The sequence below is a fragment of the Vespa velutina genome, chromosome 21 (assembly GCF_912470025.1).
Source record: "Vespa velutina chromosome 21, iVesVel2.1, whole genome shotgun sequence".
Taxonomy (NCBI): domain Eukaryota; kingdom Metazoa; phylum Arthropoda; class Insecta; order Hymenoptera; family Vespidae; genus Vespa; species Vespa velutina.
Window position 1 is genome coordinate 148,131 of NC_062208.1, and position 72,089 is coordinate 220,219.

The 72,089-nt window shown below is 26.8% G+C and overlaps 3 protein-coding genes and 2 long non-coding RNA genes across 26 annotated transcripts; 3 read left to right on the forward strand and 2 right to left on the reverse strand.

The window, feature by feature from the left end:
* Positions 1 to 6,756: 6,756 nt before the first annotated feature.
* Positions 6,757 to 15,747, forward strand: LOC124956189 (cytochrome P450 4c21-like). 6 transcript variants are annotated; one of them, XR_007103137.1, is made up of 10 exons: positions 6,757 to 7,102; positions 7,174 to 7,283; positions 7,350 to 7,440; positions 7,706 to 7,888; positions 8,122 to 12,488; positions 12,899 to 13,136; positions 13,380 to 13,547; positions 13,848 to 14,047; positions 14,156 to 14,283; positions 14,383 to 15,747. XR_007103137.1 is itself a non-coding variant. In XM_047511663.1 (5 exons), exons 3-5 carry the CDS (start codon positions 7,401 to 7,403, stop codon positions 8,044 to 8,046), a joined length of 294 nt encoding a protein of 97 aa, XP_047367619.1. In that variant the 5' UTR covers positions 6,771 to 7,102; positions 7,174 to 7,283; positions 7,350 to 7,400; the 3' UTR covers positions 8,047 to 8,151. The 6 variants fall into 6 exon arrangements, 2 of the variants coding, with proteins under 2 accessions (XP_047367619.1, XP_047367620.1); XR_007103138.1 differs by having other exon boundaries at positions 13,380 to 14,047; positions 14,362 to 15,747; XR_007103136.1 differs by having other exon boundaries at positions 12,902 to 13,136; positions 13,380 to 14,047.
* Positions 15,748 to 21,047: 5,300 nt separating this feature from the next.
* Positions 21,048 to 24,966, forward strand: LOC124956188. 8 transcript variants are annotated; one of them, XR_007103134.1, is made up of 6 exons: positions 21,048 to 21,131; positions 21,568 to 21,915; positions 22,007 to 22,050; positions 22,123 to 22,252; positions 22,395 to 22,921; positions 23,010 to 24,966. XR_007103134.1 is itself a non-coding variant. In XM_047511659.1 (4 exons), the coding sequence occupies exons 1-3, from the start codon at positions 21,998 to 22,000 to the stop codon at positions 22,521 to 22,523; spliced, it is 312 nt and encodes a 103-aa protein (XP_047367615.1). In that variant the 5' UTR covers positions 21,910 to 21,997; the 3' UTR covers positions 22,524 to 22,965; positions 24,828 to 24,966. The 8 variants fall into 8 exon arrangements, 4 of the variants coding, with proteins under 4 accessions (XP_047367615.1, XP_047367614.1, XP_047367616.1 ...); XR_007103131.1 differs by having other exon boundaries at positions 21,568 to 21,781; XR_007103132.1 differs by lacking the exon at positions 21,048 to 21,131 and adding an exon at positions 21,144 to 21,201 and having other exon boundaries at positions 21,568 to 21,781.
* An 11,929-nt stretch (positions 24,967 to 36,895) lies between these two features.
* On the reverse strand, positions 36,896 to 42,422 carry LOC124956191. Of its 9 annotated transcripts, none has more exons than XR_007103152.1 (7): positions 41,882 to 42,355; positions 41,633 to 41,773; positions 41,321 to 41,471; positions 40,220 to 40,406; positions 38,253 to 40,038; positions 37,788 to 37,947; positions 36,896 to 37,655 (listed from the first exon to the last, which is right to left on the reverse strand). It is a non-coding gene; the product is annotated as an uncharacterized LOC124956191 (long non-coding RNA). The 9 variants fall into 9 exon arrangements; XR_007103150.1 differs by having other exon boundaries at positions 36,898 to 37,655; positions 40,220 to 40,698; XR_007103147.1 differs by having other exon boundaries at positions 36,900 to 37,655; positions 40,484 to 41,471.
* Positions 42,423 to 42,453: 31 nt separating this feature from the next.
* On the forward strand, positions 42,454 to 44,873 carry LOC124956193. Of its 2 annotated transcripts, XR_007103155.1 has the most exons (5): positions 42,454 to 42,718; positions 42,852 to 42,992; positions 43,068 to 43,170; positions 43,260 to 43,541; positions 43,933 to 44,873. It is a non-coding gene; the product is annotated as an uncharacterized LOC124956193 (long non-coding RNA). The 2 variants fall into 2 exon arrangements; XR_007103154.1 differs by lacking the exon at positions 43,933 to 44,873 and having other exon boundaries at positions 42,464 to 42,718; positions 43,260 to 43,827.
* A 471-nt stretch (positions 44,874 to 45,344) lies between these two features.
* LOC124956186 (60S ribosomal protein L6-like) lies at positions 45,345 to 47,048 on the reverse strand. Its single transcript, XM_047511656.1, has 4 exons — positions 46,942 to 47,048; positions 46,491 to 46,685; positions 46,152 to 46,425; positions 45,345 to 45,749 (listed from the first exon to the last, which is right to left on the reverse strand). The coding sequence occupies exons 2-4, from the start codon at positions 46,683 to 46,685 to the stop codon at positions 45,403 to 45,405; spliced, it is 816 nt and encodes a 271-aa protein (XP_047367612.1). The 5' UTR covers positions 46,942 to 47,048; the 3' UTR covers positions 45,345 to 45,402.
* Between the last annotated feature and the right edge of the window lie 25,041 nt (positions 47,049 to 72,089).

Consider the following 72,089-nt stretch of genomic DNA (forward strand, 5'->3'; position numbering starts at 1 on the left):
TAATAATAATAATAATAATAATAATAATAATAATAATAATAATAATAATAATAATAATAATAATAATAATAAAAATAATAATAATAATAATATAATAATATAAAATAAATAATAATATAAAATAATATAAAAATAAAATAATAATATTATTATTATTATTATTATTATTATTATTATTAACACTATGCTGTTCGCACGTCTAATCTAGATTTTTTCGTGTCGCGCCGGTTGAACTGACTTACATAATTTCGCTTATCGCCGGCGGTTTTTCGAGATTCTTGTTTACTAATCTTATCGTCAGTTCCCATATCTCAATCCTGTCTCTCGATTTTCTCAAAATTGTAAGGGTATACATATGTAAATAAGTACAAGATTTTTTTGTATTACATGTTTATCTATTTATTTATATTTTGTTGAAAACTTAGTATTTATTTTTTAAATTAGACGAAGCAAAATAATCTCCGAGGTGAAGTGCAACTCCACAAGATTTACAGATTAAATTAGTTCTCTTAATTTTTTGTTTTTATAACACACATGACATCTTCTGCGTTTTCGGTTGTTGGTTTCTGAAATACGTATCAGCTGGTGTTCTTTTACGAGGCCGGAAAGTCTATTGATTGATTCACGACTGGAAGCACGCCATGTACTCGAGACCTCCGAGTTCTCTTCACCAACAGGTGAATGATCTTTTATCCATGATTCGCATGTTTTCAATAAAAAATCATGAAAGTGGAGTTTTTTGGAATCTGTATAATGTTGTTGCAGTATGAACGCGTTGTATAAAGCGCAATTGAAAAGGTATAATGCCACTTTTTTTGACCATTTTATGGTTTTCCGGTATATAGGATAATAGCTCAAAAATTGATCAGCTCGATCTACACCCTTCATATATTTATTATAATCCAAAATAGATGCGGGTTTTTAATCGTACTATGGGTTTTTCTGCATTTTTTTTGCTGTATCAACTAAACCGCCATTGTGTATGGTAGAAATTGTTCTTATTATTTTCGTCTTCGTTGCTTTCCTTACTTGCACCAGTACTGCTCCTCTTCGTTGATGTTTGATTTCAAATACATTTAGTTTGCAGTTTTTCAACTTTCCCGGTAATCCTCTATTCTTACGCAGCGTTCCACAAACGCGAATTTTTTTCATAAACAAATCTTCCACAAGTTCCACACTGTTATAGTAGTTGTCCATATACAAGTGATGTCATTTTCCAGTAACATTTTTCAATAGTTTTATCACTGTATCCTTTAAAGGTTTTTTAATGCCAGAATATATTTTGTAACGCGAAATATATTCCGTAATGGAATCACACAGCATCTGGACAAGTATACCGTACTTTGTAATTTTTAAGGGATTATAAACTTCAAAACTCAATCGCCCACGCCACGGTATCATTCCTTCATCTATTGTAATATTTTGACCAAGATTGAAGTTTTCTTGAAACTTTTTTGTAAAATAATCAATTATACCTTATACTTTGAACAGTCGGTCAGCATTGGCAGGTATTTTACTATTATCCGAGAAATGTAAAAACGATAATATTTGCCGAAATCTATTTCGGGACATCGTTTTATCAAATATTGGTGTTTCCAAAAGTGGATTTGTCAACCAACCATCTTCAATCCTTGGTTTTTTAACGATTCCCATAAGAATAATCAGTCCAAACCATTTTTTTAGTTCGACTGCCGTAACATTGAAAAATTTTGCACTTTTTTTATCGGGCTTCCTCCTGGTGGAATTTTGTACCTGTTCGTTTCAATACTAATAAATTCAAACAAGTCGTTCCCTATAAATAGTTCCACAACATCCTCGAAATTGTTTGTATCTCTGGAAAGTATGTTAGGATCAGAAGATCCTTCGAAAGCATTATTGTTTCTTGGTAAATCAAAATCTGACCACTGTCTACTGTTATCTTCGTCTGATTCATCTGTATCACTTGATAACGGTAGTGTTCGCCGAATTCTCTGTCTACATATTTCAGATTCATCCGAAGATATTGCCTCATTTTTCTTTTCTGAAAACGTAGTGTCTTCTAGTTCCTCACAATCTTGAAATTGGAATGGTACATCAAACAAGATGTCTACACCCTCATCACGTATAATTGTATCTTCTCTTTTGTTTGCCATTGTCGAAGGGCACAGGTTTTTGTGAAAACACGAAGTTGCTACGTCTGTAATTTACTGTTAGTTACAGAATACGCAATATTCTTTCGTTCTCCAGTTTTGAATTTGAATTGAATTTTCCACAATGCAGCCATTGGTGTTTGAGTAATAATTTCCGAATGGCACCAAGATGGAGCCACCGGCACTTATCCGATATTTTTTTCATGGCACTAAGGTGGAGCCACTGGACGTCATAGTGTTAATATTGTTGCGAGCCGGACTAGAGAAGTATGGAGTGAACTTTAAACTAGAAGACCGTTTCTAGGCACCCAGGAATTTTGACACATAACAACGAGTTGTCATCTGTCTTCTAAGGGAACGGTCTAAGGAACGTGACTCACTAACCTTCCGAAATATCTGAAGAGAGTTAATTTGTTAAGTTGTTAATTGTATATAAGTTGTTCCTGTTTAAGTTTTTTTTCGTGTAAACGTTTACTTTCCTAACAAACAAGATATGTAATTACAAGTTCGTGTAGAAATATATATTAAAGTAAGAAACTAATGAAAAATTTATTATATAAATTATTCATTAATCCAATGAAAAACCCAAAGATGCTTCTATGTAATAATGTTCTGCTGTCGCAATTCATTTTTTATAAGTGATGCTATAAAAAACCATTCTCGATCGCTTCTGCACAAGAAATCTTTTCAGTAGCAAAAAGAAATTTGCTGACGTAAATTTTAATCGAGTGAACAAAATCCTTACACTATAATATTTCAATAATCTAGTTTTTTCTCTTCTATCCTCACTTTCTGTTAAGACACAATAATAGTAGGAGTTGTATGGTATAAGCAGAGTATCTGTAAATCACAAAAATTATTACTACAATCATTAGACTACTTCTATTTTAATTAAACTGTTTCTATAGCTTTCAATTGATTCAATTCATCATGGAATTCACTGCAATATTAACTATTATTACAACAATACTAATTAGATAATTCTATAGAATAGTAGTATACTTTTTAAATAAATTACATATGCATAATACGACTAAGAAATTTGAAAAGATATGTCAAGGGAACCAAAAAAATTTTTGATTGAAACCTCTATTTTATTATATACATATGTAGTTGAAATCGCAATATTTCCATAGTACTATAATAAAATATTTTTTCATTAATCATTTTGCCATTTATAAGATTTGACTTTTACAGTAACATTGGCATTAATATTACAAGCAGTGTTTGAATATAGAAGTTGCACGGTCGATTATTCTACATAATGGCCCATCAACTTTGATTTGAGCAAGAGAGTAGGGAGTTCGTATCATTTTGGAAATATCTTCTATTCACCTACAAGAATATGAAATATTAAATGTGGAATTTCGTATATGACATTGATCGGTCTTTTCGAACACGCTTTTAATATACCGATATTTTCTTATATAAGATAATCTTTTTGACTCTTCCAGAATTTTATCCACTTATTTTGTAAGAGACATTTATCTTTGTCGTCGTCGCCTTCTAGCATTTATCTTTTGCATAATTTATTTTGTACACATCTCTCTCTCTCTCTCCCTATCTCTTCCTCTAACTTTCTCGTTCTTCCCACATATACGACTATACTTTTTTTCACTCTTCTACGTGTTCTCACCTACGTATTCATGTATGTGTACATCAATCAGTAGACGTTACTATGATTCGTTTGCATTGATTTTGATAATAAAATTTACGGCTAATTCCGATTCTATGAACGTGATACGAAATTTACGTTAGATAAAATATGATTGTTAGTGAATATCCAAGTTTCGGTTACTTTATAGTAAAAAACGCAATTACGAAGCAAATATATGAATATTTGCTAACTTTCCATTATCAATGTTTAGAGTACTCAATTGAGTATCAAAGATGTATATTTACGTGTTCTTGCTTCAATTGCACCATTATGAAAAAATATAGACTGGAAAAAAAATTGCGAAAACATAAACAATATTTCATAGCCGTGTCAAAGTGACGAAAAGGATTACGCCGAACAATCCTATGATTTGCATGATTTTCATATATTTCAATCCGGTATTGGTTTCGATTGATGACGCACTTATTGAATTCTTTCATTAAATCTTCTAATAGAATCACTTATTAGATCAAGAGTATTTAATAAACACGAATATCCAATAAAAAAATCTAGATGATGACCGATGTGTTGGGCTTGTGCCAAATGTATAATGTAAAATATTATTTTCAGTGTAATGGCCAGTTTGTAGGAATGTCTGTTTCGGCAAATAAAAATATTTAATCTACTGCTATGAGTGTGAGAGAGAAATAGAATGAGGGAGATATGAAATAAGAGGAAGAAAAAGCAATGATACTATGATAATTAAATATGCAATCACCGACGATTACAACAGATCATATCGAATAATTTCTCTTTTCGTGGATTTTGTTTATTGCATCATAGCTTTCACACAAATAGCAGCTGTAATCAATCTATCAGAAGCTTAATACGCGACTGTTTCATTCAGGATTTACCGACCCGTCCAGTTCAAAGAATTATATTATTTAATTGGTCACAAAATTTAACCATTATCTAATAACGAATGCTTAGCGTTCTATCTCTTTTTTTATTGCGATGATCGAAATATTGAAATAGCATATGTGAAGTTATTTTAGAAAACATAAAAATCATGTTGATCAATTTATCTGATTTTAATGATGGTATACATACGTTAAATATTTTAATGAATTGTATGTAGAATGCAACATAAAACGATAATCATTTCCTATAATTCTTTGAACTGGATGAGCCGGTAAATCCTAAATGAAATAGTCGCGTATTAAGCTTTTGATAGATTGATTACAGTAGCCATTTGCGACAGTCAATTGTTGAAACAGAAAGTTGATTATATAAGTCATTTTTAAGGCTTCTTCCGACTTTTGCCCGAAGAGTGTTGTGGCAACCTGAAATTTCTGAATTTAATCACGATCCGATCAAATCATTATCGTGTGAATTTGTCTGTTTTTTTTTCGATTCGTTTCGTTAATTGGACTATTAGTAATTATATTTTTCCATACTAAAAGTATTTTGTCGACATAAATTTTGGTGAATATTATAATATAATATAAATGAATATTATAATTATAGCAGCATCTAAAATGTGGTTAGATCCAAAAAGAAGATATAGTGATCATATTGCCTATGTGTTTCAATAAAAAATTTATGTATTCGACCTGAGTGTTCTAATTTGAAAGAGAAAGAAAGAAAGAGAGAGAGAGAGAGAGAGAGAGAGAGAGAGAGAGAGAGAAATAATGCAAAAATTCATAATTATTTTAATTCAAGACAAGTTTCCACGAGTAATAGGCACTACTCTCATTGCCAGAATCCCTGACAAGGAAAACAACTAGATATCAATCATTGATACATAATTGTAATTATTTTGATATGCTTTTCATTTGTACATCTTTTTTTCTTGTTATTTTTATTTCATCACTCACTCTCTCCCTCTCTCTCTCATTCTCTTTATCATTCTTACCATCTCATTCAATCGCTTCATCATCACCTAAGTCTTTCTCTTTCTCCCTCTTTATCTCGCTCTATTCCATTCTTCGATTGCGCGATTAGAGTTGTATAACGTTGCGCATATTTTTATTGAGACTTCATTAATTCATCAGATTTCTTCTTAATGACTTTTTTAACCGGCAGTTAAAAAGTAAGATATGTAAACATAACGAAATCTTTTTTATAAACGGATTCAGTTGTATCGTTCACAATAAATATGAAATAATCTTGTGGAACGTATACTTCTTAAAAAAAGCCTTTATGGAGATATTTTAATATAAATTTACCAACAATAACATCAAATGTAGTATTATAAGGTTGAAATATCAGCTCGTACTAATACATCAAGGCTTGCTTCAATTTCTGCCCGAAGGGTGGATTAGACTATATAATCCATGGTAAACACGGCTTCTACAATTTATGGCATATAATTTATATAATACACATATAAATATAAGAAAATTCAAGCTATATAATTTGTATAATATATAAATATAAATATAAGAAATAAATGTAAACTGGTCCATTGCAATATAGATAAATTGAGAGTTGTTCATCGTTAAACTGTACAGCATTAAATGTGTAATTAAAAAATAATTTTTTAAAAGTACGTTGCATTTCTCCTACCGATATTTTCCTAATTCTACATGTAAGTATTATATATAGTTTTTCATATGTATTGTTATTATTTCCAAAATCAGTGTTATAACTATGTATAAAAAAAAAATATTTATGAATGAAAATAGGGAATAATTGCTTTTTTCATAATGAACGTTATAATTACTGTTTATTACGCCAAAATTAGAAATTAAAGTAGAAATATATATTCAAATATCAAGCTAACAGAAAAGATGAATTTCATAACATATTCGTATAATTTATAACATATTCTCCATTCTAATGAAGAATTAATTAACAATCAGTTTATAAAACGATGTTCAGTTATAGCATTTTTTGTGAAAGTAAGAGGAGGTGACAAGAAGGAGATACTTCATTTTTGGATCCCCTCCTACTTCCTTCTCGTCTAATCGAATAAGAATTTTCTTATGTAAGCACTGATCACGTGAGCATAGTCCGTACTGCGTATAAATATTCCTCGTTGTCATCTTCCGTCCTCACTTTCCATTAAGACACGAGGTTATTAAGAGTTGTACTGTGTAAGCGGAGTGTTTGTAAATCACAAAAATTATTGCTACAATCATTAGACTACTTCTATTTTAATTAAATTATTTCTATAGCTTTCAATAGCTGCAAATCATCATAAAATTCATTGCAATATTAACTATTATTACAATAATACTAGTTGAATTATTCTACAATATATTACAATACATTTTAAATAAATTACACCAATATAATACGATCAAGAGTATACTGGTTCCGAAATCATACCCAATAATTGGAAATGCTCATTTGTTTCTTGGCGATAATGAAGGTATATTTGTAATTGATATATTTTATATTTAAACGCTTTACCCAGTTTTCATTTATAATTTTTTTTTTTAGATGTAATAGCCCAACATTTTATAAATATTGGTTGAAATTATGAATCATTGTGGCGTATATGGCTAGGAACGAAATTACTTGTAATCGTACATAATCCAGAATATATCAAGGTAAGACCTATTAATTATATTTTAATCATTCGTAGTAAATTTATATTTTTTTCTTTACTTTTCTAGAAGGTATTAAATAATCCAAATATTATTGAGAAGAGCGAGGAGTATAAATATATGAAATCGATTATCGGCAGTGGATTGTTTTCTACTTTAGGTAAAGTATACATATTTTACATTGTTTAATATTGTGTAATTATTTATATTACAAATTTTATATAGATACATATATATACTCATTCGAATATTAACTTATGCAAAATTAAAAGATAAAATATTTTTTCTTCTGGATAGATATATACAAATTAATGTATTATAAAAAAGTATAGCGAATCTTCTCTAGCTCTTCCTCACATTTTCTTTTTAAAGAGAAAAATAAATAAAAAATATAAATTAAGTCTTGCTTTCCTTACGATTTTCAGCAAAATTGTGGAATCATCATAGAAAAATATTAAATGAAGTCTTTCTTAAAAAATATCTAATGTCCCATATGGATGTATTCGTTAATCATTTTGTTGCTTTAATGGAAAAATTGGAAACTTTAGTTGGAGAAGGAATAGACGTTTGCCATTACGCCTTTCGTTGTACATTGGACATAATATATGGTAATATTTCGAAATTTTTAAATGTTTATAAAATTTATATTCATTTCTATGAATTTATAATATTTTTGTTACATTGCTTATTCAAAGATTGTCTCCATCAAACTCCACTAAATTCGCAGACCGATGAGAATTGCAAACTAGATGAATCTATTTATTGATAATATTACTGAATTTTATACTATATCAAATACTTTATTTTTCATTTATAATTCGTGTTTTGTTTCTTTCCTCAGTTTGATGGATATAGCTGCGCGAAGAATATTCAAAACATGATTACATCCGAATGTAATTTTTTGTAATACTGCTATGGGGAGGAAATTTCAAACATGTTCATCCTACCTGAATAACGTTACAAGAAATGTATATTTAAAAGATATATTTCGTTAATTCATCTTATTTCTTTTTAACAATTTAAAATTTAAGTATTATATTGTCTTTATTAATATATATCATTTTTTGTTTGCAAAGACAATCAAAGAAAAAAAGTAATCTATGTTAAGAAGCGTAATTAAACAAGATTTGGTTAGGTCTTACTTTGATATATTCCGGATTATGTACGATTACAAGTAATTTCGTTCCTAGTCATATACGCCACAATGATTCATAATTTCAACCAATATATATAAAATGTTGCGCTATTATATATATATATATAAAAAAATTATAAATGAAAACTGGGTAAACCGTCGTTATCGCCAAGAAACAAATGAGCATTTCCAATTATTGGGTATGCTTTCGGAACCGGTATACTCTTGATCGTATTATATTGGTGTAATTTATTCAAAATGTATTGTAATATATTATAGAATAATTCAACTAGTATTATTGTAATAATAGTTAATATTGCAGTGAATTTTATGATGATTTGCAGCTATTGAAAGCTATAGAAATAATTTAATTAAAATAAAAGTAGTCTAATGATTGTAGCAATAATTTTTGTGATTTACAAACACTCCGCTTACATAGTACAACTCTTATTATCCTTGTGTCTTAATAGAAAGTGAGGACGGAAGATGACAACGAGGAATATTTATATAATACGCAGTACGGACTACGTTCACATAATCAGAGTTTATATAAGAAAATTCTTATTCGATTAGGTAAGAAGGAAATAGGAGGGGATCCAAAAATGAATTATTTCTTTCTTGTCACCTCCTCTTACTTTCACAAAAAATGCTATAACTGAACATCGTTTTATAAACTGATTGTTAATTAATTCTTCATTAGAATGGAGAATATGTTATAAATTATACGAATATGTTATGAAATTCATCTTTTCTGTTAGCTTGATATTTGAATATATATTTCTACTTTAATTTCTAATTTTGGCGTAATAAACAGTAATTATAACGTTCATTATGAAAAAAGCAATTATTCCCTATTTTCATTCATAAATATTTTTTTTTTATACATAGTTATAACACTGATTTTGGAAATAATAACAATACATATGAAAAACTATATATAATACTTATATGTAGAATTAGGAAAATATCGGTAGGAGAAATGCAACGTACTTTTAAAAAATTATTTTTTAATTACACATTTAATGCTGTACAGTTTAACGGTGAACAACTCTCAATTTATGTATATCACAATGGACCACACAAACTTTCATCTGTTCATTCGCTTGACATTCGATGGTCGATATTGCCGAAGTAATATCAACATCGAAGTAACATCAATATAACAACTTTGTCGCACTCATGTCTAGTGTTTTATATATTATATAATCGTGCTTTTCTCTTTTTCACTCGTCCATTATAGCTTTCTGTTATACACATGTACATTTTTTCAAAGTACGGACCAACGAACTTCGTCTAATCCAAGACCGCTTGGAAGTCACACGTGAACTAATACTCATTCTGATCGCTATCATAGTTTATATTTATTTCTTATATTTATATTTATATATTATACAAATTATATGCCATAAATTGTAGAAGCCGCATGTACCATGGATTTTATATTCTGAAGTCAATAAATCGCAATGCTAGAAATGAAGATAATAATTTCCACTTTGTTAATAAGTTATATCATTAAAATAAATCAGTTAGTAATAGTTGAAAAAATTCTGATAAAAATGAATGTTATGTTAAAGCCGGCTAGATCTGTAAGACTAAAATTTGGAAGAGGAATAAATTGTATAATATATATAAATGTAATAAATATATAATTAACATATTATGTTTTTATACGTAATAAATTCCGTACGTGATGGCAGATCTATAGCAGATATAAATTATTAATCGTACAAACTAGGAACTGTAAAAAAAACTGTCTCATGCTATTTTATATAAAAAAATTCATGTAATTTTATATAACAAGTAATCGAAGGATAAAGACCTTGATGATCATTCTTACTGTTAATTTCTAAATTCTTATAAATCAGCTTTTTTAAAAATTAGTAAAACTTCAGTAATGCATTTTTATAGATTTTCTTGTATATGTTCGATATTTGATACCAATTAACACTTTTTCTACGTATAACATGTCGTTGGGCAATGTATTAATTTTCTTTGGAAATATTGGAATGAGTGAAGAGTAACAATGTAAATGATCATTCCTGGAAACAGCAATACGAGCATTCAGTTCGTACTGTTCATTATCCTTAGTTTTACAATGGTTTACGCCAACAATGAGAACAGACGTATTTCTTGAACAATTTTGATAAACAAGGTTTCATTTTAAAGGAGAAAATTTAAGATAGAACTAACTTTTCCGAATTTTTGATAAAGCTTGAAATTTTCTTTGAAAAAATGATCTTTTTTCGAGAATAGTTTACGCAGAAATATGAAGCTTTTTCAAAAATTTCAAACAGTGGAATCCTAGATTAAACCTTCATTTCCAAAATGGGGCTTTGATTAAGAAATATGCTTGTTCTCATTGTTCAATTGCTGTTTTTGACATTTTTTCCAAAGAAAAAATTTTGTACACTGTCATCCCTGTGAAATCTGCAGCAAAAGAAAAGAAGTTCGTGTCTGCACTACTGATTTTCATATCTACACTGGAATTATTTGTTTCGGTTTAGTAAACGATTGATCGCTTGTTTTTTTGCGTAAACTGATAATACTAAGATTTTCTGAACGCTAAGAAATGCGTTTTACGATGCTCTCACGGAAAAACAACGGACACTTTCATGAACTTCGAACAAGTGATTTCACAGCGGAAATAAGAAAATTCGTGTCCGATTGTTCATGTCAATGGATTTGAATTTTTAAGATATTGTTAAATTTTAGAAAATCTTGTAGTTCCTTTTATATTTAATAAACTAAAAACATAGAGTTTTTATAAGCAATATGTGGTACGTTGACAAACATCTAGATTAGTCATTCTGGAATTGTAGATTCTCTGAGAATTAATGATTCCGTTCTTTCTTTTTCTATTTTTGCTGTATCGATGTAAAAGAAAATAATCGACTAATTTATTCTTGGATTTTATTTTATTTGATACTTTAATAGGACGTTACTATCCAATATTTTATATTTATTTCCCTCCACTGATAGTTGATGCGAGTAACAGTGATCTATGAGAAGAGTGATCTATGTTGAATAGGACGCAATAGCATTAGTATTTTGTTTGATGATCAATGCATATAAAATATATACATTTGTTCATTGATTTTCCAATAATAATAATAATTAGTGATAGATAAAAGATCAAAATACGAGTTCGTTTCCACATTATCTACAGGGTTTACCTCTCAGCGCTATTTTTTATGGATTTCTCTGTCTTTGTATCATTACTATTACTACCACTATTATTATAATAATAATACATAATATAAAAATATAATAATAAGAAAAAGAACAAATAAAAGAATATATTTATATTTATTATGTGTGTTCTCCGTCCGAAATTGTTTATTCCCGTAAAGTTTGTTATCTTCCGATTCGTAATTCGGTGTATATTTCATTAGCGATTAACACACTTAGAAAGTTCAATCAAGTATTTTCAAATAGCAACGTGTTATCAGTGCTTTTACTATTATAATAAAAAATAATGTACGTAATATTTTTATTATTATTATATAATCAGTAGTAGTAGTAGTAGTAATAGTAGCAGTAGAAGTACAGTTGAAATAGTATATAGTGGAATAACCGTGAAAGGGAAACCACGTGAAAAGATAACGCTCATAAGTAGTGCGAAAATGAATTCATGTTTTAATGTATATTAAAATAATATAATATATAAGTCTTCACCAATTATTTTTGACAAAATATTCCACAACATCTAATTTTTTATCATATATTTATATACTAGTTATTATATGTATCAATTATATTTATTATTCTTTATGCAATTTTGAAACAAATGTGTATCAACATCGTATCTAATTCGGATCACTGCGTGACCTCTACGACCATGTAAAAAAGATCTACATATGAGAGACTGAAAAATATGGGGACACATTTTTAACTAACATTACCTACTCTACTTAAACGAAACCCATTGATATACCATGACCAAAGTAGGCTTATATAATTATTGGATAATGGTGCATGGTGGGGACAGGCACTTTCACTTGTAGTTGATATTTTGTCCGTACTTGTCGCCGCAATCATGCACGCTCTTGAGAAAGGTGAGATAGGTTTTTAAGGTTAGTATTTCTTTTCATATTTGTTGAATGGCGTATTCTTACAAAGTCTTAAGGTACTAATTGCTTCTTATATTATTCATTATTTATACCATTCATTTAATGAATCTTTCAGTAAATTTTTGGCCTTGAAACCAAAATTAGCACGTTGAACGTTTGTTAAATGATATTCGTTTCTAGAAATTAAAAACTAACCTCTAAATATGAGTTTAATTGAAAGATTTTAACGCATCAAGAAATAAAGCGGATCAAATTATTTTTAAAGTAAAAAGCATAATAACTTGAAGAAGCTGATACTGTGACCTTTCCGTTATATTATTCGTTGTAATTAATTGGTTTTATTAATAGTACTACTTACTCTTAACAATTATTTTTATTAGCTATTATTATATCCAAAATATATTTTATTTCAGAAGGACATTTAATAAGACGTTTTTACTTGGTATGAAGGAGTGTCTTACAAGGAAGTGTACTATATTTATCATTGAAAGAGAATCAAAATAAAGTCTGGAAGACCATATTGTTAAAATGTGGGAAGGACAGAAGATTTTTAGAAAGAATAATAATGGATCTGAGTCACAGTCGTCAATCAGAGAATTGACAAACTGTTTTAAAAGAAGTATCCTGTTAATTGATAATATTCCAGCATTGGTATGTAGTTTATCAGCAAGCAAAATAGAATTTAATAAGTATTCCATCAAATAAATAATTCTGTTATTGTTTTTGTAAACCGCAAGTTTTTTCTTTCATTCCTGATAAGAAAATATGAGATGATAATGACTTTATTATTATTATTATGATTATTATTAAGTGAAATATTTGCATCAAAAGTGTATTTTTTCTTTATTTTCAAATTATGTCAATGTATGACTAATATAATGTACAACGTTTCAGAATTGGCCAACCATTGATGCTCAGCAATCTGTTACTTCATTTAAGAATAAAAGATGATGACGTCGATCCAGAAATGTATCATTATGCACTGAATTATTATTATGCTAAGGAAATGAACGCAACAAAGGAATATTCCATTGTGCAATAGATTGGACTGGCTTTCAATTGGTATGTACCAAGAATCTGTATTTTCATCTCGATTTTGTTCTCGCTGGTAATTATTAGATCCTCAACAAGAATGTTGCCACGATAAGATCATGCCTCAACAAACTGTTCAATCCTCCATGACTGCTGGATTTTCATTGAATAAGAACGATTATTATTCGTATGAAAATAGAAAAGAAAAATATCTTCATAAAGGTTCAGGGATATCATTTGATAATATGTATTCGTCAGTTAGTCGATGGTTTCTCGTCGAAAGATTCATTATATTCTCTACCGAAAGATTCATTATTTTATTACGCAAAGATTGAGAAAAGCAAGAGAACTATCCAAGAGATCATCGGAATCATCTGAAAGGATATTGAAGAACATAGAGATGAAGACAGAGTAAATTTATGTATCGAATTTGCTAGCCTTATAACAATCGTAGAAGAGGAAAAAAGCAATTTATTACAAATAAAAAGAGCTTAAAGAGAATGTCACTGAAGATTGTGTAGAAATCAATGGTAAGAAAGCTCATGTTGGTTAACTGTCATGGAATTTTGTATCATCTATCATACGGAACATATTTTGTGGTAATTGAATGTGGAAATTGATTTGTTTCATGGTGGTAGAAGAATGATCGTTGATGAAAGAAGGATAAGATGTTCTGACCACGTGCTTGTATCAATCTTGCTATGGCAATCTATCCTCACACGTACGTTTATCTATTTAATGGATCAATTTAACGGTAGACGCTTCGGTAAGTAAATGTATTCGTCGAGCATTGCAAATATTTGGATATCTGAAAAACAAAATAATCATCTTAGGTATCCATCAGTTAATGTTTTTGTATTTTCAGTTTCCAAGTTTTTTTTATGGAAAAGAACAAAAAGTCCACATGGTAAAGCATCATCGAAGGTTCGAGAGATTGATATCTATAATAACGATGGTAGGAAGCGTAAACCAAAGCATTGGCTTATTTGAGATTTTTATTTGGCGATAACTTGAATGATTGGAACGAAAAAGTGATTAAATTTATTGTCAGGTTTTTCATTAACTAATTATTTATCATGTTATGAATAAAAGTTCGATCACTGAATACGTAAGCCATCGTTTTAATGTCTATAGCATTAAACGCTGAGAAAATTTTCATCAGCGAATTCGACAATTATTTTTTTCGAATTAAAGGAAGTAAGCGAATAGATGATTGCCGGATTGTATTCTCGAATGCTTGAAGGAAGTATGAATTAGAGTCAGCTGAAGGTTCAATTTAACGTGTATGATTTGTCCAGTCGTTAGGAACAAAATAAAAATTAGTTTTATTAATTACATTTGAACCATTTTAACATTTAATAAAATAAAAGTTGTTATCAACCAGAAGCTTAAAATTGCATTTCTTCAATATCTATCGACTTAAAGTGAAGAAAATGATACGAGTCTCTTTTCAAATGATTTGCCTCTCGGCCCTTTTTGCTATTTAAGATTTTTCAGGTGGTTGTCATTTCCTTGGGAGTTAGACTAAAGAAAAATGAATTTATGATAGGGATCAATATTGACCAGATCTGGTGTTTTTTGAAAAGGTCATTAGATTTTATAATAATCCTGGTGGACCCTTTTCGTTTGGATACTCTGTGTATATATTTAGGTTACATAGGGTGACCGATATCTTTCCATTTTTATCATTTTGTTTTTCTTCTTGTTTTTGTGTCCTTATGTATGATTTTTTTCTGTTATTAAAAGTATTTTATTTTAATGATTAGTAAATACAATATATATTGTATAACGCTTCGATAGAATTATTAAAATGAGATAAATTTAATCATCCTGGATGTTTATGATTTGTAATAGTTTTCTTGTGCAATTCGTTTTCACACCAATTTTTGAGAGAAAGGAAAAGGATGCGTAAGTTAACAATATTATTATAATAGTAAGTAGACAAGAATTCATTATTGCATAATTCTGTTGAATTACAACGTGTAATATGTCAAATCGATATAAATAACTGATGTAAGAAAAATAATTCGAAATGATTCTTACAGAAGCATTTTATTAATTTATCAGTTTTCTTCTTAACGATCTCTTTAGTTGGTGTTAGAAGGAATGAGTAAATAAAAAATGAGATTTCTTTTTTATGGATAGGTAATAACATGATTATCGTTTTATTTTGAATAGTAAAATGTAAATATTTACAATAATAAATGACAAAGATTTCTATGGACAGATATATTTTTGGAAATGTAGTTTTTCTTAACTTCCATCAATTTACGTGATTCAAATTGTGTCCAATATTTGATTTCGATAAATTCATTTCTAAATCGATTGTTCAAAACGATGTCGAATTGAAAGTTCTTCGATATATATTATTTATAGCACACACACACACACACACACACACACACATTATATATATATATATATATATATATATATATATATATATATATATATATATATATTTCTAATAAATGCTGTTATTAAAAATAATAAAAATATATGTAGAAAAATATAGATCCGGTAATGATTAATATAGATTGACAAAAATACACTGATGCATTAAATATGCTATCTGTGATCTCATCGATAAAGTAGTAATAAGTATGTTGGAAATTTCAAAAATTTTATAACTACCAAACGTCATTTATCGTTTATAGTGCGTAAATTTCACATCACTGTCAATATTTTCTTGCAATTAATCCTGTTGCGTATCGGATGAAAATTCTATACCTTGCGCCTTTAATTAAAATTAATACATTCATCCTAGCTAGTTTTACTTAGTTCTTCAAATAAATTAAAATTTTTTTGTCTTATCTACAAGATTGTTCATCAATCAATCTACTTTAAAGTAGAAACTTTGAATTTTATGAGTATCATGAATATCGGATCTTACTTTTTGATTGGTCTAAATACTATTAGATAGATTATTTTCCATAACTTAATTTTCATCGAACTGGAACGAGATGAATTTTAGTTGATAAAATTAAATGAAGTTAGTAAACAATATCACTTGTACGCAATATATTTTAGATATAAGTAACAGAATTATTTATATTGGCTAATGTATCTAAATTATAGCATCGTTATATTTGTGTACGCACAGTTCGATATGAGTAAAGCTAATACCATATATTTACAATAGCGAATAAGTTCGAATACCATTATTTTTATCGTAAAAAGAATTTTAGAAATGAATAGAGTAATATTATTATTAACAATTTCCATTATTATAATTTTATATTATATACAGTGTAGAGAAACGATAGTATTCATATACGATGTCTTTTTTCTCACGTATATTCGTTGTAATGAATTATTCATAAAAATACAAAAAAGTAATTACCACAATGCTAATATCATATATACTGTTACGTCATATTACTTTGAGGACTTTTCTTTAACTGTTATATAAATGTTTATTAAGAAAATGTATTTTTATTTACACGTTAAAAATATATAAATTTATATCTTGTCGTGAGGTATTTATTATACTTCAGTGAACTATAAATTCTTCTATTGTACTAATCAAATCATTCTGATCTTACTTACTGATCTCTAATGTCATCAATCTCTGAGATCATAGAGCTTGTTCACAGGAACGATATAAAATTAATTCTATTACCATTTCAAAAAATGCAATAACGGCAGCATTGTGGCATAAACAGTGCATAGTTTCATAACATATTGCGAAATAAACCATTTACTGGCTTTAAACCAAAATTGTCAATCGTTAAAATATTAGAAAAATAAAAAGTTTACTTTATTAAGATACGATACAATACCGATAGGGAATACAATTAAAACTTTTTAATTTTCAAAAATTTTCCTTTTTCTTTAATGGAATATTTATAATAAAAGAAAATCAATAAAACGAAACGAGCAATAGTAACAAATAGCGTTATATGTTGCACTCGTAATACGTACATCCAAATCCTCCAAAATTCCAGTCGACTATCTAACAAATGGAATCCACATACTTGGATACGCACATCTTCGTTCTCTCTCCCTCTCTCTCTCTCTCTCTCTCTCTCTCTCTCTATTTCTCTCTTTCCTTCTTTCACTACCTCCTTTTCCTATCATCAACCATTCTCCCTTTTTCCTTGTCATTCTTTCTCGTTCGTGACATAAGTGATTTCTTCTTCCAATTACTTTATTCGATAGCTTCTTTTATTGATCAGAGCGCATTGTGAACAAATATAACATTAATAAATGGAAAAATTTGAATAAAGAATTTAAAAAACAAATCATATATTTTTATTAATTCTTTTACCCGTATTAATTATATGAAACTGCCATTAAAACATTCTGGAAGGCTTGTCCATCGATTGATTTGAAAATCACCTCAAGTTTCTTATTAATTGCTATGGCTCAATGGCACTATAGGAAAGAGAAAAGATAATATCGTACACAAAATATTATATTTCATATTCCATTATGATTTATAATACATAAATGTAATGTAATTAAATGTTTCATAACTTAAACTTATTTCTAAATTGTATAATGTATATACGTATGGAATCTTATGTCCTCTCATGTTACTGCAGTACGATCTACTATATATTATGGTAAACAATAAATCGGATTTACTTCATTCAATGGATAATCAGTATGCATTAACGATAATGTAGCAAGTCCAAATAATGTATGAATAATATCAGCGATACCATTACATCTATCGCCAAACCCTCCACCATCAATATCTTGACACGTTAAAACGTTATCTACCTATAGTACAAGAAATGAAAATATTTGCATACGGTAGGAAGTGTTTAACGTACCTTTAAAAAATTAATTTTTAATTACGCTTTCAATATCGTACAGTTTAACGGTGAACAACTCTCAATTTATTTATATCGTAATGGACCACACAAACTTTCATCTGTTCATTCGCTCGACACTCGATGGTCGTCGATATTGCCGAAGTAAAACAACTGAGGTGCTTTCTCGCACTTTATTGAAATTGCATTCCATAAAGTTATTTAAAATGCATATAAACATTGATTTTATTTTTTTAGGTCAAATATTCGTTATGCTAGAAATGAAGGTAATAATAGCTTCTTTGATAAGAAGACTTATTATTAAAATAAATCAGCCAAAAACAATTGAAGAAATTTTGTTAAGAATGAATGTTACGTTAAAGCTACTATATTCGATGTGTTTGGCGATAAATTTATATTATAAAATCTCCATAAAGACGTTTTTTTAAAAAGTATATGGTCTATAACATTATTTTATATTTATTGTGACCGATATAACAGAATCCGTCTGTAAAAAAGAATTTCGTCTTGTTTATACACTTTTCTTTTTAACGGTCAATTAAAGAAATTGTTAAGAAGTAACCTGATGAATTAATGAAGTTTTGCTGGAAGTATGTGCGCAACATCATCCAAGTCTAATCGATTATTGGTAGAATGAAAAAGTGAGAAAAAAAGAAATATTGAGGTAATGATGGAGCGGGTGAGAAAGATGTAAGTATAGGAATGATAGAGAGAGACTGAAAAAGAGAGAGAGAGAGAGAGAAAGAGAAAGAGAGAGAGAAAGAGATAAAGAGAGAGAAAGAGAAAAAGAAACATGTGTCTAAGATAAAATATGCATAAGATAAGTGTTAGAGGAAGGCGATGATGACAAAAAAAAAGTGTTTTATATAGTAAGTGGATAAAATTCCGAAACAGTCAAAAAGATTCTCACAAAGTCATCAAAAAAACAAATCTCAGAAAATATCAGTATATTAAACACGTGTTCGGAAAGACCGATCAATGTCATATACGGAATCCCTCATATAATATCTTATATTTTTGTAGTTGAATAGAATATATTTGCAAAATGATACTAACTCATTACTTTCATGCCTAAATCAATGTTGACGGGCCGCTATGTAGAAAAATCGATTGTGCAACTTCTATGTTCGAACATCATTTGTAATATTAATGCCGGTGTTACTGTAAAATCTTATAAATGGAAAAATGAGTAACGAAAAAATATTTTATTACAGTACTATGGAAATATCATGATTTCGGCTACTGATATTTTCATTTAAGAAACTGGTGTTTTCATATAAGATTTTTTTGGTGACCTTAACAGGTCTTTGCAAGGTCATCCTAAAACCAAATTAAAAGTCCTATTCAATTAATAAATTCATTCATATCCAAACATTTCTCCAATATATCAATATTTTTTGAGATAATAGCTCATACCGATGATTTGCAAGATAACTACGAAATAGATGGATCCTATTAATTTTTATTGGTTTCATCGTTAGTTAAAGTTTTTTTTATCATGAATTTCAGATTTGTAGAAGAATATTTATATGTAGTTACAATAGAATGGAGATATTATCAAATTAAAGTATAAGACAATTTTGCATCGTATAAGAAAAATGGAAAACCAATTTTGGAAATTAAATACTCATAGATTGATTCTAAATTTCATTAATTCGATATTGTTGGGTGTGTGGCATGTATGTATATATCAAGAGGTGTTTATTCGACAAATATATTACAAGTATTTTGATTCAAGTTAATATTCATATATTTAAACTGAGATACATTCAACAGCCATTGATAGAATAGAATTCTGTTGCGTCCATAATAGATAATATTGAATTATTTATTAAGCTAACGTGCATATTAAATAATAAAGTTGCGTGTTTATGCAGAATATTCGTTTTTAATAATTATAAGAAAAAAATTCATAATATATTCGACTTTATATTTATACTATTACTATTATTATTACTATAATGCTAATATATAATATAATAATATAGTAATAAGAACAAAAAGTAGAAGAACATACTTATATTTATTACAAATGTCTTCTGCCCGAAAGTGTTAAATACTGTAAAGCTCGTAATCTTCCAATTTGAGAATCGGCAGGTATTTTAGAAACACAACATGCTTATCATTATCTTTACTATTATAATGTAAAATATACATAATGTATATAATATTTAAGTATGTTATTATTATTATTATTATTATTATTATTATTATTATTATTATTATTATTATCAGTAGTAGTAGTAGTAATAGTAGTAATAATTATAGTTGAAGTAGGAATACTTGAAATAGTACAGAATGGAAATTTCCCATGTAAAAGAAAAGACGTAAACAAAGAAAGGATTTCTATCTCTAGTGTGGAAAAGAACTCATATTTTAATTTATATTAAAATAATATTATATGTTGGACAGATCATTAGATAAAATTTTGTTTTTTGTCGCAAATTTATATACTAATAATTATACGCGTCAATTATATTTATTATTCTTATTATTATTATTTGGCATGAAACAAATATGTACCGACATCGTATCTAGTGCAGAACACTCCAAGATACATGTTACCATCAAAAAAATATATCTATATGAAAGTCCACTGAGTATGAGCTCACAGCTAATTAGCTTTATCTAATTAACCTACTCGAAGCCAATTGTAAAATGCGCGAAAGAAAGATATAAAACAAGCATATACATCGATACCACAAACGGCATGGTGGGGACAATCATCTTGTACCGTTGGTGGGGATCGTTTTATACTTGTAGTTCATATTTTGTCCATACCAGTCGCTCAAATCACAAACGTTTCCGGCGAAAGGTGATGTGTAGTTGTTAGGTTAGTATTTTTTTAATATTTAAAAATGTTCGTGATGTGGTGTTTTCTAATAAAATCTTTAATTAATATAGTAAATGCTTCTTATATATCATATTGTGTTTTATTTGTATCATTCATTTGCTAAACCTTCTAATAGGTTTTTCCTTTAGAAACCAAAATTAGCACATGAAAAATTTCTTAAGATATTCATTGATAAATACTAAAAATTAACCTCTAAACATGAGTTTAATCGAAAACTTTTAACGTATCAAAAACTTAAACGATTTAAATTATTTTGACAGTAAAGCATAATAACTTGGAGAAGTTGATACTAAAATATCAGAAGCTTTTTATCATGTTTGATTCTAATTAATTGTGTTTAATAGTACTGCTTATTGTTTACTGTAAATAGTTATTTTTATTAGATATTATTTCCAAAGTACGAATTGTCTTTCAGATGGACATTTAGTATGATGGTTTCTTGTTATGAAGGAGCGTTACAAGAGAATGAATTATATTCATCATTGACAGAGTATCAGAATAATGTCCAGAAGACGGCATTGTTAAAATCTTGGAACATGAGAATAATTCTAGAAAGAAAGATAATGGATCTGAGTTACAATCGTACAGGGAATTGAGAAAATGTTTTGAAAGGAATATCATATTAATTGGTAATATGTTAGCGTTCATAATTTATTAGCAAGCAAAATAAAATTTAATAAATGTTCTATCAAAAAAATAATCCTGTGGTATTATTTTTATAAATTTCAAATTTTTTCTTTTATTCCGTACAAGAAAATATCAAGTGAGAACAATGCTAAGTAAAATATTTCTAAAGAAAATATATTTCTTTATTTTCAAATTATGCTAATGTATTATTATGTCCAATGTTTCAGAATTGTCAAACCGTTGATGATCAGAAATCTGCTAGATCAATTAAGTACGTAATTTAAAAAGAAGTCGATCCAAAAATGTATTACTATGCTGTTGTTCATCTCATTTACTTTTGCAGATGGATTTGTTTTCTATTTAAGTTTCCAAGACTGCTCACATTTTGGAAAAGTGTGAAAGTAGCCTGCTGCACTTTTATTGATAGAACTATGTTCAAATTAGTTTTCAGAGATGGAACATTGACTGAAAAAGTAAGAAATATTATTTTGTTTCTCCTAATTTGTTTAATAAATAATAAAATAGGTTAAGAAGTTATTTAAACTAGCTAACATTGTAAAATATTTGTCTTTAAATTTAATTTCATTAAAAGATAAAAGTCCTTTTATCTTTTAGGAAGCAAATGAACGTAATAAAGGAGTACTCCATTGTGCAGTAGATTGGACTGGCATTTGGAAGTTATGTGTCACGAGAGTCTGTTTTTTCATTTTGATTCTGATTTATATTCTCCCTGGTAACAACTAGGTCCTCACAAAGATTGTCGTCCCCATAAGATCATGCCTCAATACTATCCAAAACTCCATGACTACTGGATTTTCATTGAATAAGAAATTGTTATTCGTATGAGAATAGGGAAGAAAAATATCTAAGGATTCAGGAATATCGTTTGATGGTACGTATCCATCAGTTAGTCGATGGTTTCTCGTCTATACGTCATATTGGAAGATTCATTATACATCCAATGATTGAGAAAAGCAAGAGAACTATTCAAAAGATCATCAGAATCATTCGAAGAACATTTATCATACTGATGAATATGGGTGCAATAAATATATAGAGATGAAAACAGAGTAAATTTATCTATCGAATCTGATAGCCTAATAATAATTGTAGAGGAGGAAAGAAGCAGTTTATTACAAATGGTACTTAAGGAAAATTGCAGCTGAAAGTTTTGTGGAAACTAGTGGTAAGAAAGCTTGTTTGTTAATGGTCATGTGATTTTTGTTCCAGCACTCATACTTTTTATATTCATATTATGGTCATATTATGGATAAATTTCGTTAGAAGGAAATTATTTAGATCTGCTAATTGAATGGGGAAAATGCTTTGTTTTATTATGGTAGAACGATTGTTGATGAAAGAAGAATAAGTTTGAGATGTAAACCACGTTCTTGTATCAATTTTCTATGGTAATTTATCCTCAAATGGATATTTGTCTGTTGAATGGTTCACTTTTAGCGGCAGATGCTCCGACAAGTAAATGTATCGTTGAGCAGTGCATATATGAGTATCTGTAAAACAAGATAATGATCTTAGGGATCCATCAGTTACAGTTTCCAAATTGTGCTGATAAAGTGATCCGAATACATGATGGCTCTTTGTAGATCAAAATTGATTTTAATACTTTCAAAGCTTCTGGTGTTTATTTCACCAAATTTGTAATTTAAAAGAATAAAGAATCCACATACAAAAGGATGATCGAAGATTCAACGGATTGATATAGATAATAACTAAAGTAGGAAGCGCAGACATCACCTTCGAGATTTTTATATGGTGATAAATTAAACGATGGCGAGGAATGAATGAATTGATTTATTGTAATGTTAAAGTATAAGCTTACTCATTAACTAATTGATTATCATGTTATTAATATGATAACAAAATGTTATTAATAAGTTTGATGGTCGATCACTGATCTCTAATCACGTAAGTCAACGTTGTGAGATTTGCCGACGATTAGTACATTAAACGCCGAGAAAATATTTATCATCGAATTTGGCAATCATTAAGAAATTCTTTTGGCTGTTTCATCTTTATCTTGGGTTTATGAGTTTCAGCATTTATATCAAATTAATCTCTTTTGTTTAAAGTTCATTCATAATCGTATTTTTCCTCTTCTTGAAATACACCGTAATCAGTGACAGTTGTATAAAGAAAATGCAATCTTTACTTTTCTTTTTATGATATGTCGTTTAATATATCCTGTCGGATCAGATACTTCCCTAAAAATATTATGAACTGGTACTCTTCCAGGTTTAGAACCTTCTATTTCCTCCCAAATTGTTCCATCAGAAGCAGTTTCGATATTTTAATTCTCTACATTACTCTTACATTCGGAACTCAATAATAATCTCCTTCTCTTTTGTCTTGGACGCTTATTTATAACGCGATCAGTCGTAACTTTTGATACAAATTTATTAACAAATCTAATATACTAACGGCCAGAAGCCACTACGTATAATCCTGCGTGATTCTTGCTTTATGATAATATCGAGAATCAAAAACTACGAATGCTAGTAAAGAAATGTAACGCAATTGCCATTTGTATATGGATATTTTTAATATTTATTGTGTGTCATAGTTAATTAAAGTTTCTTTTTTTACTGACCGTATTAACGAATTAAAGTATAAGATAATTCTTCAATGTATAAGAAGAATGGAGAAACCAAATTTGGTAATTAATAAATTCTCATAAACTTCTCATTAGATTACATTAAAATATTGTACATATGTATATCGATATTTGTACATATGTATATATTTGACAGATATATTTTAAAGATTTTAATTCAAGTTTTATATTATCAAATGGAAGTATATTACAACTGTCGATAAATTAGATTGCTTTTATATCTATATCAAATAATGTAGTTTTATTTTTTATGTTGAGGATATTCATATGCAATACATTATTTATTAATAATTTTAGAAAATAAATTTGTAATATGCACATTAATACAAAGTAATAATAGAAACGATTATTGATTAGATGATTTATTCAATAACATTAAAAATTAAATATTAAAACATTTTTCTATTTTGTATTAGGTTGTGCAAGTCAAAATTATCGAGGGAAGTTACGTATTTGCAGCCGGTAAAATTTCCTGTGATAATAACTATTTTATAACTTTTACTGAAGAATGTAACAATATTTCAAAGTTCATTAAAGTAAATCAATTAGAAAGAATTATTTACTAATATTGAATTGAAATTGTTCGCCAAGAATTTCTGTTGTAAAATTACATATTTCTTTAGAATATATTATCGTTGGACGCTTGCAGACATTATACAATTACACAATTACAGAAACTTTTAGTTATAACAAGAAGATAGCTTAGTATAAAATGATTATTGTTATTTTCTTTTCAATTTACATATATTATAATAAATTAAGTCAATATGATTAAGTGACTGTCCACCATGTTTACAGAAAGCATTTTACTATATCTTTCATTTTTTTTGTTTTTTGTTTTTTGTTTTTTGTTTTTTTAATTTATGATATGATTATTATTAAAAATATCAAAAGAATCATTATTATCATTATTATCTCACAACAGGGACGTTAATATTTTAAATGTCACGGCAACAAATTCGATACGATATCGTATATGATAAATCTCACAAATGTAAGACCATATGACGATAGGTTCAATCTTATAATCTTATATTTTTTTGAAATATTCGAAGAAAGTCGACGTTGGTATTCCTCAATGGAATGAAATATTTGTCGTTATTCATCATCTTCGAAATTATAGAAGTTTCATAGAAAAATTGCAAGTAACTTATGTAGCATGAACTTGAACTTAGTCATGGTAATAGAAAGATTAAATTTATTCAGCATATATAATAAATTCTTGTGCATATACAAAGCATTTGGAATAAACGTTTATATTTCAAACATCGAATGTTACCAAGTCTATTTACTGTAGCTTTGTTTGTAAAAGTAGATATAATATAAATTTAATAAAATATAAAAGAAAATGAAAAACAACATATTTCATATTCACGTAGATTAAATTTGATATGATAAACATACTTTTATTTCATTATTAATCAAAAAATGTGTATTTTTCGTATACAAAACATATCTACACCTTTAAAATGAGAAAAACGAAATTTGCTTAAATAAAATCAATAAAAAAGTAACATACAATGTATTCATAAATGAAATGCATAAATTACTGAGTTTTCGTAATGAAATCCTAACTGTCAAAAAAGATAAAAAAATAGTAAATAGACAAAATTACATATGTGATAACAGGTTTCTTATGATAATATAGAAGCAGAGAAAAAAAGAATTAGAAAGAGACAAAGTTCGATAGCAGAATTCGAGATGGCGAAACGTTAACTGTAGTTAATGCGATCGTTGTCATATGGGAAATAAATTTGAATCATTAAAAATTTTTCTATTATAATTGTTGCTATCGTATAGTATAGTTTTAATAAAATATATGTGAAAAGAAAAAACGAATAACTTTGGCACATCAAATATACATAACTATTAATCAAAGGGCTAAAAAAATTATTATATTATGATTTGCAATTAAATTGTTAAATTAATTTGTAACTATAGAAAAATAAAAGAAATGTACACGAAAAAAGAAGAAAATGATAAATATAGACCAAGCAAAGAAAGAAAGAGTGTCAAAGAAAAAAAGAATTAAAAAAAAAAAAAATAGGAAAAGGAACCATTTGTGTAACAATATTCAACGTATAAGGTTATGTAATTATAACATTTTGAAGCAATTTTTTGGAATTTATTCTTAATGAAATAATGTAGAGAGTTAAACAAAAATTAGAATCCAGATCAAAAAATATTAATTAATGGAAAAAAATAAAATTCTGAAGCTACTTTCGACAATCATATCATCAATGTTGAAAATGTGAAACAAGTACGTATTAATAAGGAGTAATTAATAATCAGAGTACGATAGAATTATTGATAGAACTTATAGATAGACATTGCTATTTACAGAATATGTAAAATCAGATAGGCCATGCTTATAATTAACATGTTCACTATTGATTCCAAATCTTTTTAATGTAGATCAGTATGTGTATCGAATCTATTAAATAATTTTTTAATGAAAATAATATTGCGTTGTATCTAATATAGTTATGTAAATAATTACAGTTGTTTTGATATCATCATGAATATCACTCGAGAATAAATTAAATAGTTGTTATTTTATAATTAACACTATTATTCTTTCAATGCAACTTTTCTCAATAGTTTTGAACTTTCTACAAAAAATTGCTGAAAGATATGAAACTTCAAGATCGATACTTTGGCTCCTTCATCAAAGGCAGAAAAGCGATTAAATTGGTAAGAAAAGATAAACAATTTTTTACAAGACTCATATTTTCTTTTTAATCAAAATTTTTCCTATTTTTTAATATATATTTTTTCTTATTTTTAATTCAACATCACCTTCAGTCTCATAAATCTTTTTATTTCAATGATGAAATTTTTATAAAATCAGTTTTATACATCAATGAACTGCAAATTCTTATTTGGTTATAGTAATTGTATCATTTTTACCTTTTTTTACTGAATAATCATGAACATATGGAACTTGTTTATTCAAACAATAACAAATTAACTCTGCTAGTACTTCTTGCAAATTCACAAAATGCAACAGTCACAAGCAATGGATCGATAATAGAATTTGTATCCATAATTCTACTTAAATTTTAATAATATATTTATATAATATAATATATAATTTTAATTTTAATATATATATACATAATAAAAAATTTTGTATCGAATCCTGTAATTTCTAATTACAAATATTTACAATCAAATATTTTTACAATACATAATCTGTAGCGCACCGGATGGAGCCCATGATACGTGACACACGTGACGCACTGGATGGAAGCCATAACATACGCCATATGTAACGCACCAAACGTCCATATTGTCGGTAGGTCGAGGCAACGCCTTATCCCTACGTCAAAGCTCCCGCAGGTAGGTTTATCCCCACCACCGACAACGCTACGCTTTTACCACGCTAACGTTACATATGACGTCACTCGTTGCTCAATATATATATTTTTTTCGACGATTATTCTCGGTTATTTTTTTGATAGTTATTTCCGACAGTTATTATAAGGTATTAATAAATTAATATTGTTAAGTTTAAGTCAATGTGTCTTAAATAATTCCGGCTAGGTTTCCAACAAAACCTCGCGAAAACTTTTCTAAACTATTTTCAAGTTACATTAATTATTCTCGCGAGTCTCAAGAACTTTCTGTCACGCAGTCGGCAAGTTCAAAGCTAATAAAAGCTATCTTTCCATAAGACGTGAATCCTTAACCTTAAGTTATTCTTTTACTAGGTGGTGCGTACGAATCGCACGAGTTAACATATTCTATCTTTGAATCCTAGCTTTATTTATGCCGAGAACACGACGCGGTGGTATCATTTACATCTACTCGCGTCGCTTTACGATTCGGTTCGTTATCACAAAGATTTGGGAATTGTTCCAACGGTAACTACTGACCAACACGAGGCCGTATCTTACCTGCCTCATATCAAATTCAAACTTTGTTACGACTTATTCCATTTTATTGAAAGTGACGGGCAATTTGTACATATTTAATTTATTATTCAATTTAAGTAATTTATTAAATTTACTTTTAAATCCATTTTCATAAAAAAAATTTCATTTTTTAATCCAATAATTAAACTAACTGTAATCCATATTAATCTTAATTAAACTATATTTTGACTTGAATTATTTTACTTTATTAAATTTTATAAATTATATTCTATCTAACTTAATTAAATATTAAAAACATATATTAATAAATTTAAAATGAAGTATATCTTATCGTGGATTATCAATTACTATACAGGTTCCTCTAAATCTTAAATACTGCCAAATCTTTTACATTTAATAATTTATCATTTAATTTCTTCTATAATATTTATACATTTATTATCCTAGTTTATTACATAATTTTCATAAAATTAAAATTGTAAAAAATTTTAATAATAATTTATTATATTTCAACAATATTCATACCGACTCATCACGCTCGAGAAGAAGACTTACTATCCGAATCGACTATCGCCGTTCGATCCTCAAGTGAAGCTCATTTAAGCAATTCCATATCGCCTAACACCGATCTACATTACGAAGGAGATCGTTGGAATGGAAGTCAGCTCGTATTGGTGTCCGTCCCATGTCAAGAACTGCACATAGCAAGTAACGGTCAAAAAGGACACAAATTCTACAAGAGTAGGAGCACCTCAGATAAGTTCAATAACTTATATATTTTTTTTGAGGCCCGTACCACGTGGGATGTAACAGTAATATTACAGTAAGTAAAGCTTTTTCCAAAATTCAAAAAGTTATTTTCTCGCTTAAATCTTTATCTTTTAAAATAAGACATTGTTTATCAAAATCGGTCAAAATTACGCCTGAATTCACTCTGTTCGTCTAAGTCATTATAAAATTAGAGATCATGAACAGTCTTAATTCCTAGTTTTAAAGAATAGTTTTTTTGTTATATATGCATAGTTTATTATCGTTTTTAGAATTTTTATGTATAACTAGTATTTATTGTTTGAAAAAGTCCAAGGTATTTCATATTCTCCTCCCTTTTGTTGTCAATGAGTCATCCTTCCTCAATTCTATATATGACAACTCATCCTTCTTCTGTAAAGATTGTAAACACAATTGAGTTCTCCTACCACGTTTTCTCACAACGTTCCTAATCGATTTGGAACTACTATCGAATCGTTTCTTGTTGCTGGAATGAGTTTTTCTCACTCTTCTCTCTCTCTCTCTCTCTCTTTTTTTCTGACACACATATGTGCCAATTCAACAAATCGAGATTTTATTAAACAAAATTTTATATCCTTCAGATTTTCTAGAAAAAAATTTATCTTTAATATCATGGAAATATACATAAAATAAATTTTTATTTATCTTTTATGTAAGATACATTTCGTTGAGATAGAATATTTATTTCGGAGTATAAGAAGCGAGATTTTGTTACTTTCGAAATGATTTTCATTTCTTCTGAATTATTGGTTTACTTGATTCCAAGTTTTAGTAAGAAAAAGGTAATTATATTTATACATATAATTCTTTGAACGTTTAACAACCAATTTAGATTATCCGAAGGATTCTTTGAAATCTCAAGTGCATGATCGCTATTAATAGTTATGTGTAATAAGTTATATTTATCGTGTTTCTATTATTTTATTGGTGTTTCTACTTTTATAATTTCTTTTCTCTGTATAAAAAAATTAGGAACTGTACGTCGGAGAATTTATGTTTTCTATGTTTTGTTCTGGAACTTAACGAATTCGAGTTCTCTTATCTTACAAATTGGTTTTAAGAGAATTTTTGATGTACATTTTGAACAACGATTTTAATATTTTTCTAGGTGTATATCTGTTTATTCCTCGTTATTGTCTTTTCCCTATTTGCCGAAAGATTTAATATATGCATCGTGTATCTGTCCTCATTATTAGTATTCTCGTTTATAGAATTTTCTTTATTAATTTTTAAGTTTATTATAGTTCTTTTATTTTTTAAAGTATGTGAGATTTCGCTCTCCTCGACAAACAATCCGTTAGGTCTTGACTTAGACAAGTAAATCTACTTGTTTTAAACTTTCTATTGGTAAAGGAAAACTTATTTCTTTTTCGTTGGAATTTAACGTGTAAATATATATTAACCCGTTGTTATTTTTAACTAATGCTCCTTCTACATATATATTTATATTTATTGTTCAAGTTTATTTGCGATACAATATTCGATGTTGTTAGAAACATATTATCGCGCCTTATAACCTTTAAAAAGGTTTGTACCTTAGATACCGTTTTCTTCTTTCGGAAATGTATTTGAAACGTATGAAAGATATGTTTTTTGTTATTTGCAAATACCGTGTTTTTTATCAATAATATAATTGTTTCTGCTGCTATACACATCAATTATATTATTTTATTTGTCACAACAGGTAATATGGTTTCAATTTTAACAAAATATACTTTATCTTTAAAATCTATTAACAACTTTGCTTCCTCATATCGAAATTATTTAGATTATATAATTATAGTTATTATTGAAATATCATTTTTATTTAATTTGACGTTCAAATTATCAAATTCCTTTTTTAGTTTGTCGAGAGTTTGAATTTGTTTATAGTTTGCCATTTTTACGCAACAATCTCGAACTTTTATGACTGTGAATGCGCAGAATTTCTTATTCTTTGTTATTATATACGATTAGAAAATTTCTAAAAGATATATGATAGTATATGTTTTGTGTGTGGATACATGCTAGATGTGTCTATTTCATCGTAAACGGTTTGGGTATTCTGATCCCTTGAATTCTTTTGTGCCACTCTCTTTTGCTTGAGTATAATAAAAGAATACCGTCAGTACTGTGGTTTCTCTGTATCGTATAATTTCCGCCTAAAGTAACAAAATTCAGTATTCCACGTATGTTTGTCTAAGGCGACAGATTGTGAACATAATATTTGTGAAGAAAATGAAAAAGTGAATAAAAAGTATAAAAAATTAGATAATACTGGACTATCCCCAGCATCGAAGCGAAAATTAAGAGTTCAAATTACAATACAACCACTTGGAAAAATTCCAATTTTAAACTTTTATGAAATCATGAAATGATTTTTTTATGAATAATTTTGATGTACCAAGAAAGTAAGTTAGATGCAAAGTTATTCAAAAAAGTGTAGTTGCTAGTCGGTACTAATTGTTTATATTTCTTGTCATTGTTAATGATAGTTACATAATTTAATACTTCACTAATTGTAAAAGATACACAAGTATTCTTTGTGAAATCATTTGCAAAATCTATTTAATATTTCTACGAAATAATCGATATATATAACGATATATATTATATAGAACAATGTATCGATATATATATATGTATATATATATATATATATATATATATAAATAAATAAATAATGAATGTTTGTTTATTACAATAATAAGAAAATAATCATACATGTTTTAAATAGAAAGAGGAAAGGAAAATTATATAATACTTATGGTAAAACAAAAAATTTATCCGTTATATTCTTAGTAAAAAGAAATATGAGCTCAGTTTCATAAATATTACAACTCAAATGAAGAATTTTTTATGGCATTTACGAAATTTATCTACATATATGTATGTATATATATATGAATGTATAAATAACTTTTTATAGAATGAATGTATGAAATGGATTATTAACAATAGATTATTAAGAAATGGGTTATTAATAATAATATCTCTGTTCATATTCTTTTATTTTTTTTTAAATTGCGCAATTACATATAGTGATTTATATGATAATTAAATTAGATAGGAAAAAAAAACTATTATTGAGATCATGTATTAGAAATATTAAAATATTTTATTTTATCTTAGTCTTCTATGCAATTACAATTATTAATAAAGGATATTTTTATTCATATCAACATAAATATATATAATAATCTTAGTAATATTAGTAAAGGAGCTTAGGCAGTACACAAAGATTGCTTGTATTTTATCTGAGGTTAGTCAGCTAATGGGAATTTTTATGATAAGTGATTAAATAATTTTATAATTTACAACAGTTACTCTTATTTACTGATATGCGCGCCCTGAGATATCTTGTTACTATATGAAATTTTTCCTCTATGTTGTTCGATTTGTACTTTAAAACATTTGTCTTATATCATGCTTTCTTTTATAAATATATTATTTTATATAATTAATTAATATTTGTGAAATGGATATTATTCCGTTTTATGTGTTTCTTGATAAGCTGTTAGTTTTTTTTTTTAATATTTGCATTATTAATATTTTTAGAGCACAACATTTTTTGCTTTTGTGGAAGAAACATTTCGAATAATTGTTATTGTCTAGTTCATTTGAAATGAGGTATTGCATTTGATATTCTACGTTTATTATATTTATTCGTTTATTTAAAAAGAGTATATTATGTCGCTCTGACAGAAATTCGTACAACCACTGAATTTTTTCAGTACCCTTCATATAAATTTTTCTAATACCAGATAAAGGTATCAAATGTTGCTCGAAAATATCGTATCTTAAATTATAATGTATATATCCATCTTTCCATTCTAAACCATGATGGTTATCTGTTATCTGATGACTGTTAATCTGGTCATTTATAAAATATAATTATTATATTATTTATTATTTAATTATTTATATAAAAAACAAATTTATAATGAAATAAAATAAAAAATTAGTTTGCGTACCTCACTCCTATTCTGTCCTTTTGTGATAATTTCAATTCATCGAATGGTGATAGAAAAATATAATTTTCTATTAAATTTTCTCTTAGATCACCAATGGTAAATTCTTTTAAAACAAATAAATTGTTTTCTATTTTGAAGCCTTCTAAAAGATTTGTAAATCTACAAATAACTTTTCGATGAAATTAGTGTCAGACATATTACGAGTGTAAATGCATTGTCTAAGTCTTTTAGACATAATAAAGATGAAGTAACGAAATGTACCTTCCGTGGGCTTTTTGGGAAATGTGGGTAGAAAATGTCTGTGGAGGAGAAAATTGGGATAGAAAAGAGAAAAGCCCTTTGAAAAGTGGGGATAGACACTTACGCCTGCTCAAGATTCCACCATATGACAGTGGTAATTATAGCAATAATAGTAATAATAATGAAGATGATAAGAATAACGATAATAATAGTAATATAATAATTCAAATAAAAATAATATAAAATAATATGTGCAGGGAAGATGGAGTAACAATTGAATACTAAACGGCTATTGATTTTTGTTATACTTATAGTTTTCCTTGTATCTACTATATTTTCACGCTTTTTTTAATTTATTATTTTAATATTTTACATATTACTATAATATTCGAAAACAGTATATCCGTTAATTTATATTTATGAAGATATAGGATTACGAGTTTATTTCCTTTTATATATTATTATAATATTCTTCGTAACTATGTAATTCATATATATAAAAAGGAGACAGAAAAATACTCTTGGTTATACTTTTCGTCTTCATTTTATCGAACATTCGGTTAATAAAAAATTCTGCTAATAAAAATGAATAAAAAGAAAGGAAAAATGAATAAGTAAATAAATACAAATATTATTTCTATTTTGTATTTATTTATTACGTTACTTTGTTCGATTTTACATCTCGCGTGATTGAAAGAAAAAAGACAAATATTAAATTGTAAGAGATACGTAAGAAATAAAAAAAAAGAGATAAGCTTCAATGAAATACGGAAGTTTTCTTCCTTCACTTTCGTTGCTCAGTGTATCTATTATATTCACTCACAGATGGAACAGCAGGAATAGATAGTTAATGCCGTCGATAAATAAGAGTAGCATTTATAATTTATCGATAGATGGTCATGAATTTTATTTAATTATTAATTCGTATAGAGAAGAAATAAAAAACGAGGAGGAAAATTAAAAAGAATGCGAAAGAACAGATGGAATAATAAAAAGATAAAGGAAAGAAAAATTAAAATTTAATAAAAGTTTATCAACCGATGGAATAATAGTAATTAGCTAATTCTTGTAAAAATATATATTTTCGTGGAATTTTTATATTTACTAATCTTCCTTTAAATGGTGGCGTTATCAAAAGAAGGCAGTATAGATACATAATTTATATGATCCTAAAATTAGGAAATATTAATTAATTATTTCAATTTTTTCGAATATCTTAGACCGTTTAAAGAATTATCTATGTATTTTGGACTAATTGTTAAAATCGTTTAAAATTGTACACTTTATCAACGATTGAATAAGTGTGAATGTTTCCCAATTTGTTTGTAACATTTCTTAAACAAAATAAAACGAGAAATGAATTGTAAGATACATCGAGTAGCAAAGAATGTAAGAAAAAAAATATCTCTAACGCTAAGGTGAGATTTCGTCTCAAAAAATGGAAAGAATGATTATTGATTTATAATAAAGAAAAAGAAAAAGAATCCTTTCAATCATATGTAAATTCAAAATATAATGCCAGTGATAATTTGTCTCTGCTCGTGAATAAATGTACGTTAACATCGAATTCTATACTGTCACCATCATTTCGGTTTGATATCGAAAACATAATATTTTTTCGTTCTTTAGACTTTGTTCTCTCGGAACATACAAATATAGACATAAATGAAACAAAAATTCAGAAATAAACCTGATGAGAATAATCGATTTAAATATCATTAGAAATCATGAGTAAGATTCCCGAATTGTTAGCATTGAAATATATTTGTATAATTCCAATGCAAACGCTTTTTTAGGAAACAATGATATAATACAAATTTCAATAGAACAAAATGTAATGTTTTTGTTAAATCAAAAATGTTAAATGTTAAATATATATATATATATATATATATATATATATATATATATATATTTAATGCTAAATATTTATTTTAATGCACAAAATGATTCGTTTTAAAATATAAAATATTCGCTTTAATTCATGTATTATTTTAAATAATTTCCTATTAAATTGTATCCAAATAAAAATATTAAACATTAATTTTCATGATAAACTAGAAACAAACTTCAAGGCCAACCTAATACTAGTGATGGGATCGATACCGATACTAATGATGATATTTCATCATTCAATATCAAAGGGTATAATTTAATACTCAATGGGAAATATTGGTACTTGGTATCAATTTTCGATACTGATTTCTTGAATCAATATCAAATCTAAAGTATTTATATCGAATCAATATCCGTTTGAAAATTCATGAAAGTATCGATATCCATTTAATATCTTTGCCGGTGTATTGATAAACAAACGAAAAGTGATTCTGTAGACTAACAAATAAAATTTTAAAAGGAAGAAAAGAAAAAAGACAAAAAATTGCTCCCATTTAAATTTTCATAAAAATATCAAATGGGTATCGATATTTTTCATATCTATGACTTAAATGCTATTCAATACGGCATTACAATTTACGATACAAATAAAGAGAAAACAGTTTGGATAGCTATTTGTTGAAATTTTTTGAATAATTTTGATAACAAAAATTTTTGGAAGGTCACTAAAAGTTGAAAAAGCGCACATTGCATGCAATGACAAAGGTACATCAAAATATATTTTGAATGTAGCAATGCATAAGAGCATGCGACACCGCATACGACATTCTGTCGAAGCAATTGCCTGTGTTTATTATTTGTGCTGTGGAATACACGAATTTCATGTTTATGTGTCACTTTTGATATTCAACTTTTGATATTCAACTTCTAATATAAGAAATTAAAATACATCGCAAAATTTGGATCATTATGAGTAAAAATTATCGTGACAAAAATAAAAAGAACAAATAGCCTGGATGGTTATTTGTCGAAAATTTTCGGATAATTTTAATGAAAATGTCTAAGTTTTCGGAATATATTTCTATAGATATTTATTTCATATATTTCAGATATTTATCACATATTTATTTCCGTAGCTTTATTTATTTCCACGCTAATAATCGAAGAAATGGTACGTGAACGTATAACATGAAAAATAACAAACAAATTAAACTCATCGCATAAAGGAATTTCAAGAAATTAAATAACAGATGAATTAGTCAAGCAAGCCATTGAAATAATACCTAACGAATATATTTGGATATCTAGAGTCTTTATAAAGAGGTACAAGTTTAACATAAGGAAATGCACTAAAAAGTTAATCATAATCTGAGATCTAACTAAAGTTAAACTTATAAAAATTTCATGAATCAGGAAGCAAATCTTAGTTTTTTTTCGAAAAAAATATGTCCAAAGAAATTATTTTTTGGGTAAATAAAATAAGGAGTAATCATTATAATCTGACTACTTCGCTGGTCAAGATCAACATAACAACCATTGCATACTGTGAATGCGATGAAAAATAAAATGATCATGGAAATATCCTGTATACAGCAATAGACGAAACATAACGATAAATAAACTGCGCAAATAGAAATGAAAATATCGAATGTCACGATATCGATAAGTTTCTAATGTGAGTGAATATAATAGCAATAAGAATTATTAATAATTTCTTTATTAATTAAATTATTTAAGAATCTAATTAGAATGAACTGTAGTTCCTATAATTTATCATCACATCCTTTATTGTTATTGTTAACAGTTATATTATAATGTTGCGTGCAATATTATCGTCCAAAGTACTTGAACTACATACATAAATAAGTTAGATTAAATTACGGTTAATTATTTTTCTAAGATTAATGTAATCAAAGTTACTAAACGAACAGTACTTTTTATGATAGTTTTATATGTTTTATAATGTTTTATAAAATCAAAGATTGTAAAATCTATGGGCCTTAAAATTGATTTATTTTTAAGTTAAAAAAAAACAAAAGGATATGTGAATGCAACGCAGGTCTGTACTGTTTGTTTGCGGTAAGACACCGTGTACGCAATGACAACGGTACGATACTTATAGCTGTCAGCGTTCGATTACGCTAGAAACGGTTTCTTTAACCCTCCCAGGAGAAGGGACTGGTCCCGCCTACAGACATCTGGTCGATTTGGATTCACCGTTCTAAGGGAAATGGAGTAGTGAAAGAGAGAAAGAGAAGAGGAAATGAGAGACGAGATTTCATTCTTGTTTGGTCGTGACACTCTCCACGATTGCTCACGATTTATTGATAACGATTCATGGTAACCTTTGGACATGCACGACTCACAATTCGTCCATTTATCCGCCAATAATCCTCTCGAAACAAACCAATATGGCGTCTAACCACCATATAATTGTAAATTTTTCTAGATTTAGTCGTTGCGATAACCAGTCATAGTATATTTCAGGTAACATCCTTAAACCAATCAGGATACAATTCAGCCGTATCATTAAAATCTTTTCAACAATCTAGAAGTAAAAATAAAGAAAGAGAGTGTAGGAAAAAAGTGAGAAAGAAGAAGGAAAAAAGAAGAGAAAAAAGAGAGATGGTGCAAGATATAGTAGCAACACATACATGATAATAAATCTTTAGAAACTTACAAATTTATAATATAATTTATAATATTTTACGATAATAAATGACCTCATATGGCTTGTTGTTAAAGTCGTCTCGATAAACGCCATCGAAAAGAAAAATTTATAATTCCGTTAAAAAAATGGATTTAGATTTTGAAATTTTCCTTACATTTCATTATTTGACCTGCAAAAAAAATTAGCACCATATAATGTACTCCTTCATATCAAATAAATTTGTAAAAAATGTTTTTGGTAGGTTCAGTTCCTCATGAGATATTTCAATTTTTGAGATATAGAGGAGATAGAAATATAGAGGAGATTTCAAAATCATTTTTTTTTTTAAGTGAGATTTTTTGTTTATCGTTGTGTGATATTTTTACAAATAATGGAAATATTTCGAGTGTACAAAGTTTTTGCTACGCCCTGCATATTAATTATCGTCATCAATAACAGATCCAAATATGCTCTACGACATAAAACCATATTTACCATCCTTATTCGAAAAATTGATGATATCCATTGCCAGCCCTTCTTTCGATTCTTCTCTTTTTGACCTTTTGAGATCAGAGAAAAGTTCACAAAGACAAAATGACATGATCACTTCCTAAACTATCACCATCCTCTCTCTTTTACTATTCTCATTCTCTCAGAAAGCGATGACTAATTCATTAAATTTATTCTCTCTATCTCTCTCTCTCCTTCCCTCTCTCTTGCTGTAACTTCCTATGATTTTCTGAATTTGAACTTACTCTAGTGAATATTCCTTTTTTTTTTTTTATGAGAAGGAATGTATGGGAATGTTCATCCCCATGAACATTCAGCCAAACTAATGAAAAATTTTTCTTCTCGTTTATTTGATTCGATTGAATTCCATTAAATGTAAAAATAACTCGTGAACAGTAAAAAGTTAGTGACAAAAGATTTTATCATTATGTTTATTGTTCTAAGAAATATCTTTTTCGTCCTATATTAATCGTTTTCGAACAGAGGAAAGTTTTTAATTTTCTTTATCATCGAACTATTAAACTTTTTTCAAACTCTTACTCTTTCTTTTTCTTTCTCCATTAATAGATTGAGTACTAAATCGATTTTGTAGGTAAAAAATAAAAGAAGGATTTATTATCATACTTTTAATATTAGACTTTTATTAAAAGGTATATTTTGGTAGTCTTCTTAAAATTATAATAAGAATAGAACTTTAACAAGTAAATAAAAAGTAGATTTTAAGTAGCTCAATAATATCGTTTGAACTCGATTTGCGTTAAGAACAAACATTTTTATAATAATAAAAAAGCTTTCAAAATATAATAATAAATAATATTAAATATTTTTATGACAAACAATGTGTATATAAAAAAAGATTAATATTGGAAGTATAATTTTTAATTTAATTTTTTAGATTTATAAAATACAAGAAAATAAAAAGAAATAATTTTACTATTCGTTTTCATCACTCAAATTAGATTTAAATTCTACGATACTAAAAAGCAAGGTATAATTGCTCTTACCCATTGCTTTTACATAATCAAAGTATGGTGATATAAAAGTGTAGTACCATTATAGAAGATTAAAAAAAAAACTTCAGAATGAATTCACTTTTTTCCCTTCAACTTATTTTCTTTTGAGTTTCAAATTGGAGCATTTCGAATTCTTTACATAGACAAAATTTAAAACAATAATAAATATTATTCTAAATAATTTATTTATTCATTAAAAAAAAACAAATCATTAAAATTTTAAATATAAAATTGATTGTAATATAATTAGAATGGTATCATTTGTTAAATCAACTTAGTTGTGATTGATTTGCAATAAGAAAAAATGTAAAGATCATAGTAGTAGTAATACAAATAACATGATATAATAATGATAATATAAACGAATCTTTATGTAAAATTATATGAGGTAGAATTTTATAAATCTTTAGTGTCTTCATCAATTTATCAATTATTTCCTTTATATTAATCACTTAACGGCCTAATGTTTACAACTTTTACTTTGTGATTTAGTTTCAATTTCAATTCTAATAAAACATCCAATTGTTCAATTTTTCTGCATTATGGCAAATCTAAAATATCACTAAAATGTACATAGATAAAATACATAACAGCATATGTGTAATAAATAATACAATTATGTATGATAAAATATTATGATTAACATATCTTAAAATATTACCATTCTTAATTTATATTCTATATTACCATTAGTTTCTGCATGTTTCCTTTTTTTGGGGAAATCCCTTAACGCTAAATCCAAAAAATCTTTCTATAATCTAAAAAAAAGTATAGAAACATATTAATAAATATATTTAAATTTTCTTCTAAAATATATAATACTGCTTTTTTATCAGAAATTGTTACTTTTAATTGCTAATAAAAATTTTTTCTAAATAATTTTTCAAATGTAGTAAATTGTTCTTATACTATTAAAATGTTTTAAATTATTTCTTTTACCATTTTTTCAATTGCATAACAAATAAAGTTAAAATTTTCAATGCTATTTATTCTTGTAACTTTTTTGCTTTTATAAAGTCAGAAAATCTTTTTACATTATTTTCTTGATTTTATGTTTCTTTGATCATACTTTCTTTGAAATACAGCGTATTTTTGATCAATTAATAAATGATGGTTACATTAATTCCTAAAATACAAATATTATATTTTATACACAATTCTGTCTATTATATATTAATGTTTGCTGAAAATATTAAATCGTACTATAGATCTTTTATCTCCAATTTTTTTTTAACGATCAACTTGTGCATTAGATGATGTTTCATTTGTATTAATGCTGTATGTTTTAAGTTTAATATTTCGAAGGAATTTTTGCCTTTTATGGAATTAATGTTTCGCAAGAATGATTTACTTAGTTGAAAATTTCATTTCATTAACATTTTTTATTATTTTTTACTAAATCTTCTTTTCTAAAGCTTCTGGAACATCAACATCACCAAATTTGAAATCATCCTTTGAAATAACATGTCATTTAGTATTTTAATATTCTCTTTTCAACTGCTAACAGAACTTTCATTATTATTATATCATCTCTCATATTTTGATCATTATCTTCTTTAAATAATACTCGAAATTCTTTCTTTTTGTTATTGATAATTGTACATGAGATAAACGCGATAAAGTGATTTTTATTTATTATTTCTAACAACTTATTAACTGTATCGAAAGTTTCAGTAATATTATTCTTTTTATGTTTGTCATTCTGTTTTGATGAATCTTTTGGATAAATAAAATTTTGTTATTTAATATTTTTTGTACTAGACAAGTTATTCTGGTTAGTTTATTTATTCTAATCTATTTAGTATATTTATAGCATATGTTATCTATCTCTTGACTTCATTGCTCAATTTGTGTAATTTCTTCCAAATTGATTTCAAAATCATCTTCAAAGAGATCATTTGTAGCAAGTGGTTTTTCATTATCTTCTAAGCTTTATTGTATAGAAGTCTGTATTTTTTGAACAGTTTTTGGAATATTCAAATACTTAAAAATATTATAAACATAAATAATAAATTCTCATTGATTATTTTAAAAACTTACAAAGTTCAAGTTAGAACATTTTCTAATGCATTGATGATGGATAAATTTTTTATTTCTCCATCAATTTCTCTAAATTTACTTTCTTTTAATAAAATAATACCTCCTCTGTATATCATAAGTCCAGTAATCATTACTTTATATCCAGGTAGTCCTATCAAATCATAATATTATTAATCCTTTTATGAATTAATGTAATTATTTAAAACTAAAATAAATTATTTAAAACTATAATATATCTCTGTAATAAAATCGTACTTACAAAAGTATATTACGAGTAAGAGTAAAATGATTCTGACAGTGCTAATATCTTACCATTTGTTAAATGTTATAGAAGTATCCATCTTGTTTTTGGCACTTATAATTGAAATTTTATATTTTCTTAGCTTTAACATTTAGAATAATATTTCCAATTCCTTATATTTTGAAGTTGATATGTAATACATTTTTTTCCATCTATATTAATGTTAGAAAATAAAATACTATTAAAATAAGATATTATATATAAAAATGCAAGAAAAAAATTTATATATATTGTATATATAAAATTTTGTATAAGTATACCTGGAGGATATAAGTTCCGTGTAATACTGTACACATTTGTTAATTAAGATCTCTTGGTAAATATCCATTGTCATTATTTATCTCACGTAAATCACTTAATTACAATTGCGTTTTTACAAATTTTGTTATTTTATTATACACTATACAAAGTAAAACATAACCATAAAATGAAGTATCAACTTATGTGGTAATTATAATGTACAAGTTTCTACTGCTACATGTAATTATTTTTACTTCAGTTGTATGAATAAATAGATCAACAATCTTTAAATAACACATTTATGTTAACAAAAATGTTTTAAGCATTATATTATCATAATACAGTGTCATTTTTTGAAGTAAATCATTTTATAGAATCTCTTAATCAAATTTCACTCATAAAATTCACTCATTGATATTAAAGTTTTTGATTCGTTGTATAAGATTTTCATTCATTTTTATTATTTTAACAAAAAAACTTGTTAATACATTTGTAGTTACCGAATACATCGTTGTTTATATTTAAATGTACATATCTATATACATTCAAGTGTACATTTTTATATGTAACAATATGGTTTAAAATAAATAATCTAGAAATTGACTTATTAATAAATAAATTTGTAAATAATAGAAACTAGCATAATTGAATAATTATATCATAATTATTATAATATGTAATTGGACAGTATACAACTCTTTTGAATTTCGTATAAAATTAAAAATGGCTTCTAATATGTCAGATAAATGTGTGATGTACTTCGTGAAAACAATGAAAAATGTTTTTTCTCTTTTCCTTAATTTTGAAAATTTCTGCACGATATATTTTAAAAAGCGAAGTATTTTTTTCATTTCAAAGTATGTATATCTATATATATCTTGAATTTAAACTTATAACATCATATAACCTAACAAATAGTAATTTAACATTACTTTTACCAATTTTTTATGCATATAATGTGTAATATTCTAATTTTTTAATTTAAATTAGAGATGTTCTATTCACATGAACTCTTTCCCTGCAACGAAAGGAAAAACGTGCACGAAGTTGAGTATATACAATCAATGATTGAATATTCAAACAAATGTGTAAATCATCGACTGAGAATGGAATTAACTTATATGAATTATGGTAAATAAAATTAAATATATTGTTAATGTTTATTTCTCATATAAAATATGTTAATTATATATTTACCAATTCAAGGATGAAAATAATGAAACAAGTAGATAATTTGGCCTGGATTTATCGTCACAACTTCTGTACAAAACAGCAAAAATACTCTTATATTAGACCATCAGATAACAAAGTATGTTATATATTTTATTAATTGCATATATTTTGAAAAAAATTATTATTTCTTTTATTTAATGATTAATTAATATTTATTTGTTTTAGCTCAAGTTCTTCAAATAGACAAGAAAATACTATATTACAAAAGGAATAATATCTAATAGTTTAGTTCTTTAATACTTATAACAATATATTAAAAGTTTATAAGGGAGATATACAATTAAAAAGAAATTTGTATTTTATGGATATGAAGTTGATACTATTTCAAAAGACTTTGGATTATGTTATATAATTTTTGTAATTCAAGATTTTAATGATATTCAATAAGATAATATTTTGCCTGTTTTACACAATGAATTTAACGTGAACACTAAGATGGAAGTAATGGTAAATATTGATTAACATTTATAATTGTTAAATTTTAATTGTAGGTAATGATTACACAAACAATATCAAGTTTTATATTTGTCCATATTCTTTATATATAACTCCTTTTATTTTGTGTGTGTGTGTAAAATATGGAATTTGGAGTTCGCTGCTCTAACTCCTGAATAATTGAATTTTCTTCTTTTAAATAATGAAGATATTTTATTGTTAGTATAATTTTTTTTCTTTTCCGATAATTCTTAACTTTCCTATAAATATTAGATTTATCCAAATTGTGCATTATACATTTTTCATTGAAATATTATACGTTTTTATTTTTCTATTCAAAATATTTTTATGCTTATATTGTTAGGCTAAATATTATTATATTTATGTTTTATTTGTTTTATAGAGAAATATCCGAAAAAATACATATTTCAATTTGGATGGAGAATTAAATATCTTTTGCCAATAAAAAATTTTTAACAGGTTTAGAAGGATCTAATATCACAACATATAAAATTGAGACAAAAATATCAGTATTTTTTGAGCATGATAATATATCGATAGGGGATGAGAAGAACATTATATTTTTGGTAGAAGTCAATCAAAATTTCAACTAATTATAATTGTTCAACTTATTAATGTAATACTTATTTTTTCGATGAAGAATATAGAACAACATATATGAAGTCAATATTACCAGATATAATCATAGAATTTATAAGAATTAATTTATAAGAATTGTGCCAGAAAAAATATAACTTCTAAAAATTGTAAAAGAATCTTTTATTTGTAAAAGAAATTGTGGAAGAAATTTATATTAGTCGCTAAGTAATATACCGAAATTTGCATAAAAAATATTTTTGTTTATAATAATTAACATTAATTTATGCTAATAATTTATATTTTATATTTTTATATTTTATCTCGATTGTCAAATGATTCATTGTCAATGATGTATCATACATTATACATATTTATTGATATCAATATATTAATATAAATTATCGTTTTTATTAATATAAATTATGGTTTTTGTTAATATAAGATATTTTATTAATATAAGATAGAATTTGTTAATTATGATCAACAGAATATTTTTGAAAAATATTTAATACGAAATAATAGTATTAAAATGTACACCAAGGAACTAAGAAATTACAATGGCTGTATGAATTTTTATCAGAACGATATCTCTTCTTCTTAAATCAACATATAGAACTATAGATAACATTATGCAATATATTATTTCTGATGAATTAAATAATGATATATTCCCTAAGTACTTTTCGAATGATGTTAAAAAATGTGATGTTAAAATAGTAAAAATATTAAATAAGAAAATTATAAATGTACATATATATTAATGATTATTATATTTTTGTATAAAATAAAATAAAATAAAATAAAATAAAATAAAATAAAATAAAATAAAATAAAATAAAATAAAATAGATTAATTTTTCTAACGTGATCTCAATATCTAAAAAAAAAAAAAAATATTGAAATTCAAACATTATAATTATTGAAAAAAGAAATGTCATTTTATTCATTAATAGATAAAATTTTAGATCTGATCAATTTTTCTAATCAAAGATTAGTTAACATTCAACATTCTTTTTTATTTCTTTATATCTTTTTATTATTAATTTCTCTGAGGATTAATTTATTTATTGAATATATTGCATAAGAATAAAATAAAAGAATTTTTTGTTTGTTTTTCTTTTTTTTATTCGATATAATATGGTATGCATATATCTTGTATGTATATCATTTTATAGCTAAATGATTAAATAAGTAGTTAATTATAGAACACAAAAAATAAAGTTATTCTCTTTAATTTAGCTCATAAAATCATACAAGTTAATTGTAACAGTATATTAGAATTTTAATCTGTGCGGATATTGACTGCTTCGCAAACCAAACATAGCTGACAGATAGGTGAATAATAATTTCTTGTCTGGATTTGTTTTAATTTTTTCTATTATAAATTTGTCTAAAGTTTTCTGATCCAATTTTCTTTGATTGCTTGGTTTGTACTCATCCATCTTTTTACTGAAAATATCACCCTCCTCTTTTTTTAATCGTTTTTCACGTTTTCTTTTGAAATATTCATCGTTTATGTGTTCTGGCAATTTGAGTCCAGAAAGATCAATGCGTGTAGAAGTTGCTATGACATAATTCTGATTTATTCTACGCAGTGGACAACCATTGATCAGAAATGGACCTAAGACATAAAGGTTTATATTTATTAAATCTTGCAGGAATAATAAAATTGATAGATAATATTAATCGACGAGTAATTACATTTCTTTTTATTCCTATATATGTGTATGTGTAAACATATATTTATATATACTAAATATGATTTTAATTTCAAATGATCACTACTGTGTAAGTATAAAAAAGGATATTATTTAAAGTAACTATGTTGATCTTCGTAACTCAGGAAGATCACGGATAAAATAATTGTTTGTATGCACAAATTTTTTTTATTAAACTTTATTTTTATATTTTTATATATATCCGAAATTGACTCAGACATTTATGAATCGATACTCTGCATACATAACTGACTATCTATATATGTTTTCATGGATAGAATTAACAAAAATATATTAAAACCAACCTGTAACTAACAGTAATCCAGTTTTCAGCTGTTTCAAGAAAACAACACGTTTCCCTTTGTGAGACCCAGCTAACAAAATGCAAATAGTTCCTGGAACTAAAGTAGATCTTAAATATCGACGATGTTCACGGAAGCATTTTTTGGCATGCTTCTTTGTAATAGGATCTGCTGTAGGATAATTAGCCCTTCTTTTCTTTAATAGAACAATTCGTTTTTCTCCATTCTTATCACCGCCTATTTCTTTTTCGCTCGTCAATGGTTTTTTAAGTTTTACCTATAAAAAAAATGTTCATAAATTTTTTCCAATGTTTTACAAATAAATCTTATTATATTACTTACGATTTTAGGTGTTTTTTTATCTAGAAACTTATAAATGGCTTTTTTGTGGTACATGCGTGAACGGCTAAATCTATAAACACCATTTCCTAGATCATAATTTCTTGGTTTCTTAGATTTCTTCTTGGCTTTCTTTTCGGTTGAAATTGTAGCTGCTGGCGCAGTATTTTCCAGTGATTTTGTTTTTGTATCCGACATCTGTGAAAACATCGAAAATTTTTATAAGCAGGTTACTATAATCATAGTTTATAAAATCATATTATCAAAGTCTAATCTTAGGTTAAGTTTATCCACATTGGATTATAAAGCTAATAAATAGCGTAAGATAAAATGTAAGATTAACATTACGGCAAGGTATTTTTACAAAATTGCTTTGGAACAAAAAAATATATTCCAAATTATAAAAAAAGTTATAAAAGGTAGAATTTTTTCAGTTAATAATTGAAACACTTACGTTAGAATTATAGGATTTCTTCAATAATTTTTGATTCACATCTAAGTCACATTCTTAGCAACCTCGAAAAGTTAAGAGTTCAGCATTACTCCATCTATCGGGCCTTCAATGAATGAAAAATTTAAATATCGATATCTATATCGAGAATTCTTAAATATCTTTGCAAAAAAGAGCGGGAAAAGCATCATACTTGATAGAAAAACATGATTATTTTCAAATTTAGATTTTATATAAAATGTACATGAACTATAACAATGTATTATGTACACAATAACAAACTGAATAATAATCAATGTATATCAGCTGAAGTCAACGAAAAAATTTTTACGAATTTCTATACTTAAAAAGTAATTCTTATAATTTTTAAATTTGAAGTTTAATAGTCTTAAACTCCAAATTTAAAAAAAGTTAATATATATATATATATATGGTTTATATATAATTATGAATTTTTCTAATTGAAGAAATTAAAAAACCGCGAAATTTGGGATGTTACAAGAGAAGATTATCGCGATAAAAATAAAAAAATAGGAGTTTGGATGGCTATACCTTGAAAATTTTCGAATAATTTTAATGAAAAATATTTCGATATATTTTAATTTTCGGTATATTTCGATATAATTTAAATATTTTGAAGATTCATATTTATTCCCGATAACGATGAAGATCGAAAAAACGTTATGTAGGCGCAACGCTCCTTTTTGTACTATTCGTTTGCAGTAACGCATCGTGCACTCACGAACGTAGCATCGCTCGAATGCATTGCTTTATTAAAAATATATATCCGCTGCAATGCACATTAAACGAACGGCAAAACGTCCAGGACATATAGACATGTATCTAGTCACTGATATCATCAATTTTCAGTAAAAACACAAATGATGTATATTTTCATTTATACGTATGATAAAGTACTAGCTCATTCTAAGTTAAAAAAATTGTTCGATAATGGTGTGATGAATTGTTTAAAAGAGACAATATATAAAAAGAAATTCAGTGATATGATCAAGAATCAACATTTACAAATCAAGTTCCTCAATCAGCGTAATATCGTTTCTTATCTTTATCCTAATTAGTATAATTTAGGGTATTTGTATTCTGGTCATAGAAAAATATATTTTTGCTCGAGAAAGGAAAAGATATCGATGGTACATTATATTCCGTCAATTAAATTGTCAGGATTTTATGTAAAAAGGAAGAAAAGTATAAGTAATAAAAATATAAGTAATATAAGTAATAAATATATAAAACTATTGCAATAGATTATGTGAATCGTAAATTTGCTTGTATAAATTATTAACTGTAATTGTAATGTTCGTTCTGAATGAGCTTTCATATTTAGATTATAATTTTCTAATGGAATAAAAACATGCGTATCTAAGCTTTTACATAATTTATTATAGTTTTATATTGAAATAGAACTTTTTCCTCATATTATATATGGAGACAGAGGAGACAAAAAAGATTGGGAACAATGCATTACAGTTAAATATTTTGTATTATTTTGTAGCCACATCTATTTTGTAACCACATTATGGTGCAGTAGAACATAAATAGCTCTTATACATGAAGATTTTTTCTTCACACATTATAAGAACATTTTATTACTTTACATAGCTTCGATAGTTAAATTATTAAATAACAATCATATATATTTGTTTAAACGGGTGATAGTCGCAATTCATTTTGTTAAGTGCTTGCTTCGATTATATCGATCGGGATGTCTACTAAATTATTTCAATAAAAATAAAATTTGAATCATTTCTTTTAATATATTACTGTCATATATACAATAATATAAACATGTAACGTGCATATGTAAATACATAATATATATATAATATCTCGGATTAATTAGGTGAGGTGATAAACGAAAATATGTTTTTCTGTGAACAAAGTGATAAATCTTTATTTTTTAATTAATGCTTAATTGCTAATTAGTCTTACCTGTGAACAAAGAAACGACAATTTACGTTTATTATTCACGCTATTTAAATTTTATTTAATATATATTATCGAATATAAATTTCTTTATAAACTCTCGTGCTGATTTTCTCTTCTACGTTCTATTTCTTACTGCCTGTTTCTCTTCCAAATCTTAACGGCTCGATTTGTAGGTAACAAAAGAATTTGTAAATAACAAAGAACAATGGAAGGGCGGGCCATGAGACGCGCGGCAAATCTACCTGAAGAAAGTATACTTTCTTTACATATATATATAAATACATAATATATATATTTATAAGAAGCAACAAAAAATGAGAAAAAACGTTTATTAATCTATCGATAATAAATTAATGCCACAGATAAAATCATTTTTATTGTACGAATATGTACATACATGTTGCATGATTTCCGATCTGCACGACAATCATAATAATAGAAATAACCGTAATTCTCTTAATAGTTTAGAAATTTAATCTTGTCCAATCACCTTTCATAATGGATAGAAATACTTCCATTTTCTAGAGAATAATAATCAATTTAAAAAATAGCATAATAATTAATCGACAAGCGAAAAAATGACTTTTTTGGGTCACTAAAGATATTTTTTCTTTATCTTCTTCCTTTTCTTTTTCTTTCGAAGATTATAAGATCATATGAATTTCTATCTACCTTTATTTTTATCTGAATCGATGAAAGGTGAATATATCCCTGATCTTATTTTTTTTATTTCTGCTATATTAATTTTTTTTCATCAGAAATGAAAATGACAGCGATGATGTTCAAAGTAGGTTCAAAGAAGGTATTGCAACATCGAGTTTACGCTATACACAATTGCGCGAATCATTCTACTGCGTAAGGCGAATAGTATTACATTATGATTATCTTTAATTACAACATTACTAAGGAATTCTCTTTAGTAACAAGTACTTTTGATATGTTTTCAGCCAGCTGGCTAATGATATTCATGTTAAAAGAACATGGTTCCTATTATTGTCACAATCCACTAGATAATATATTTTTGATTTAAAATTCAATTCTGAAATTTTGGTCCGTTGCGATACGGAAAATATTTTATGAGAGTGGTATTCGATCGATACAAGTCGTATCGAGATCAATGATATTGCTACGTGGAGTTTAGAGAAAGGAATAATTAAAATGGTTTCAGATTTTCTTTATAGAAGAAGATATGATTTGAAAGTCATAAGAGTTGTTATAGTTAAGGTAAAATATTTTTCTCTAGATATTTTTTTTATTTTCTGTTTAAAAAGATTTATCTTTTTTTTTCTTTCTTTATGCTTTTTCTTCTTTAGGATTCGCCATTTACAATTAATAAATAAAGATGGCGTATTAGATATACGGTAGGATATAAAGAGAATTTTGTGTCACTTTCAATTTTAATTTCGACATTGTCTTTCAAGTAGAACAGTATGGAAGATAGAATCCAAAAAAAAGATTTGGTCTGGAGAAATTACAGAATTATATGTTGAACGTGCTGACATTTTTTTTTTCATAGTTTTCTATTACAAATGTCAGATTGAATGCCGTTGATTTTACACTTGTTCTTTTAATCTCCAAAAATTGCTTCTTCTTACGAGAACCACAAAAAATTTGCGATTAAATGGTCATCTTAATTTCTAGTACGATAACTTGCAATTGAATTTGTAATATTATCCTTCTTTATGCGTTAATCTTCATTAACTAAAAAATTGTTATTGTTGTAGACTTTTACTCATTCTGTTTGGAGTAGTAATAGCTGCATTGATCTTACTGATTTCCCAAAACAAAAAATGGAACTAATCATAGAATAGGAAATTTATTATCCGATAACTTATTGGAGATTTGGAATATATTTTGTCAATAAAGAATCACAGGTTTAATTAAATGTTTTCTAATTTCTTGATTTCGTTTTCTTAACGAAAAGTTATATTTACAAAAAGTATTTCTTTGCTGTAAATTCTCCTGATAAATTTTCCTTATAAATAGTATACTTCTCTATTTCTTTTTGGTTATTGTCATATTGGCAGTTTATTCGGCAACTTTGATAAGTTTTACAACGTCCATGATCCATTTTACTCTTTCATTCATTGGAAAGTTTCGTTGAAGACTTACCAATTTGTTTATTATGATAAATTTGCAGTGAGTGTGATATATGTGTATATGTGTGTGCATGTGTACCTGCGTGCATTTGTGTGTATAAAATAAGCAGAATATGAAGACGAATAAAGATATTTATTTGTAGAATTCGGAAGATCTGCTTGCAAAAAAGTGATGAAGTTGATGTTACAAGAAGAAAAGTTGCTTTTGTATTGGAAGTGTTTAAGAGTATTGGAGAGATTTATGAAATAGTATAAAAAAAAATTAAATAACATTCATATATACAAGGTGTAACGAAAGCACGCGGCAAGTTTTCAGATATTGATTTCTCATATATATAGAGAAGAAAAAATAGGTTTTATCATCATGAATCTTGAAATGTTAAATCTCTGAGTATTATAACTTTCAAGGCTTAGTATATCTTAATGTACTCTAATTATTTGAACTGGAATTATGATATATTAAAGATATATAGAAAAAATTTAGCAAGCACGGTTACGCAATTGGAGTATACTAATTCTAAAATATATATCATAACTTGTAAGTTAATCATTTCATTATGTCAATTAATCATGTTATTATATTACACGTGGGGACGTGTGTATAAAACATTTTCCTTATTTATCGAATGCATGCACGCATATCTTAATTCGTTTGAACTATTTCGATTTTTAATATGAAGTATGATATATATATGTATTTTATAGACAGAGAAAAATTTTTTTATGTATTAGTCCTGATTCAACGGTATAATAGAATGATGTTTTCTCGAGTTCTTCAATTAACATGTTTTTCATCTAAAGAAAGTTAATTTGATCGCATCTGCATGTCAAATTTGCTATGATAGTAATCACGATGTATGATCATGCATATACTATAATATAATATATAATATATAATGTAACAGAGTTAGGACAGTCAATTTTTAATAATTTTTATAATCAATTATTAAATGTAATTATAGTAACTGTAACCTACAAATTAATCAAATAATTATTATTAAAATAAACCATTAATTATAATTACTTTTATAATTCGCGATCATGAATCAGTCATTTTTAAATCATGTAATGATTAATTTTTTATTTTATTAATAATTAAGTTTATATATTTCTTATATCGCTTTATGATTAAAAATAATTGAAGTTATTAAAAATGTATGTAATATGAAAATCTTACAATTTCTTGCGTGAATAACAATAGTTTCAATATGTATCATTAAGATAAGAAATAGTTTTCATTTTATGTAACACTTGGTTGCCATCTTTAGTTTCTGTCAAGATATTAAGTGCTCATATAAAGCAATAATAAATAAATGTATTGAATGTATATAAATTACTCGATAAAATGTTTGAAATAATAATTATACTACTACAAGTGCATATCAAAGTAAATAAGTAATTTGTTTGTTTAAAGTTTAGGATTTTATATATGTACATATATTTATTTTTTTATTATAATAATTATATATATATATATATAATAATTTTTTAAAAAGTTATTTATATTAGAATATATTATATCATATATCATTGATCATTGTAAGTTACTAACAAGTTTATTATTATGCAACTATAAGAATGAAATTTACAAAAAAATCTTTTATCATTGTTGATATACTGTGACCTCTGTATATTCTGCTGTGTATAATTTTTCTTGAAGCAAATTGAGAGTATATATACGAAAGCTAAATGATTTTATATATCGATCGATATATTTATCGATAATAAAACTCAATCGGTAACACTCTGTGCAGTACTTTCAGTAATGCTATAATTATGAATATTATTAATTATATCATTTTTGCTGTTAAAATTAAATTTCTTGTTAAAAAATACAGTATCAAAGTTTTTATAGCATCTTAGTGTGAAACATTTTTTCCACATTTTTTAAATCCCTTAATGTTCTATTGGATATGATCATATGACTGGTCGAGTGAATTAATATAATGTTACAATCAAAAGAAACTATGAAAATATCTCGAGTAGAATTTATGCAGATTCAAGTCTTCGCTTTGGATTTCATGCAATTCTTTTTTGGAAAGTGCAATCTCTGGTCTGTAATTTTGTAAAATTGAATTACATTTTAAATTGCAAATATTAGTATTGATTTTATGATGTCATCTTATTGAACATCTTGATACAGAGATATCTTCTATAATTGAACCACTATGCAGATGCAGAAAAACAATACAATCAGCAAAATTCTCAATGATTGTACAATTGAATGCACTACAGGGTATTACCAGTTAAGTATTATTATCGATTGGCGCAAAGCGTATACTGATTAGTTTTGAGTTTGTCTAGGATGTGTTCCTGTCCGTACATATTTAAGTTTTATTGTTTTTTATTGCATTTAATAAATATAGTTTATTAAAAAAACAATTTGTCACTATTAGTGACAATGATATTCTCATAATTTACTACATCACTTTTGTGTGAATCATAATACGTTTTATTTTATCAAGTAAATAAATAATATGGTTAACATTATAAGTGCCATTTAGCAGATTGCCTGTATACATTGCACGTCTACTAGAACTAGCTAATCTATCAGATCTGTTTTCAATATATTATTTGATATATTATCATTTTTAATATATATTACATTTGAATATATATCGTATTTAATATATCAACAGAAAAGATGTGTACGTTGTAAATAAAAATTAAATAAATATCTATAAACCTATTTGTAGTTCCTATTTAGTATGCCACAGAAAAATGTGCACATGAGGATTCAATCCGTTTTGGTTGATCTTCCTCGATTGCAGTAAAGTTATCATTATGTTCACAGGTTTGTAAAAATATTTCGCTACAGATGACTGTCCATTATTTATTTCATATCTTCGTACTTCGTTTCGAATTATCAAAGAAAGATGAATCAATTGTGATATCGTAAAAAAGAAGGAAAAAGATTGTAATTAAACATTCTAACCACATCTTAATATTATATGTGTTAATCTAGCTCACTAAGTAGCTTGATCAATGATTTTTTTTTTCTTTTGATATGAATGTATATAGCAGTGACAATGAATTCACCGGGAAAATGTGGACCAGCGGAAAGTAAATAGTCTACATGACAATATTTCTTTACCTTATTTCTTATCGAAAAGTATAAGATTTTTGTATATCTATACATAAACCATTACATTTTGGTAATATACATTTTCCGTAATTGTAACAGTAATCGTAACATAGTAGTCTGCAATGTGCCATAATGTAGTTTTGTTACGATAGTATGACATCATACGGCATTATTTGCTGCGATATAGCATATAAAGATGAGTTTATATTAGGAATATATGAATTATTAGGAATATATGAAAAACATTTTGTGAATTTTAAGAATTAATTTATCAATTACTGTGGGATACATTTTTCTTATGTTATCTTTGAATGAATACAAATTTATGCATTTAACATAAATTATAAATGTATAATACATTTTATCGTATGTATAATTCATTTTACGATTTTTTTAATGAAACAAAATTTTAATTCGTTTTTAACGTTAAATAATATCAATGATTTAATTAATTTGATATATGGATCTATTTTATTGTGACCTCAGATAACCTCATAATCTGATTAATTGTCCATGAGAAGTATAATAGTATTCCAATATGATGAATTTTTCGAATGTTACATTTATTGCTAAAGTCATTATTTTGACGGCCGAATCGAGTAACTCGATTGGTCAAAATCTTACTTATATAAAAAGTGTATATGGTCAACTTTATTACTTTCTAGATGATTATCGTATATATTTGTTGAAATAAGGCTTTTCATGTGGTGATCAGACCACATATTTTATCATGTCCTTACTCGTCTATATTGATTGGAATGCACATTAAAATATTTAAATGGAAATGAAATTCTCATATATAATATATTTGTTAATAAATAAGACTTTGCGTGCGATGGTCGCACCACATTATTTTATCAAGTTCTTCCTCGTTTATATCGATTAGAACATCCATTAAATTATTTCAATGGAAGTGAAATTTTTATAATTTTTATTAATATTTTACAATCGTATCTACAATAGTCGTGAAACGTGTCTATATAGATGGATACATAAATACGGACAATATACAGGGTGTTAGTTCACAGATGTCTAAACAAATATCTCGTGACTAATTGAACTTACAAGACAGTTTAATAAGAAAAGTTTATATAGTTCTGAGTTAGCTACAAAATGCTGTTAGCTACAAAAGTAAAAAAATATAAAGATCTTTTTTTACTTATAATCTTTTCTATTTATGAAGATCAACATAGTTTTTTTTTTAAATAGATAAGATGCCGATTATCTTGATATATATATGTCATTTTTTATTATATATGATTTCTATTGTAAATGAATTACAAAATTAATTACTATAAAAATGTACGAAAATAAATAAATAAATAAATATATATATATATATATATATAATTATATATCAAATAATATATATATATATTATATATATAAATATATATAATATAAATATATATAATATATATGTATATATATATATATATATATATATAAACATATATAAATATATATAAAATAATACATATATTATATATATACATACATATATATAATATTATAATATACATATATATATATATATATATATATATATATATATATATATATATATATATATATATATAAACTAAGTTGATCTTCATAACTCGAAAAGATCATGGATAAAAAAATGATTACACTTTGTAGATAATTCTAAACCCTGCAAAATTTCTATTATTAAACATTCTGGTAACTGAAATTAGTCGTGAGATATTTACACGATTATTTCTGCACGGACACCCTGTATATTCAGACACCAAAGAAAAAAAAAGTAATAAAGAAGGAAAATGAAACGAACGTTTATTAATCGATAATATGCTAGTAAAGATAAAATTATTGCGAATATGCACAGTCCAAACATACGTCGCGAGTACTTCGATTTGTACGACACTCGGAATAACCAAATAATCGACTAAAATTAGCGACAATAATTTTTTCAATAGTTTAGGAATCCAGACTCTACTTTTTATGCACTGTACATTCTGTAACGTGTAAATATTTTCCTATGAATTTTTATAGAACATAATAGTTGATCCGTTTAATTTGAAAAATAGTCCTATCGATATTGAAATGATGTTTATTGTTCGATTAAACATACTCGTCATTCTTTTTCTTCCAAAAATTGCAAAATCGCAAGATTTTTCTATTGGCGACAAACAAACTGCTTTTATTTTAGACATTTGCAAATTATATGCATCGAAATCCGCAATTTTCTTATACTCTGAGTCGATAAAAGGTAAAAATATTTCTCATTTCTTTCTCATCATTTGTACGATATTAATTTTTTTATTTTCTAGAAATGGAAATGAAATCAATGGTGTTCAAATGGAGACGTGCATTTTCTCGTGAAGGTATTTTGAGCACAAACTTGCATTTTTCACAATTGAACGAATCATCGAATTATTTAAAACAAATTGTACAACCGCATTATATAGCGGTGATCTCTAATTATAACGCAATTAATGAGTTCTCCTTAGCAACAAGTACTTTTGAAATGTCTTTAGCTGTATGGCTAGTGATATTCATTTACAAAGAACATGGCTCTGACTATTGTCACAATCCACCAGGTAATATATTTCATTTAAAATTCGACTCAGAAATGTTAGTCCGTTGTGGTACGGAAAATATTTTACGAGAATGGTATTCGATCGATAAGAATCAAACCGAGATTGATGATGTTGCTACGTGGAGTTTAGAGAAAGGAATCACTAATATGGTTCCAGATTCTCTTTATGAAAGAAGATTTAATTTAAAGGGTTTGATTTTGAGAGCTGTTATAATTAAGGTAAATTATTTTCGGCTGAATATTTTTTCTATTATATATTTAAAAAGAATGATCTTTCTATTATTTTTCTTTTTAGGATTCATCATTTATAAATGTAAAAAAGGATGGCGAATTAGGCGGTACGTTTGGTGAACTATTAAGAGAACTTTGTACCATTCTTAATTTTAGTTTCGACGTTGTCTCGGAATTACAAGAGTTTGGAAGATGGAATCCAGAAAAAAAGACTTGGTCTGGAGCAATTGCAGAATTATATTCTGGACGTGCTGATATTTCTCTTTCAGGTTTTTCTGTTACCACTGACAGATTGAATGTTGTTGACTACACACTTCCATTTTTAAATATCAAAAACTTTCTCGTTATTCAAGAACCAGAAAAATTTGGGATTAAATGGTCATCTCACTTTTTAGTAGGATAATTCGCAATCAAATTTGTTATTTTTTATTTCTTCGTGCTTTAACTTTTATGAATTTTGTAATTGTTATTTTTATAGACTTTCACTAATTCTGTTTGGATTGCTATACTTGGAGTATTAATTGTTGCATCGATTTTATTGATTTTTCTTAAAATACGTAATGGAACTGATCGTAAAATAGGATATTTATTCATCGATAATTTTCTGGAGATTTGGGGTATATTGTGTCAACAGGGACTGACAGGTTTGATTCAATATTTCTTGATTTGCATTTAATTTCTATTTTTTGATAGTTATATTTACACAAAGTATAACTTTGCTATAGATTTTCCTAGAGGATCTTCGCTAAGAATAGCATATTTTTCTATATTTCTTTTGGTTACTGTCTTATTAGCCGCCTATTCAGCGGCTTTGATAAGCTTTTTAACAACCACTATTCGCGTCTTACCCTTTCATTCATTAGAGAGCTTGGTTCAAGACGGTACTTACAAACTTGCCGTTGTTCGTGGTACGGCTTATTATGATAAGTTTGCAGTGAGTATAATACGTTATGCTACATGCATATTTACGTTTGTGTGTGTGTGTGTGTAAAACAATAAGTATAGGATGGAAAGATGAAGAAAAATATTTATTTGTAGAATTCGGAAGATCCGCTCGCAAAGAAATTGATGAAGCTGATGTTAGAAGACAATGAGTTGCCTCTTACTGAACAGGAAGGATATAAAAAAGTATGATGAAATATAAAATAAAAAATCAATAATATTTATATATACAGGATGTAGTGAAATTACGCGCCAAAACTTCGAGAATGAATTCTTCATATTTAATTTCATCAATAATTCGTATAGAATTGCTTGATTTTTACGTAATAAGATTTTTATTTAGGTTGGTGCGTATGAGATATCGGATTTTTTTTAAATATGAACGTTTGTCTTCCTGTTTTTGTTATGCTTTTGTTTTTGACATAATCTGGTTTATAGTCGTACTGTCCATTGCCAGAGTCACAATTTAGCAAAGAAGATTTTCTCAAAAGTGTTCCCTTTTGTTATTTGCTTTGAATTTTGCACCGATATGAATTCAACCGATATTCGTGTAATTTTCTTATATGAGTATAAACTTGGTAATAATGCTGCAAAAGCTGCACGTAATATAAACCAGGTGTTCGGGGAGAATATTGTGAACGATCGAAAAGTGCAGCATTCGTTTGAAAAATTTCGATCTGGTGATTTTTCCCTCCAAAATGAACCGCGTGGAAGATCCGAAACGTTTGTGAACAATGATGCTCCGAAAGCATTGGTGGAAACAAATCCAACTGTTTCTTCAAGGGAATTTGTTGCTAGAATGGAAGTTGACCATACAACAATATTGCGACATCTTTCTGAAATTGGCAAGGTGAAAAAAATGGATAAGTGGATACCGCACAACTAACAGAGCGAAATAAGCTGGATCGCTTGAACGTATGCTCATCATTGCTAACCTGATTTAATCGAGATCCATTTTTCGATCGGATCATTACTTGTGATGTAAAATAGGTTCTTTACGACAATAGGAAAAAGTGTGCTCGGTGGCTTGATAGGGATGAGGCTTGTGCTCATACTCCACGGCCATCACTTCATCCACGGAAAATTTTAATCACAGTTTGGTGGAATGTGACTGGAGTAATACACTACTCATTCCTTTGAACTGGAATGACAATTACAGCCGAAAAGTATTGCCAGTACATTGAAGCAATGCATGAAAAATTGAAAATTATACGCCCATCACTTGTTAATCGGCATGGCTCAATACTTCTCTACGACAACGATCGGCCGCATATATCGTACAAAACAATTGTGAAATTAAATGAATTAAAATATGAAATTTTGCAGCACCTACCCTATTCACCGGATCTTTCGCCAACCGACTTCATTTATTTAAACATTTAGAACTGTTTTTACGGGCTAAACAGTACGAAAATGAAGACAGTTTGAAAAATGCTATATCAGAGTTCATTGATTCTAAAGATCAGAATTTCTTCAAGACAGGCATTATGCATTAAAATCTTCTTGGGAACGCACCAACTAATATGAAGAAATATTCCTAAAGATTTGTCACCTATTTTCTATTCTACTATAAATCGTATTAATTTTATTATAGATATACGTTATTTATTTATAGATTTGTAAAGATCGGAAACTGGCTTTCTACACGGTTGATCAAGATGCTATAGCAGATCTGAAAATACCATGCAATGTGGTTCATATTGCTACGGGACATGTAAACAATATTGCTATAATTTTATCTAAGCACAATCCTTTCACCGATCTCATCAATTTTAAGTAAGAATCCAAGAATCTAATAATTGATTTTTATAATAGTTGCTTTTTTTAATAGTTGATTTTTATTTATCATACACTAAAACAATAGCTTGTTCTAGATTACAGAAATATATTTACAATGGTATGATGAGCCGTTTAAGAGAGAAGACATTTAAAAAGAAGTTCAATAATATAATCAAGCATCAACCTGTTCCTCTAATCAGCGTCATGTCACTTCTTATTTTCATTCTCATTGGTATCATTTTGAGTACTTGTATTTTGATAGTAGAAAAGCTTATTTTTGCTGGTAAAAGGAGAAAAATGTCGATGGTACATCATATTCCGTCAATTAAATCGCCAGGATTTTATGCAAAAAAGAAGAAAAGGTTAAGAAATATTGGAAAATATTACGCGAATCGTAAATGTGCACGCGAAAATTATTAATGGAAACGCCAATGTTCTCTCTCAACTATTATTATTTTCTAATGGAATAAAAACACGCGTACGCATATTTTATCTTTTGCATTATTTACTAAAGTTTTAAATTGAAATAAAATTTTTTCGTTGTACTTTACGTATAGACGTATATATTACATATTTTCTTTATTTATCAAATGTATATAAATATATGAAATAAATACATATGTTTTAACTCTTTTGAACTGTTTCGATTTTGCCTATTTGCACAAAATATGTTTTAGATATGTATTTCGTATTCAAAAAAGAAAATTTTATTTACGATGTTTTAAGAATAATGATTCAGCAATATAACTGAATTAATCTTTTTCTTCTTCTTCAATAATCATATTATTTTATTTAAAACGAATCAATTTGATCGGAACAACATGTCAAATTTTCCATAATACCAATCAATCGTAAGGTATATACATTGTTATATACAATATATTCATATATGTATTTATGTATCATAAAATAAAATTATATGATAAACATTATATATATATTAATATATAACATATATAATATGTTATATAATGCTTATATATACATTTTCACCATTTAAAAAGCGTATGTTATGAAGCAATATCAATTGTTTAAACGTGAAATTTACCATATAATACTACAATTCTTCCACTGTCCATATCGAATGTTATGGTTGCCTCTTCGGTTCTTATGAAGGCCTCGTATGGTTTTTTCTGTGCTTTCAGTTGATTCGTGTATGGTTAATTAATCGATTGACAACTACAACTAGTATTAGACTTCTTTCGGTTAATTCCATAAAAATAATAATTTACTTCCTTATCGAAATCTGAATATTTTGTACCTGATAACCCTGTTTGGTCTGGCTTATTCGTCAATCCTAATACAAACATTTGTTTTTCAATGCCGTTTTTAACAAATTACACAAATTATAATAGATGCATAATTTATATAATGCTGATACAAAACTTTATATGGATTTCCGTTCTACTACTTTCCGCAGATGAACATTGTAATTTTTTATCATTTCTAATAGTATAGGTGTGCAAAAATTCTTTTATTTAGACGAGTCGACTGGAGCCAATTCGTCTTATTTAATAATGTTAAATTAAATTAGTCTTAGATATCAAAATTTTTGAGATGTTGAGGTGGGGTAAAATACAAATAAAATCGGGAAACATTGTATTATAGTTAAGCATTTTGTATTATTTGGTGTAACCACAATATGGCTCACCGGAAAATAAATAGCTTGTATAGATGAACATTTTTTTATCTTATTTCTTGCAAAAAATTTCAAAGTTAACGATAAAGGATCTGATGAAATGCACATTATATAAAATAAATTGATAAAGTTTTCTAACTGATAAAGTTTAAGAATCGCGGATTTATGTCAACACAACAGTAAAACTAAGTGACCTTCTATAAGAATATTCCATTACTATAAATAGCTTCGATAATTAAACAGTTATAGGGTATAAAACATCACTTATACAAACTTGATTAAACGTGTGATGGCCGAAATTCATTTCATTAAGTGCTTACTTAGATTATATCGATCAGTATATCTCTTAAATTATTTCAATGTAAACTAATTTAAAAATTTTCTTTAACATTTAACTATCGTATGTGGAAAAATATAAACGTATAACTTTTATATGTGAATAACAAGAGTAATAATCGAAGTGACAATAATTTTCTCATTAGTTTAGGAATTTACTATCCTACAAGCTGATTTTGTAGTCGCATAGAAATTTTCTTATTTTCTTTAGAAAATAGACGCCAATTCGTTCAATTTGAAAAGTAACACTATAATCAATCGATCGACACACGAAAAAAAGACGTTCGTTATGCCATTAAAAATATTTGTTCTTTTTCTCATTCTTTTTCTTCTGAAAGTTGTAAGATCGTACGAATATTTTTCTATTAGCGACAAACAGATTCCTTTTACCATAGACATTTGCAAATTATATGATCAGAAATCTGCAATTTTTTTATACCCTGAATCGGAAAAAGTAATAAGTATTATTTATTTTCTTTTCTCCTCATTTCTAATACATTAATATCTTTTTTTCATCAGAGATGGAAATGACAGCGATGATTTACAAGGTAGGTTTAAAGAAGGTATTGAAATATCGAGTTTACGCCATACACAATTGCGCGGATCATTCTACTGTGTAAGGCGAATAATATTACATCGTGATTATCTTTGATTACAACACTACTAAGGAAATCTCTTTAGTAACAAGTACTTTTGATATGTCTTCAGCCAGCTGGCTAATGATATTCATGTTAAAAAAACATGATTCCGATTATTGTCACATTTCACCAAATAATATATTTCATTTAAAATTCAATTCTGAAATGTTGATTCGTTGCTCTACGGAAAATATTTTACGAGAGTGGTATTCGATCAATACAAGTTGTATCGATAATAATGATATCGCTACGTAAAGTTTAGAGAAAGGAATCAATAAAATGATTCCAGATTTTCTTTACAAAAGAAAGTATAATTTAAAGGGATTGATCATGAGAGCTGTTATAGTTAAGGTAAAAAATTTTTCTCTAAATATTTTTTCTATTTTCTGTTTAAAAAGATTTGCCTTTATCTTTTTCTTTCTTTTTGCTTTTTCTTCTTTAGGATTTACCATTCATAATTATGAATAAGGATAGCAAATTAAATGGTATATACGGTAGGATATTAAGAGAATTTTGTGTCACTCTTAATTTTAGTTTCAACATTGTTTCGCAAGTTAAAGAGTACGGAAGATGGAATCCAGAAAAAAGATTTGGTCTGGTATAATTGCAGAATTATATTTAAACGTGCTGAAATTGCTCTTTGAAGTTTTTCTATTACCAGTGTCAGATTGAATGTTTTTGACTTCACGCTTCCAATCTTGATACGCATTTGGTAATACTTATTGTTCTTTGTTCTATTTCTTATTTCTTTGTTTACTTCACTCATGCTGCACTTCTATCTCATATCTCAGCCCCTTTTCTTCCTTCCATAAACAATCGCACCTCACAAAGGACGGATCATGCTGTGTTCGACTGTCGGTCAATTTGTCTCATACACGCACATACACAACTAAGTAGCACTAAACTTTCCAATCCACGTAGATGCTAGAAGAGGACAAATTGCTCTTAACTATAATGGCAGGATATATGAATGTACGATGAAGTAATATAAAAAAAAATTAAATATCATTTACATATACAAGGTGTAATGAAATTACTTGAAACAACTTCAGAAATGGATTCCTTAAATGTAGAGGAGAAAAATATAGTTCTATCATCTTGGCTTCGGTTCTGCGTAGTTAATTTGCAACTACGAGAGCAGATTTGTTTGCGTTTCGCGCACCGTCAGCGATGATAGTCGATTCGCATAGAAGATCTGTCTCCGTCTTTTCCTAGTTGTCAGAGTCGAAAACCTATTGGTCATAATGAATAAGGGCGACGGCAAAAGGTTCGGAAATTATTGAAGATCATCAGCAAAATATTGCTTCCCGCGTTCCTGCAAATTAAGGGGAGAACAAGATATATTTGGAAGATTCCGCAGATTTAGGGAAATAGACGCACATTAAAGTATACTCTGCGAATTGAAATTATGTATTTCGAAGAAATGAGGTACAGTTGTGATATGCTTGTTTCTTAAGATGTAGTTATTTATGCTATTCTGAAAATAGCTATTTCGGAATGAAGAATAATGATGTTGGAAAGACTCGGTTGCCTTACTGGTGAGTGCAAACGCTTATTGTCAACTAAGTTTTGATTTTTCTCGAACTATCCGCGAAAGATAGTACAAGTGTGTTAGGACAGTTCATTCGAAATGTTTAAATAATCTCATGTATGGTCCTTTGTCTCAGTGATCATATGAACTCATGAATGTATTTAAAAGAGTAGGCGCCAGCAAATCCATGGCTCGTTTTGTTTAGGTGTCTACTTTCACTGTTCATTTATTGTACGGCTCGACACATTATTGCAGATTACGTGCCTGACTAAAGAAGCTTTTTTTATTTGTTTTCTTAGCGAGTACCCAACGATTTCCCAAGGGCAGATATTCTCAATAATGATAGATGGCTCTTAAGAGAAAGTATTGTGAATTGTTGAAGGTTCGCACGTATGCATCAACATTCGGAAATATCTAATTTTTTAATATAAGATCTTTAAATATGATCTTAATGTAATCCAATTATGTTAATTTACTGGAATTATGATTCCTTTTTACATTTTCTTACATGTGATATAAATCACGACATTCGAAATATTCACTTTCTGTTAGAAAATAGATCTCAATTAGTCGTCTCACTGCATTGCAAACACTCTACAAAATGTACATAGTTATGATTGTAAGTATTTGCGAGTGATAAAAGCATTCAGTGCAATAAAAAGTGTTTAACTAGTTTCTCAGATTTCATTTCAACAAATAAAGTAAACATTATTTGATTGCACTAATGGTAAGATTAATCTTATAATTCAGAAATTAAGCATCTACGAAACCATGTTGATAAAATATATTTTTTCTACTCGACAAATGAGGAATTCATTTCTGAAGTTTAGCCGCTTAGTTTTGTTAAATCTATTATATAATTTTATTATTAAAATCCATTATTAAATTACACATTTGTAAAAATCGATATCTAGCAATCTATACGTTCGACGAAATGAGAATGTCAGTAGATCATAAAATACTGTCCAATGTGGTCTATGTTGAGACAGGACATGTAAAAAATATGGCTATAGTTTTATCTAAGCACAATCTATTTACCAATGAATTTTCTATGTAAGAACATAAGAATCTAATAATGTTTATTTACTGTATGTTAAAATATTATCTCGTTTGAGATAGCAGAAAATCTTCTAAAAATTTTATGATAAATCGTCTTTTAAATTTGTCATTTAAAAAGAAATTTAATGATATGACCAAGCACCAACCGGTTATCCTAATCAGCGTAGTATCGCTTCTTATTTTCATTCAAATTGGTATCATTTTAAGTACTTGTATTCTGATTATAGAAAAGTTTACTTTTGAATATATCGATGGTGCATCATTGCACAAAATAACACGAATGGTAAATGTACATGCATAAAATTTGACGACAATGTCAATATTTGTTTTCAACGAAATTTCTGATTATAACTTTCTAATGTATTAGAAACATGCATACACATAAGCTTTTGCATTATTTAATACAGTTTTAAATTTAAATGGTATTTTGTCATTATATTATACGCGTAGACATGTGTTTAATACATTTTCATTATTTATCAAATACAAATACACATAATTTAATTCTTTCGAATTGTTTTAATTTTTCGTACTTGTATGAAGTATTTATAATATCTATGTATTTCATAGTCAAAAAAAAACATTCGCCATTTTTTATTTATGAGTCGTGATTCAGTAATATAATCGAACTACATTCTCTCTTTTTTTCAATGTATTATACATACTTTTTTATTTAGAGCAAGTTAATTTGATCACATCTGCGTGTCAAATATCTTATGATATGAATCATAATGCATGATCACGCGTGAATACTATTATATATATATATGTAATAACATATTGATATACTACTTGTCTAGCATATACAGTAGATGAAATAAATCTTTTAACCATAGGACAATAAATTTTTGATTATTTCTGTAATGAATTATTGAATGATATATTAATTGTAATCAATAATCGATTAATTATTATTAAGTTAAATTATTAATCCTAATTACTTTTATAATTTGTAATCATATATAATGATTAATTTATAGTTCATTATATATTAATATTGCTTTAATTGTTCAGTACTTTATGATTTAATAAAATTGAAATTATTATTGACTAATATGTGTATGTAGTATAAAAATATTATTGTGTGTGATATAAAAATATTAAAATATTAATATTTTTTGTGTGAATAACAATAGTATTGATATATATATCCTTTGTGATAGAAAAAAGTTTTCATTTTATGTAATACGCCGCTGCCAACTTCAGCTTCTGTCAAGATATTATTCTCATGTGCAATAATAATAAATAAATGTACCAAAAGTATATAAATTATCGAATAAAATGTTTGAAATGATAGTTACAAGACATTTATTTTTCAATTTGATGATTTTAAATTTGATGATGTTAAGGCGTTAGGTTTCAATATAAAAGGATTCGATATGAAAGAATAAAGAATCTGATATGAAAAGAAAATTTTCAACAAAGTAAATTTTTGTAAAACATTAATTACATAAAAGTTAAAATTTCTTTTGAAACATCAAGGCTTAAGGTAAATAATGTTAATAAGGTAGATAATGTTAATACAATTAGCATTATCTAATGCTCAAATAAATCCAAATTGGCAAAAAAAGAAATTGTGTATAAAAGATTTGCGGTATGACTTAATATTAATATTTTCAACAAATATTAGTATATGATAATGAAATTATATATAAAGAATAATATTGGTATTATAAGCATTGATATTACTATCAACTATTAATTCATAAAAAATACATTATTGAAAAGAAACATCAAATTAAGAGAAAAGTATTAGAAGAATCTCTGATTTTAGAAAAGCAAAAGATTTACAAGAATAAATCCCAGAAAATATTTTGATTTATTTATAATTAAGAAAATGATAAGAAAAATAATTTAGAAATGTTTAGAAAAGGTTTAGAACTCTACGAGAACAATTCGCTACATTTAAAGTTATTTAGAAAAGTATTTTTAATCTATTTTATATTTTTATTTAATATTTTTAAATTATTTAAAATCTATTTTTTATTTAAATTTGTAGAAGTTTTATTTCTATTGTAATTTTAAGGAGATCATCAAAATATACTTCTTAAAAGTTTAATGTAAAAGGTTTAACAACAAATACTTCTTTTATTTTTCATCTGCAAAATGTGTTTGGTATTCAACCTATTAAGGAAGAAAGAAAGCGAAAGAACATGTGTTCGAAAAAAATTTTATAAATAACATTAATCGGTGCAAACGTTCGAATGATAGATGCAATCCTTTCATATTGTCCTATAATTTCTGTGTTTAGTTTAGCCATGAAAATGATTTGATGATAAAGAAAGTTAAAAATATTATTCGATGTATAATCAATGATGTAGTGAAAATCTACATGAGTTTGCATTATGATCGAATTTTAAATGATACATTTACAGAAAATTACGATTTCCCATAAATTGTAAAAATTCCGAATTAAATATTAACATAAGTGACTTCTTATTTAGGAACTATCCATAAATACCCATTTAGTAAAAATTGAAAAATAGAATCGCTTTTAACTTTATTGTACAAGAGAAAGATATATTGTTTAATTTATAATTATGAATTTCATGTGTAAAGAAATAGATTTTACTAGATAAGTAATTAAATAAATATTTTATTTACCTCTTTACATTACATACAATGCAATTTGGATTTTCTTAACAATAAATATACATTCAATTTTATTTTTATTACAAAAATCATTATTTTTATTAATAAAACCATTCAGCAGAAAAACTTGATATGCAAAAGAATACATATGATTTGCGAAATGGTGAATTTGATTTTCAAAGGGTTGAATTTAAAACCGGATGATATATAAACTTAAGTTTCTTTACAACTATGATAATTCTTATGCTTCTTACATTATTTATAACTTCTATAACCATGAAATGAAGATTTTCCGACGATTTGACATTGATGCAAAAATCCTATGAAGAAGCCAAATGATCAAGATGATGAATTTGATAAGACGGAAAACTGTTAGAATCTAGATTGAAACAATATACTGGTATACCTATACCAGTATAGATCATAAAGATGACACACATACATTTAGAAAATATATTGATTCGTGCTAAGCATTAAACAGAAATGAAAAATTACATTTTTGTATACATATGCATATACATACATATGCAGAATATCGACAAATTTAGAAAAAAGAATTTGAAAACGTTCAGAACAGAGATGGACAAAACATGATTTGATTAATAATTGAAAGGGTTAATATAAAATCCGGCTTATTAATCATGACTACAGGTTATTTGATAATTAATTATTCAATGATTATATTTTCAATTATGATTAATCAATAATTTATTTGTAAGAACAATACTGCGAATGTTTATGGAAAATATATATTTATTAGTCATATAGTTTTAAAACATTAGTAATAGTAATAGAGTAATAGTTGCTTTTAACTATCATTTCAAACATTCTACCTGATAATTTGTGCTTTCGGTACATTTATTTATTATTGTTGCACATGAGAATAATCTCTTGACAAAAGCTGAAGTTACCAGCACCGTGTTGTATAAACTAAAAGTTTTTTCTTATTATTATGAATATATATTAGGATTATAGTTATTCACACACTAAATTGTGTAATATATTTATATTATATATTTTTATATTACACATATTATTAGTCAATAATAACTTCAATTCTGTAATTCGTAAAGCACTGAACAATTAAAGCGATATCAATATATTATGAAATAATAATTAATCACTGCATAATTTATAAGTGACTAATTTATGATTACAAATTAAAAAAGTAATTATTATTAATGATTTATCCTAACAGTAATTAATTTTAATTAATTGATTAATAATAACATTTACTATAATTATATTCAATATATATATATGATGTATTATATAATACACACACATACACACACACACACATATATATATATATATATATATATATAGAGAGAGAGAGAGAGAGAGAGAGAGAGAAAGAGAGAGAGTGCATGCATGATCATGCATTATGATTACTATTATAAGATATTTGATATGATCATATTCGTTTGTACTAAATAGAAAAATATGTATCCTAAAAAGTACGAAAAATCATGATTCAATTATATCGCTGAAATTTAAAATATATAAAACGCTGAATGTAATTTTTTTCTGACTATGATCTACATATGTAGCTATATCTTACATCGTGCAAGTAAACAGATTTGAAACAGTTCGAAAGAATTAAATATTCGATAAATAAAGACAAAGTATCATACATATATTTACGATAATGAAACGAAAAAGTTCTACTTCAATTTAAAACTATATTAAATAATGCAAAAGTTTAGAAAGACGTACGCGTGCTCATATTCGATTAGAAAATAATAATCAAAATATAAATGTCATTGGAAATAAATATTGGCGTTGTCGTTAATACTTTATCCCTGTACATTTACGATTCGTGTATTGTTTTTTAATATTTCTTATATTTTTCTTTCTTTTTATATAAAATCCTGAGGATTTAATAGACGGGATATGATGTACCGTCGACATCTTCTTCCTTTTACAAGCAAAAATAAACTTTTCTATAATCAGAATACAAGTACTCAAAACGATACCAATTAGGATAAAGATAAGAAGTGATAGTACGCTGGTTAGGGGAACCGGTTGATGCTCTATCATATCATTGGATTTCTTTTTAAATGGTGAACTTTTTAAACGACTCATAATGCCATTGTCGAAAAATTTCTGCAACCTAAAATGAGCAGAACTTTTAACGTACGATAAATTAAAATTTACATTATTACATTCTTGTGATCTTACTGAAAATTGAAGATGCCGGTAAATGGATTGTGCTTAGATAAAACTATAGCTACATTATTCACGTGTCCTGTCTCAACACGAACTACATTGCACGGAATTTTAGGATCTATTGATTTTTTCATTTCGTCGAACGTATATATTGCTAGCTTCTGATTTTCACAAATCTGTAATTTAATAACTGATATTAAAAATAAAACTGTATATAATCTTATTTATAAATGTTATTTAATTTTTTTTAATAATATTTCATCATACACTCGTAAATGCTTCCAACGCAGTTAAGGGCAATTTGTCTTCTTTTAGCATCAACTTCATCAACTTTTTTGCAAGCGGAGCTTCCGAATTCTGTAAATAAACGTTTTTCCTTGCTTTGTATATATATATATATATACATATATATATACATATGTATATACATATATACATATATATACATATATATACATATGTACATATACATATATACATATACATATGCATATATACATATACATATACATATACATATACATATACATATACATATACATATACATATACATATACATATACATATACATATACATATACATATACATATACATATACATATACATATACATATACATATACATATACATATACATATACATATACATATACATATACATATACATATACATATACATATACATATACATATACATATACATATACATATACATATACATATACATATACATATACATATACATATACATATACATATACACATATACACATATACACATACATATATACATGTAAAGAAAATATACTTTCTTTAGGTAGATTTGCCCCGCCCTTCTATTGTCTTTCGTTATCTACAAATTCTTTTGTTACCTACAAATCGAGTCGTTAAGATTTGGGAGAGAAACGGGCAGTAAGAAATAGAACGCCACGAGAGAAGTAGCACGAGAGTGTAATGTGAAATTTAACCAATGTAAATAATAAATGTAAATTGTCGTTTCTTTGTTCGAGAAACTTATTTTCGTTTATTATCTCACCTTGCCTATTCGATATATTATAAAACGACAATTTACGTTTATTATTTACATTGGTTAAATTTCACACTAAACTCTCGTGCTACTTCTCTCGTGGCATTCTATTTCTTACTGCCCGTTTCTCTCCCAAATCTTAACGGCTCGATTTGTAGGTAACAAAAGAATTTGTAGATAACAAAAGACAAAGGAAGGGTGGGGCAAATCTATCTAAAGAAAGTATATTTTCTTTACATACATATATACATATACATATATATAAACATACGATAAGAGGGGTATCATACTCACTGCAAATTTATCATAATAAGCGGTACCACGAAAAACAGAAAGTTGATAAGTACCATCTTGAACGAAACTTTCTAATGAATCAAAGGGTAGGATGTGACTTACGGTCGTTAAAAAGCTTATCAAAGCCGCAGAATAAGCAGCTGATAAGACGGTAACCAAAAGAAATACAGAAAAGTATGCTATGCGTAACGAAGATTTATCAAAAAATTCTACAGAAAAGAAATACTTTGTTAATGCTTTAGTATATAAAAATATTATTAATAATTATCTTAGTATATAAAAATCAAATAAAAAAACTAAAAAACGCAAATCAAATAACATTCAAACCTGGAATTCCTTGTTGACAAAATATACCCCAAATTTCCAAAAAATTATCGGACAATAAATGTCTGATTTTACGATCGGTTCCATTTTTTATTTTCAGAAAAATCAATAAAATTGATGCAGCAATTAGTACTCCAAAAATGGCAATCCAAACAGAATAAGCGAAAGCCTACGATAAAAATAATTCCTTAATTAATGAAGGTTGTGAAAAAGAAAATATAACAAATTCGATTGCAAATTATCGTACTAGAAAATAAGATGACCATTTAATCGCGAATATTTCTGGTTCCCGAAAGAAGAGATAGTCTTTGGAGATCAAAACAGGATTCGTGAAGTCAACGGCATTTAATCTATCATTGGTCATAGAAAATTCTGAAAGAGAAATATCTGCACGTCCAGCATATAATTCTGCAATTGCACCAGACCAAGTTTTTTCTTTTGGATTCCATCTTCCATGCTCTTCTACTTCTGAGACAATGTTGAAACTAAAATTGAGAGTGGCACAGAGTTCTTTTAATATCCTACCGTATATACCATCTAATTCGCCATCCTTGTTTATAATTATAAATGGAGAATTCTAAAGAAGAAAAAGCAAAAAGAAATAAAAAATAGAGACAAATTTTTTGAAGTAGAAAATAGAAAAAATATCTACATGAAAATATTCTACCTTAACTACAACAGCTCTCATGATCAGGCCTTGTAAATTATGTCTTCTTTCATAAAAAGATTCTGGAACTGTTTTGGTAATTCCTCTCTCTAAGCTCCACGTAGCTACATCATTGATTTCAGTCCGATTTATATGGATCGAATACCATTCTCGTAATATGTTTCCCGTACTGCAACGGACCAACATTTCTGAATTGAATTTTAAATGAAATATATTACCTGGTGGACT

Coding starts and splice junctions, on each gene's coding strand:
- LOC124956189 (XM_047511663.1), top strand. CDS start 7,401: ATGAAATCGATTATCGGCAGTGGATTGTTTTCTACTTTAG. Junction 7,441..7,705: donor TGGATTGTTTTCTACTTTAG/GTAAAGTATACA, acceptor TACGATTTTCAG/CAAAATTGTGGAATCATCAT. Junction 7,889..7,975: donor TACATTGGACATAATATATG/GTAATATTTCGA, acceptor GCTTATTCAAAG/ATTGTCTCCATCAAACTCCA.
- LOC124956188 (XM_047511659.1), top strand. CDS start 21,998: ATGTTTCAGAATTGTCAAACCGTTGATGATCAGAAATCTGCTAGATCA. Junction 22,051..22,122: donor AAATCTGCTAGATCAATTAA/GTACGTAATTTA, acceptor TTACTTTTGCAG/ATGGATTTGTTTTCTATTTA. Junction 22,253..22,394: donor ATGGAACATTGACTGAAAAA/GTAAGAAATATT, acceptor TTTATCTTTTAG/GAAGCAAATGAACGTAATAA.
- LOC124956186 (XM_047511656.1), bottom strand. CDS start 46,685: ATGTCGGATACAAAAACAAAATCACTGGAAAATACTGCGCCAGCAGCT. Junction 46,426..46,490: donor ATAAAAAAACACCTAAAATC/GTAAGTAATATA, acceptor TTTTTTTTATAG/GTAAAACTTAAAAAACCATT. Junction 45,750..46,151: donor TGGATTACTGTTAGTTACAG/GTTGGTTTTAAT, acceptor TTTATGTCTTAG/GTCCATTTCTGATCAATGGT.